The sequence below is a fragment of the Anomaloglossus baeobatrachus genome, chromosome 5, assembly GCF_048569485.1.
Source record: "Anomaloglossus baeobatrachus isolate aAnoBae1 chromosome 5, aAnoBae1.hap1, whole genome shotgun sequence".
Lineage (NCBI taxonomy): Eukaryota > Metazoa > Chordata > Amphibia > Anura > Aromobatidae > Anomaloglossus > Anomaloglossus baeobatrachus.
Window position 1 is genome coordinate 287,160,598 of NC_134357.1, and position 72,089 is coordinate 287,232,686.

Sequence of the window (72,089 nt, forward strand, 5' to 3'; positions counted from 1 at the left end):
GCGGCTAGGTAGTGGTGCATCATAGGGAGATATCAGGGTTACAGTAGGTGATGTGAGATATCAATTTCATTAGGCATCTTTATCACCTTGTACATATTGTGTTTATTGTATGTTTTTGGGTGTTTTATATTTTTGTAGAACCAATAAAATAAATATTTTTATAATTCGAGTCCTGGATTTATGATAATTGGAAGTGCTGGCTTGCCCTGCTGCGAGTGTGTTGTCTGAGCGTGTTCTCAGCTCAGCAGGGTCAATAATAACAGATACTCGCACACGACTATCCACGGAAAGTGCAGATAGTTTGACGATGATCAAAATGAACCATAGATGGATTGCCCCAGAGTATCTCAGGCCGCCTGTTAACAAGACCAAATAATAGGTGTAGCCCCAAAATTTGTATTTGTTAAGTTCAAATAAGTTCCATTGTTTCTATCATCTAATGACACCGCATGACTAATCTAACTTGTTAATGCTGCGATGTAATTGTTTGGCCCAATCACCAGGGCAATATATTTCAAGCCTTTGTACATTATGCACTGGCACAACCACTGTCGAGGCTACACTGTCTAGAACAATTGGTCAGGCAGTCTCAATTAGAGATGAGCGAGCCTCTAAAGGCTCGAGTTCGGTTCGGTTTGTCGAAAGGAGGCCGCGTTCGAGTTCGACGAACCGAACCCCATTGAAAACAAAGGGAGGCAAACACAAACACATAAAAACACATTATAAATGTATTTTCTGGGGCGGCTGCGGACTGCAATTCGCAGCAGAGGGCCCAGAAAGCTCGGGCTAACCTGTACTGCGGATTCCAATCCCCAGCTGCAAAACTATAAGTCTTAGCATACTCCATCCAGGACTGTATGCAGGAGTTTTTTGCCCCCCAAAAAATTGACGTGGGCTTCGCCATATTTTTGTATGCTAGCCAGGTACAGCAGGCTGCCCCCAACCCCCAGCCTCCTATTTGTACCCAGCTGGGAACCAAAAATATAGGGAAGCCCTTTTTTTAATTATTTCAGGAATTTCGTGAAATAATTAAAAAAAATAAATGACGTAGGCTTCACTCAATTTTTGTGTCCAGCCAGGTACAACTAGGCAGCTGGGTATTGGAATCCGCAGCTCAGGGTGCCCAAGCTTTCTAGGAATTGGCGAATTGCAGTCCACAGCCTCCCCAGAAAATGGCGCTTTCATAGAAGCGCCATCTTCTGGCGCTGTATCCAACTCTTCCAACTGCCCTGGTGACGTGTGGCTCGCTGGGTGATAATAGGGTTAGGGCTAGCTGTATATTATCAACTAGCCCTAAGCCCGAAATTCATGGTGTCATGCCACTATTAGACAGGGCTACCATAAATTTCTAGTACAGATAAAAAAAACACAACACACAGAAAAATATTTTTATTAGAAATAAAACACAACACAATTAGTGACTCCATCTTTATTGAAATAAAGAACCCCCTCCGCAGTAATCCTGGGTCAAGGGTCCCGCGCCGTCCAATCCGGGTCCAATATCATCTGATCGGTGTGCTGGCAGGCAAAGCGACCAGATGATGTGTCAGGTTCAAGGGCCTGAATCACATTACACAGCAGCTGATTGTATAAATGGCTTTTATACTATCAGCTGATGCATCAGTGCAAAAAAAAACTAGACACTACAGTGCAGACTCCTGTCCGACAGCATCAGCTGATAGTTTAGCCGGCCGGGCAGTAAAAAGCCGGCCTCACCGCTCGACTTATAGTGTCAACTGATTCCGTCAGATGACAGCATCAGCTGATCATCGCCAGGTCTGAGAAAGAGAGAGAGAGAAAGAAGAGAGAGAGAAGATAGAGAAAAGAGAGAGAAAAGAGAGAGAAAAGAGAGTGAAAAGAGAGAAAAAAGAGAGTGAAAAGAGAGAGAAAAGAGAGAGAGAAGAGAGGGGAGAGAGAAGAGAGATGGAGAGAGAGATAAGAGAGAGAAGAAGAGAGAGGAAAGAGAAAGAGAGAGAGAAAAGAGCAAGGATAAAAGAGAGAGAAAAGAGAGAAGGCGGAGGGAGAAGAGAGAGAGAAGAGGAGAGAAGAGGAGAGAAGAGTGAGAGAGAAAAGAGAGAAGAGAGAGAGAAGAGAGAGAAGAGAGAGGAGAGAGAGAGAGAGAGGGAAAAAGCGAAAAAGAGAGACTGAGAAAAAAAGAGAGAGAGAAAAAGAAAGAAAAAGAGAGAGAGGAGAGAGAGAGGGAGGGAGGGAGAGAAAGAAAGAGAGAGAGAAAGAGACAAAAAGAGAGAGAGAAAGAGAGAGAAAGAGAAAAAGAGAGAGAGAACGAGAGAGAGAAAAGAGATAGAGAGGAGAGAAGAGAGAGGAGAGAGAGCGAGAGAGAGAGGGAAAAAGAGAAAAAGAGAGACTGAAAAAAGAGAGAGAGGGAAAAAGAGAGAAAAAGAGAGAGAGAGGAGAGAGAGAAGAGAGAGGGAGAAGAGAGAGAGAGAAGAGAGAGAGGAGACAGGATAGAGAGAGAGAGGGAAAAAGAGAAAAATAGAGACTGAGAAAAAGAGAGAGAGAGAAAAAGAGACAAAAAGAGAGAGAGGAGAGAGAGAAAGATGAAGAGAGAGGAGAGAGAGGGGGAGAGAGAGAGAAGAGAGAGAGAATAGAGAATAGAGAGAGGAGAAAGAGCGAGAGAGAGAGGGAAAAAGAGAGACTGAAAAGAGAGAGAAAAAGAGAGAGAGAGGAAAGAGAGAGGGAGGGAGAGAGAGAAGAGAGAGAATAGAGGAGAGAGGAGAGAGAGGGGAAAAAGAGAGACTGAGAAAAAGAGAGGCTGAGAGAAAAAGAGACAAAAAGAGAGAGAGAGAAGAGAGAGAGGAGAGAGCAATGCAGCCTCATTCCGTAAACTGCTCCAATTTTAGAGGTGTGTAATAATTATAATTTCAAATTAAAAATAAACAATAAAATAAAAAAGAATTAAATTCTTTACCGGGACTGGCACTAGAACTCATGAAGTTATGCTTCTTAGGCGAGTGCTCTATCCACTGAGCTACTGCCTCTAATGATAAAGATAGGCAGATTTGGTAATCTTGAAGTCTGCAATGCTGAAGTCTCTGCTGACCGCGCGATTCACTTCATGGCTAAGTGGAGCTGATACAGAGCACCCGTGTTCTGTAGCAGAGCTGACAGTGTCGTGTGGATTACGTCAGACCTGGAGGGGTATTTGGGGATTATTAAACTGGTAAAAGAGGGTGTTTTTTTGTCTTTTATTCCAAATAAAGGATTTTTTGCTGTGTTTGTTTCTTTACTTTCACTTTCAGGTTGATCATGGAAGGTGTCTCGAGGAGACTCTTGTCATGATTAACCTCTTATTACCCCGATTGCCACCGCACCAGGGCAATTCGGGATGAGCTGGGTCGAGTCCTGGGACTGTCGCATCTAATGGATGCGGCAATTCCGGGCGGCTGCTGGGTGATATTGTAAGGGTGGTGGGCTCCCGATAACGTGGTGCTCTCCATCCTGACAATACCAGCCTCCAGCCATGTGGCTTATCCTGGCTGGTATCAAATATGGGGGGAACTGCATTTTTTTTTTTATTATTTATTTATTTATTTATTTATTTTACTGCACGATATAGAACCGCCCGCCGGCGGCTATGATTGGTTGCAGTGAGACAGCTGTCACTCATCGTGGGGGCGTGTCTGACTGCAACCAATCATGGGCGCCGGTGGGCGGAAAAAGCCCGGAATACCTGATTGAATAATGAAGCGGCAGCCATTTTCTATAGAGGATAAGACGCCGTAGATTTCTGACAGCCGTGCAGCGAGACACCCATGATTGGTGAGTAGGAAAAAGAGAGGAATTTTGCTGGGGACGCAGGACGCATGCAGATAGCAACGTGTGCACATAGCCTTACTGTGAAAAGCCACGTTTTTGTTGATCGAACCGTTCTCGAACCTAACTTGAACTGTCGAGCTTTTAGCAAAAAGTTCGAGTTCAGGCACCCCCCAAAATCACTCGAACATGAAATTAGCAAACCTCAAACATCGCTCATCTCTAGTCTCTATTTGTGTTCTTTATTGATGCTGTGCTCCACGGTGTGTTACACATGGCCCCCTGCAGAATCAGAATGTTTTTAGCTCCTTAGCATGTTATGCTCTATTGCAAATCCTACCAATTTTTTTAAAAAAAGCTGTTGCGAGCTATTGGGAGTACCTTCTGATGTTGTGCTCCATGGTGTCTGTACCATTATTCCCTGGGGAAACTGAATTTTTTAAACTCCTTGGCATGTTATGCCCTGTTGCAAATCCTACCATTTTTTTTTAAAAAAATAGCTGTTGGGAGTACCTTGTGATGCTATGCTACATGGTGTTTTAACCATCATTCCCTGGGGAAACTGAATTTAATAAACTCCTTGGCATTTTATGCCCTGTTGCAAATCCTACCAATTTTTTTTAAAAAAGCTGTTGGGAGCACCTTGTGATGCTTAGCTACATGGTGTTTGAACCATTCCCCTCTGGGAAAACTGAAATTATTAAACTCCTTGGCATGCTATGCCCTGTTGCTTATCCTACCAATAACCAATTTTTTTAAAAAAAAGCTGATGGGAGCTATTGGGAGTACCTTCTGATGCCGTGCGCAATGGTGTTTCAACCATTATCTCCTAGGGAAACTGAATTTACTACTAGAGATGAGCCACCACCCTAATGTTCGGTTCGTTGAACTTGGGGTGTGTTCGTCGAACGTTCGTCGAACACCTTTGAACACCATTGAAAACAATCGAAGGCAAACACAAACACATTAAACATGCACAAACACTAACGCACACACACATATTATGCTCACCTTACCTTCCGTTCCATCGCCGGCCTCCTGGGACTTACAAGCGACAAGGGAGGAACTTATTCTGTCAGATGCTATTCAAAGGCAGCACACTGGCCAATCAGAGGCAAGCGACTCCTGCCTTTGACGTCAGCGTTCTGTCAGCGGAAGTTCTGGCATCGGTCGTGATGGTAACCCGATACACATCTTGTACCGGCGAACTACAGGAGGAGGACAAGGTCAACATCCCAACGGGCACATTGTAGCTGACCTTTTAAAGTGCCGTCAAATATGTCCCAAAAAAGGACGAGTGAGACAGACACCAATATAGTGTATGTTGCAGCCCTTTCTAATCGAAAAAGAAGGAAAACTGTAAAAAATGAAACGTGTGAACATATGCTAAAGTGTTTTTTTGGGAGGTCGGGGCTTGATTTGACGTTTTATTTCAGTGATTAGGCACTAGAAACTGTTTCTTAGCAATTTCCCCTCTTTTACTTTGGTTTGAGAGCTGTTCTGGCGACTACTTAAACGTTGCGTGCTGCTCTTACCACGTTATTTCAAGACACCAGAAATGCAGTCAGGCACCTTCTACAGGCTGTGCCCATACTGTTTCAGCCTTTTCCCATCCATTTCAGCCTTTTCCTCAGTCACCACAGGTCACTGTAAGGTCCGACATAAAATTATTCGAGTTTCCCATTGACTTACATTGGGGGTCGAATATTCATGAATACTCGAATAGCGGCAAAGTATTCGCCGGATATTCGTCGAATCGAATAATAGGGCATTCGATCATCGCTAATAATAAGCAATTAAAAAAACAACACCTGCCATCCCATGTTGTTGGGGTTTTTTAAGGTTTTCTAACATACTTACCAAATAAAATGTTTGAAAAATGATGCTAATATAAAGAAGACATATTCCAAAATGTTGTTTCTTAATTTCTTGGACATACAGAAGCACTACAATTTAAAATGACACATTTTAGAATTAAAAACTGGGGTTTGGTCACAAAGCCCAAAACTCACTGCGTCACTAAGTGATAAGATGAGGAGGAGCATCAGGTTTACATCTTAAGGCTGCTCGCTATGAGTTTACCACAGAAAGTTGACAGACACACACCAAGATGAGAGCTACACACTTTGAAGAAATTAGGCTGACAGTCTTGCTTTCCCTTCTGTGTCGGGGCTTTGCTTTTGAAAAATGCATTAACGGTACTAAATAATTTATTACATTTACTGATACTTTCACTCTTATTTTAATTACTTTCATTTGTAAGTTGCAAAGCATTTCTTTTTGATGCAGAACATGTTGAGATGTTAAGGTAAGACCTTCAGATATAGATTTATATAGAAGTACTTTAATAATGCTCCTATAATTTTCATTCTTAATATAAAGTAGTTTGTTCTATTTTGTCTAAACATGGTGATCCCTCAATTTTTGGCACTTCTTTCCTCTTTATTAAACATTTTGTCTAAAGAGGAATAGCGCAATTTAAATTGGTAAAAAGTGGCGACAAACTGCAAACTTTCTGATTACGGGTCGTAAATGGTAAAGACTGTCTCCCAAACTGATGTGCATTTTATTACTTTGGTACTAAGCGGTTGTGTGTATACACATTACCCATAATAAGGAAGTTTCCCATGTCTTCAATCATCTGTAGTATAATAGATATAATAAGTATTAAGACCGTGCAATGGTTTATTATTAGTCATCTGTATGTCTATAGTCAACTGAAGTCATTTACAGCTCTACATGATCTGGAGGCCAGCATGTGATACAAATCCACTCTATAAAGAGAGCCTTGGAGCAGTGGTCACTTCGGATAAAAGGGTCACGGCATGTGAGGTGAAAGATCCCATTCTACAGGATGATTGCAAGGAAAAAGTGGGCATTAAATAAGGAGTAAGGAATTTTCCACATATTATGTCTTCTCCGTGCTTGCTAGGGCCACATGTGCCTCTTCTCTGCATGCTATCTCCCTGTAGCATTGGACATCATACACCGCATACCGCTTCACTGTTTGCTATCCTCACTGATGGTGCCCGGTTGTGCATTGGGGAGTTAGCCAAAATAGCTGTTGACCGTCAGCTGTCTGAGGTGTTAGGGCATATTAGAGAAGCATTTCAGTCTCGGAAATTAAACTATAATAGATCAAAAAAGCCATTTACAGTGGAATTATACTGTAACAAGTAATCTATCCAGTAGATAAATGATAGCATTAATTTAGTATTCTGCTATAAAAAGTAATTGTTATCTCTGCGGTCAGCTTTAAAGGTTATTCCCATCTCTGAGATCCTATTCCAATATCTAATAGGTGTACTAATGATAATATTAGAAAATGCCTCCATTTGGAAATGTAGTATAGTTCTCCTGATTAGCTTTGTCTTTTATCACATGCACAGGACATTACAATAGCCTTGGTATCTCTGGTTATGACCACCAGTAATTAACTGTCACTATATGAATGGTTCATAACCATGGATACCTAAGCTGCAATGCCCTGCACATAAGGTAAGAGACATAGCTATATAGGAGAACTATACTACTTTTCTAATGGGAGGTATTTGCCAATATTATTATTCTTACACCTACTACATATTGGGATAGGATCTTGGAGATGGGAATACCCCTTTCATTATATTGTTCATATCTTGTATTGTGGTGGAATTGGTATCTGCGCATAAAACACAGATAGGAAGTAATAGCAGATATTTTTGTGTGTATGTAGTTAATCCAAGAATTAACAGAGTTAAATAAATGGGTAGAGTGCTCAAAAAGGGACTAACATGTAATCTCAACCCTATAAAATGTACAATTTTTATTAATATTCATTAAAATGTACCCACAAACAGACACACAAACATATAAATGAGAATGGATCACGTTATCCTTGTAAATAACCAAGGAGTTTTATATACACACTCACTTTAGGAAAGGGAAGGGAAACTAATATAGCCCTATAAGGGTAGTGTATCCCTACCTAACAACGGAGGGTATGACACCATAAGTTACCGGGCGCCCCCGTTCCACGTCGGCTCTCCCTCTCCCTGACCCTGATATAGGAATGGGATAGAAAGCCCTATAGTGGTGCTTGCACAGTACAATATATATGAGTTCCCAAATGGTAATACTCCTCCCTGTATTGTTTTTCTTAGCTCAACATGGTATCAATTTACTGATCTATAAGCAGGAATTCCTATTCATGATACTAGCACTGTACAAGACGTATAGACTTCTATTCCTAATAAATTATCTTTATGCAAGGTAGTGATCCATAAGACTTATTTACAACCACATATGTTACAGGGTGGTATATCCCAAAAGTATATTACAGTCACCTAGAGTCATATCACAAGGGGCTCAGTTAATTTCCCCATTATACCCCAGGAGCTGAAAGAAAATTGGGATACAAACACCCCTACAAATTACTGCAAAATAGAAAAGGTTGCTCCAATCATATTCTATATAATGTAGTATAACAAGGAGAAAAGATGAATTACTTCCCTGAGAAGCAGGAATCCAGGCCTGCCAGGCCTCAATGCGTTTCTCCTCTCCCTTCAGAGGTTCATCAGGAGGCTAAGGGAAAACGGCAGCGGGTCCTGTTCAGTAACAATCCATGCAGATAGGAAGTAATAGTAGATATTTTTGTGTGTGTATGTAGTTAATGCAAGATATCGTGGTAAAAATATCAACACTGTACAAGTCGCATAGCACTGCAGAGTAAATGCATGCGTCCTGCGTCCTCTGCACAATCTATGAAGATTGTGCATGAGACGTGCGCACGTTGCTTTTATGAATGCAGCGATTTGGGTGCTAAAATTTTGACCCAAATCCGTGCGTTCATAAAAGCAGCATGTCAATTATTTCTGCATTCTGGATGCAGCTCCTATTCTGTCTATGGTGGGGGCAGCATCCCTAACTCATGAAATCGGCTTTTTTTAACAAAAATACTGCATTCATTATGCAGTGTTTCTGCAGCGATTAGACGCGCACATGTGTTGTCATATCGCTGCAGAAGAATCAGCGTGTACGTGTGCATGAGCCCTAATACTATATGGGGCTGCATAATGCTATATGGGGCTGTATAATAATATGTTGGGCTGTATAATGCTATATGGGGCTGCATAATGCTATATCAGGCTGCAAAAAACTATTTGTGGCTGCATAATGCTATATATGGGTACATAATGCTATATAGGGCAGCATATTACTATATGGTGCTGCATAATACTATATAAAGCTGCGTAACATTATGTAGGGCTGCATAATACTATATGGGGCTGCATAATAGTATATGGAGCTGCATAATATGTACCGGGTGCATAATACTATATGGGGTGCATAGTGCTATATGGGGCTGCATAATACTATATGGGGCTGCAAATGGTATATGGGGCTACATAACAAATGGTATGTGGGGCTGTATAATAATATGTGTTGCAGCATAATACTATATGGAATATGGAGGACTATGGGGAATGTATTATACTATATGGACAACTATGAGGTGCATTATAGTAACTGGAGGACTATGGGAGAGCATTATACTTTATGGAGGACTATGGGGTGCATTAGGCTATATGGAAGACTATGGGGTGCATTAGACAATATGGAACACTATGTGGGGCCCATTATACTTTATGGAGGACTACTGACTCGCCCACCCCAGGGCTATGGGACACCCGGTGCCGGGCCGGACTAGTCCGGGGGTAGTCAGTGGTGGCTGGGCCCGACTCCGTACCCTGGTGGGGTCAATTAATATGGCTTCAGTGGGGTTGATTAAAGTTTGTATTTTCGTGACGCCACCTGTGGTTTGCGGCTATTAAGCCGCCGCTGCTGTATGAGGCCTCCGGGGCTGGTGGTATGGCAGCTCGGATGGTCCTGCTCCCCACAGGTGGAGCGGTGCCCCGGGGCAACAGTTGGTGCTCGTGAGAGTCTATGGTGTTATGTTGTGTGAATAATACGGTGCAGGGCCGACAGGCAGTGAAAGAAACAGGCACAAACAGTAGTCTCTTTACCTCCTCCTCTTTTACTTGTCAACAGTTTAGTCCTGGGAGACCGTCACAGGTGGTAGAGGGGTCCGGCGGCCTGGAAGTAACTGAGGTATCTTTTTGGCCAGATGAGTATGAGGCCTACTCCTGTTCTTTCTTTAGTGTTATAGGACCCTGCTCTCTGGCTTAGCAATGGCCCTCTTGCTGCTGGGACTGGTGGTACGTCCCTCTCCCTGTGTGGTAGGCTGCGCAGGCCCTCTCTGGTGCTTCTCTGCTGGAGTCCACACCGGGCCCTGGTGATGCAGCTGTACCTTCGGGCTGTTTATGGGCCAGGTGCTTGCAGCTCTCCTGCCCTTCAGATTCGGCTACCAGGGAGTATTTTAGGCCCTGGTGGCCTGAGACTCTGATGTCCGAGTCTCTTCTGTGCCTCTCTGCTCTTCCTGCTTCACTGGGCCAAGCTATTCCAGCTCCAGGCCCCACTCCGCAGAACAGTACTACTCTGCGTCTGCTTTCTCTGCTTTCTCTCTACAGACTGAACGCTAACTCCTCCCTCAGGTCAGACTTAAGGAATGCTCCCTGGAACTCAAGGTTCAGAGCTTCCCCTGCTGGCCTGAGGGAGAAACTGCGCTGGATGTTGAACTTACTGGCCAATAGACCTCCCAATTACCTCCAGGCTCAGCATTAACCCTTTGGAGGGGCAATGCTGTTGTGGCGACCAGGTCCTGGGGCGCCACACTCCCCCTTAGTTAAACTCAGTTCTCCCGGACTGAAGAAAACAAAACAAGACATGTTAGAACATTTCATCCCATTATGAGAGGCACATTTTCTTAAACGTTACAAACTTAAACAATACTATAAGAGTCCAGTGTGGCTCCCTGCCGGGTGTCCTTTACACTGCTACATGGGGGACCCGCCGCGATAAAACCCCCAACGTAGGCTCTGGGTGTGCATCAGAGCATTGATGACCCCACTCTATGCACGCCGGACGGGTTTTTCTTCAGGGGTGCTGAGCACACTGGTGCTAACTATGAACAATTAAAGTGTTGGCCACTCATAGTCCAGTGACCCAGTTGTCCATATACTCAATCATTTAAATAAAAAGCATTTTATACACAACATTACAGACATTTTAAATAACTATATACATTCTAATAGGTACTTTTCTTTTTACTCTCTATACCTTGGAGGGGGCTGTCCCCGAGTGCTACGTTGGGACCTGCGTAGCTCTGGTGTTTGTCCCTGACTACTTGTAGTGTCTGCTACCTCAATGCTACGGGTAGGCCAAACCCTGATAGGTATGCGTGATGATTGCCTACATGGTCTGAGAGTCGCCAAGGGTACGACAGGTTCACCACTGACAGGGGGTTGATCCTCCTGTTCCACTGCTGGTGTGTCATCTTGTGTTGGGGCGGACAGTTCCTTAGGTGGATCTGGAACCTCTTCTGTTTCTGGCTCGACCAACTGCGGGAACGTCAAGACTGGTACCACTATAGCATTATTTATTCGGGTCCAAGTTTTGGGGAATTTTCCAAGGATTGTTTGGATCTTCTCTTCCTCTTTTTCTTGAATTTGGGGACTTTCTTGTACTTCCTCTACTCCCTTTTGGATTTTGCACCGTTCAGGGCACGCTTTCAGGTGGTCTCTAGATACTGCTTGATAGGTCCTGCCTTCATCTTTGCTTATGAGACATACTTTACTATTATCAAAATTGGAGGGAATAATGGTGTAGGGTTCATTCTCCCACTGATCATCTAGTTTGTGCGTTCTCCGCTTCTTCTTGAGGACCTGTTCTCCAGGCGTTAAGGGAGTTGCTGGAGCTGTTTGATTGTAGTTCTGTTCTTGCCTCGTTCTTGCTTGGGACAGGCTCTTTTCTACGCATTCCTGGACTTTGCGGTACTGCTGTTGTCGCTCTGTATCCCAATCTTCTATCTCTTGAACTGCTTCAGGTGACACAGTTCCCATCTCAAAGTCTACAGGTAACTTGCCAGGTCTTGCTCGCATCAAGTAAGCAGGGCTGCAGTTGGTCGAGTTTACTGGGATATGGTTATACAGGTCTACCAGATCTGGTAACTTCTCTGGCCATTGGTTTCTTTCTTCCAGAGGTAGAGTCTTGAGCATATCAATAACCACATGGTTCATCTTCTCGCACAATATATTGGTTTGGGGGTGGTACGGTGTTGTTCTGATTTTCCTACAGCCGTACATGTTACAGAACTCTTGGAACACTTCTGCCTCGAATGCAGGACCTTGATCAGTCAGTACCCTTTCCGGATAACCGTGAGGTCGACAAAAGTATGCCTGAAATGCTCTAGCTGCTGTTCTGGCTGTCTGGTCTTTCACAGGCACTACTACCAGGAAACGAGAGTAATAGTCCACAATGGTGAGGGCGTACACATAGCCTGACCGGCTTGGTGTTAACTTCACGTGGTCCAGGGCCACCAACTCCAGGGGCTGCTTCGTGACAATTGGCTGTAGGGGAGACCTCTGGCTGGCATCATCCTTCCGCCTCAGGTTACACGGACCACAGTCTCGGCACCACTTCTTGACTGTCTTTCTCATGTGCACCCAGTAGAACCGATCACGGAGTAGGGTCTCCAACTTCTTCCACCTGAAGTGTCCTGCTTTATCATGGTAAGCTGCTAGGACCATTGGAGCATCCCTCTGTGGAACCACTATCTGCGAGATGAGTTCATTCGTTCGCCACTTGACATATCTCTTGCATAGCTTGCCTTGGTAGGTGAACAGTCGTCCCCTCTCCTTCCACAGCTGCTGGGCTTCTTGTGGAGCGTCTGGACCGAGATGGGTCTTAGCTTGAGCTAGCTTTTCTTTGACCAATCGCACGGCCGGGCCACCGTTCTGTGTCTCTTCCCAATTATGGTGGAGTAATGGGTTGACTGAGACCTCGTGCTGGCTCGAGCGCTTCTCCCCTACAGCATGCTCAAACTGGGAAACACCTTGGTGATGGAAAGCTGGTAACTCTATCTCTTCGAATTCATCCAGGTCTTCTCCAGACTCGGGTAAGTGAAGCATTCTGGACAGTGCATCAGCATTGTTATTCTTCTTGCCAGCCCGGTACTTGATGGTAATGTCAAAGTTAGACAGCCGGGCCATCCATCGCTGCTCCAACGCACCTAACTTGGCTGTTGCCAGATGTGTCAACGGATTGTTGTCCGTGAAGATGGTGAACTTGGCCGACGCCAGATAGTGCTTGAAGCGTTCAGTCACTGCCCAAACAATAGCGAGGAACTCCAGCTTGAAGGAAATGTAGTTTTCTGGATTCCTTTCTGTGGGACGAAGCTTCCTACTGGCGTAAGCTATCACCTTCTCTCTGCCTTCCTGCACCTGGGACAGAACTGCTCCCAGTCCCACGTTGCTGGCGTCTGTGTACAGTACAAACGGCTTGCTGTAGTCAGGGTAGGCCAGAATTTCTTCTCCCGTGAGAGCCCCTTTCAGCCGGACAAAAGATGTTTCTATTTGGCTGTTCCATTCAAATGGAGGGCTTTGCTTCTTAGCCTTCTTTGGCTGGCCCACCAGGAGATCTTGAAGAGGCGCTGCTATCTTGATGAAACCATCAATGAACCTTCGGTAGTAGCCCACCAGCCCAAGTAACTGCTGCACCTCCTTTACCGTGGTGAGTCTTGGCCAGTCCTTGATTACGGTGACTTTCTCCGGATCAGGTGCCACACCTTCTGCGCTGACCACATGACCCAGGTACTGTACCTTTGGCTTCAAGAGGTGACATTTGAACGGCTTTCTCTTCAGGCCATACTCCGACAAGGACTCAAACACTTCTGCTAAGTGCCTCAGGTGGTCTTCGTAGGTCTTGGAGTAGACTATGACGTCATCCAGGTACAATAGCACGGTTTCAAAGTTGTGATGGCCCAAGCAGCACTCCATCAATCTCTGAAATGTCCCTGGGGCGTTGCAGAGCCCGAACGGCATACAATTGAACTCGCAGAGACCCATTGGTGTCATGAATGCAGTCTTTTCCTTGTCCGCCTCTGCCACGGGAACCTGCCAATACCCACTGGTGAGATCCAGGGTGGAGAAATAATTAGCTGATTTTAAGGCTGTTAGTGACTCTTCTATTCTGGGTAGTGGATAAGCATCTTTATGTGTAATGCGGTTAATTTGTCTGTAATCTACGCACATTTTCATTGTACCATCTTTTTTCTTTACGAGCACTAGTGGAGCTGCCCAGTGGCTACAACTATCTCTGATTACCCCAGCCTCCTTCATTTCCCGTAACATTTCTTTGGCACGCTGATACTGTGCTGGGGGTACAGGGCGGTATCTCTCTTTAATGGGATGATGATCACCCGTGGGGATTTGATGTTTAACCCCTTTTACCTGCCCAAAATCTAGGGGGTGTTTGCTGAAGACCCGCTCGTACTCCTGTACCACCCGGTAAACCCCATGCTTTTGGTGTGAGGGGGTGGAGTCGGTGCCCACATGTAATTTTTGGCACCAGTCCTCCAGCTGTCCCTTGGAGCCATTGTCTTCCGCCTGGTCGGACGGGATTAAGGGTTCCACTGCTTTGATGGTATTTTTACTGACAGTGTACAGTTTTGCTACAGTGGCATACCGTGGCAATTTGGCTTCCTCCTCCCCACAATTCAGGACGCAGACGGGCACTCTTCCCTTGCGGACGTCTGCTACCCCTCTGGCTATCAGGACTCCAGGCCTACTTTCTGAATACACAGGTTCCACCAGGGCCTGGTAATCTTGACCCTTGAGGCCTATTGCTGCCCGAAACCATATCAACATTTCACTTTTTGGGGGGATTGCAATGGGGAGAGGGTCACTTACCCTTACACTGCCAATTTCTCCTCTGGCCAGCTCTACCTGCTGCCTCCTCATCAGGGCTCTGATCTCCCTCTGTAGGGCACGCTGCTGACCAGAGCTGGCACTTTCAGACACCTACTGCAACAAAATTATCACTTCGGCAAGACAATTTTCCATCACATTTGTACCAATGGTTAGCAGTGGGTTAGATTCTTTGCGATCAATATCTACAATTATCATCCCCTGACATGGCAATTCTACCCGCCCCACTTTAATGGTTACCTCCTTATACCCAATTTGAGGCAAGGGCTGACCATTACTGGCCACAATTGTTAAATCATCATCTGGCCATGGTCAATGTCTGAATCAGCCCAATATCTTTTGTACAGTCTATAAGGGATGGTTGTTACCTGGGACCCCATATCCAGGAGGGCGTTCAAAGGGATCCCATCCAGCACAATAGGAAGGACCGGTCGTCCTCCCACATACTTGCTGCGACTAGGAGTTGAGTCGGGCTTCCTTACACCTGGGGGTTGGCTCCTGGCCCCAGGCTCGGCCCATTTAAAGGACAGTGTCTTGCAATGTGGCCCGCCTGGCTGCAGTGGAGGCAGATCGGTTGTCCAGTTTAATCATACTGGTCTGTGTCTTTTCCTCGGGTCGGCGGAATCCTCCTTTGCCGCATCCACGGGACGTCATCTGGACTGAAAGCCAACTCGATTCTTGCAGGTGATGGGGTCACTTGTAGGGACTGCACTGTTTTTGCGAGGGCAGCCACTGTCATGGTCAGCTCTTGGACCTGCTGTCTGAGCTCTGCAGTGGGATCTTTATCCAAGGTCTGCGCCTCAGCCCCTGCAGCAGCTCGTGTTGCAGGCACCATCCCTGGGTATGTGATAGCAAGAGGTTGGAGGGGTACTGTGTCATTCGGTGTAGATTCTCTCAGTACCCGGATGGCCTTTTCACTTTTCAAAATTTCTTCCGGGTAGCGCGGGGTTTAACGACCCTCCCCTCCGATGGCGCGCTCCCTTCGCGCTCTTTTTTAGGCACGCCCCCCTTCTTCCTGCGCTCAGCGAGGCTAATGGCGGCGGCAGTTTTCAAACAGTAACACAGTCTTTTAAGCACAGTTTCTGCAGGCGCACAGTACCCGGTGGGACTGGGCACGAAATCCTGTTCGTGACGCCAAAATTGACTCGCCCACCCCAGGGCTATGGGACACCCGGTGCCGAGCTGGACTAGTCCGGGGGTAGTCAGTGGTGGCTGGGCCCGACTCCGTACCCTGGTGGGGTCAATTAATATGGCTTCAGTGGGGTTGATTAAAGTTTGTATTTTCGTGACGCCACCTGTGGTTTGCGGCTATTAAGCCGCCGCTGCTGTATGAGGCCTCTGGGGCTGGTGGTATGGCAGCTCGGATGGTCCTGCTCCCCACAGGTGGAGCGGTGCCCCGGGGCAACAGTTGGTGCTCGTGAGAGTCTATGGTGTGATGTTCTGTGAATAATACGGTGCAGGGCCGACAGGCAGTGAAAGAAACAGGCACAAACAGTAGTCTCTTTACCTTCTCCTTTTTTACTTGGCAACAGTTTAGTCCTGGGAGACCGTCACAGGTGGTAGAGGGCTCCGGCCGGCCTGGAAGTAACTGAGGTATCTTTTTGGCCAGATGAGTATGAGGCCTACTCCTGTTCTTTCTTTACTGTTATAGGACCCTGCTCTCTGGCTTAGCAATGGCCCTCTTGCTGCTGGGACCGATGGTACGTCCCTCTCCCTGTGTGGTAGGCTGCGCAGGCCCTCTCTGGTGCTTCTCTGCTGGAGTCCACACCGGGCCCTGGTGATGCAGCTGTACCTTCGGGCTGTTTATGGGCCAGGTGCTTGCAGCTCTCCTGCCCTTCGGATTCGGCTACCAGGGAGTATTTTAGGCCCTGGTGGCCACAGCCTCTGATGTCCGAGTCTCTTCTGTGCCTCCCTGCTCTTCCTGCTTCACTGGGCCAAGCTATTCCAGCTCCAGGCCCCAGTCCGCAGGACAGCACTACTCTGCGTCTGCTTTCTCTGCTTTCTCTCTACAGACTGAACACTAACTCCTCCCTCAGGTCAGACTTAAGGAATGCTCCCTGGAACTCCAGGTTCAGAGCTCCCCCTGCTGGCCTGAGGGAGAAACTGTGTTGGATGTTGAACTTACTGGTCAATAGACCTCCCAATTACCTCCAGGCTCAGCATTAACCCTTTGGAGGGGCAATGCTGTTGTGGCGACCAGGTCCTGGGGCGCCACACTACGACGGAGCATTATACTATATGGAGGACTATGTGTGGCCCATTATACTATATGGAAGTCTTTGTGGGCTATTTTAATATTTGGAGGGCTATTATGGAGCCTTTATACTTTATCTAGAGTTATTTGAAGGCCATTATACTGTATGAAAGCAAGTATACAGTGTGAAGGTTTGTGTGGGGTCTATCATACTGTGCGGAGGGCTGTTTTGAGGCCATTATACAATTTGGAGGGATAGTAGGGGTCACTATACTATATGTAGGCCCATTATGCTGCATGGAGGACTGTGTGTGGGTCACAGTTGGGGATCTTATTGTGTCGGGATTACCATTCATTGCTGAGGTAGTTGAAGGGGTACAGGAGGGTACTGTGGAGAAATTTACTGTGGAGTATCATACAGTGTTTGTGTGGCACTTTTGTTTGAATGAAAAGTGAACCTAGGGGCTTCAATATAAGGAAAATTACTTTGTTAGGGCTGCAAAGTTGTGACCCAGCCAAAAATTATCTTTTTTTTGGGGGGGGGGGGCTCCATGTTTTCTATGTACCCCCCTAGGAGTATAAGAGTAAGATCAGGGATCTTAGATGAGAACCCCCACTCCAGTGTCCAGTGGTAAGAGAAAAGAAAACCCTGGAGAGGTGCTTTAAGAAGTATGTTACCTTGTGTTATACCCTGATATTAGCATGTTTTACCACACAATTGGTGGTCTTATATTTCTATGTAGCTACACAGTAGGCCCCAAGAATGATTGTCTCTGGTGGGTCCTGTGTACTCCAGTCTGATGCTGCTGACATCCACCCTCTATACCGTATGAACACACACAGCCCCCCATATACAATATGAGTCTGCACACAACAACCTATATACACAATGAGACTCCACATAGGCCCCTACATTTGAATATGAGAACAAACACAGCCCCCTTATTCACAGTATGACCCCACACACAGCCCCCTATATACAGAATAAATCCATACATCATCCTCAATATACAGATCCCCACAGCCCCCTATATACAACATGAGCACCCCTTGCCTATTAGCCTCCACATAGCCTCCTTATACACAGTATTGGCCCACACATAGTCCCTATATATACAATATGAGTCCCCACAAAGCTTCTTTATAAACAGTATGACCCTAAACACTTTCCCTATATACAGTAGAAGCACTCTTATATACAATATGATTCCCCCAAAAGTCACTTCTACACAGTATGAGCCCCCAAATAGTCTCCTTATACACAGTATGAGCCTTCACATAGCCAGCTATATACAGTACGATCCCTACATAGCCTCTCTATAAACACCACGTGCCCCCACATAGCCTTCCTATAAACAGTATGAGCACCCACATAGCCTTCCTATATACAGTAGAAGCCATTTCATAATCCCATATATACAATAAGAGCTCCACAGAGCCCTCCTATATACAGTATGAGCCCCAACATAGCCCCCTATATACATTATGAGCCCCAACATAGTCCGCCTATATGCAATATGAGTCTCACATAGCCCCCTATAGACAGTATGAGCCCCTATGTAGCCTAGGGTGTACATTCTGAGCCCCCAAATATCCCTCCTATATTTGGTATGAGCCCTCACACAGCCCTCCTACATACAGCATTAGTCCCCACATAGTTCCATATATACAGTAGGTTTATTGGTCCTTTCATCCGAGTGGAGTATTCTTCTGCATTTTTTTGTTGATATATGAGAAGCTTCAGCATAGCTAAATACTTTGGACAATTGTATGTGTCCATTTTTGTAGGAACAGTTTAAGGAACCATCATTAAGCCAACAGCTATCCATCATGTGTGGAGGGCTTTACCTTTTAATACTTTTATCAAGAATTGTATCTCTCCTTTAATCCTGATAATCTTTTCCTTGCAAGTCATAAATTCTTATTCTTTCCAATGAAATTCATGCATTTTGAGTATGTTCTAAGACAACTTATTCCAAAGTTATTCTTTATTTTGTTTTTATAGCAAATTCAAATAATGTCCTACAAGTACCCAATCAAATGGAACTAAATTCTGGGGAAGATGCGGTCATCAATTGCAGCGTGAAAGGGTATTCAATAAAAGGAGTCCATGTAAGAAAACGTTTCAAGAAGAAATTGTTCATCAAGGATAAATGCCCCTCTAACAAGGCTGGAGATAAAAATTATAACGGTCGCCTTTCATGTTCTGGAGATACCTCCCATTTCAGTATAACACTAAAGAATGTAACAGTAGATGACACAGACATTTATTTTTGCGATACAGAAACAGTAGGCCACACGGAAATCTGTGGAACTGGAACTCTGCTTATTGTGCACCCACCAATCGGTAAGTATTTTTTACATTGTCTTATGATCGTGATATCAATGTAAAAGCCATTTTATATAGTTCCAAAGACATGATGAGATCTTTGTCTTTTGTGTTCTAATTAACCCAATATATAAACTCTCCAGTTCTATACTCAGCAAATGGCAATGTCAGATGGTTGACAATGCTATTGAATTGAGAATAAAGACTTACACGCTGCGACATCGCTATCAATGTCGCTAGCGATAGCACCCGCCCCCGTTGTTCGTGCATCACGGGCAAATCGCCACCCATGGCGAACGATGTCGCAGGTACGCGTCACACGAACTTACCTTCCTAGCGACATCGCTGTGGCCGGCGAACAACCTCTTCTTTAAGGGGGAGGTTCGTTCACCATCACAGCGACATCACACAAGAGGCCACCAATAGAAGCGGAGGGGCGGAGACCAGCCGCATTAACGACATGCCCACCTCATTGCTGGAGGACGCAGGTACGTTGTTGTTCATTGTTCCTGGGGGGTCACACGTAGCGATATGTGCTGCCTCAGGAACGATGAACAACCTGCATTCTGCACCAGCAACAATATTTGGGAAATGAACGACGTGTCAACGATCAACGATTTGGTGAGTATTTTTGATCGTTAGCGGTCGCTCGTACGTGTCACATGCAACAACATCGCTAACAAGGCCGGAAGTGCGTCACAAATTCCGTGACCCCAGCGATATTTCATTAGCGATATCGTTGCATGTAAAGCGGCCTTTAGGCCTTGATTCATCAAGACCGAGCCTGGAGGCACATGTCTCTTAATGAATCAGGAGCATCTGACAAATGGTGTGCACTTCACCACAAATCTTACTTTGCAACATTTCTGGAGTAAGAAACGCCATAGATCGTCATGAATTAGATGAGCTGCGGTAACAAACCTATGGCCAGCAACCACCTCCGGTGTTTGAAAACACCAAAAGTCGCTATCATTTTGAGCAATTCCCCATTATGCTAATCTTTGATTTGTATAGAATATATTTGCCATGAATCGCTATACTTCAAAGCCTCTAATTGCACAGAAAATAACGGGCACATAACAGGTCTCTTAAGACACTATTGAATCCCATTCAAGCTTTTTAATGCACACACAGCCCTATTAGTGGCCAAATAATCTCATCCCATCGAACTAGAAGATGACTACAGATGTTACCCAGTGGACAACATCAGCGGTATTTGGATGGCACGAATAGTAGAGATGAGCTACCACCCTAGTGTTCGAGTTCGGTTTGGTTCATCGAACTCAGGGTGTGTTCGTTGAACGTTCGTCGAACACCTTCGAACACCATTGAAAACAATGTCAGGCAAACACAAACACATACAAACATGCACAAACACAAGCACACACACATATTATGCTCACCTTACCTTCCGTTCCATCGCCGGCCTGGGACTTGCAGTTCGCCGGTACAAGATGTGTATCGAGTAACCATCACAACCGATGCCAAAACTTCTGCTGCCAGAGCGCTGACATCAAAGGCAGGAGCCACTTGCCTCTGAATGGCCAGCGCGCTGCCTTTGAGTAGCGTCTGATAGAGGAAGTTCCTCCCTTGTTGCGATGGTTAACCGATACACATCCTGTAGCGGCGAACTACGTGTATCGCGTTACCATCGCGACGAGGGAGGAACTTCCGCTGTCAGACACTGCTCAAAGGCAGCACACTGGCCAATCAGAGGCAAATGGCTCCTGCCTTTGACGTCAGCACTCTGGCAGCGGAAGTTCCGGCATCGGTCGCGATGGTTACCCGATACACATCTTGTACTGGCGAACTGCAAGTCCCAGGAGGTCGGCGATGGAACGGAAGGTAAGGTGAGCATAATATGTGTGTGTGCGTGTATGTTTGTGTGTGTGTTTGTGTGTGCTTGTACGTGTTTGTGTGTGTTTGTGCATGTGTGGAATGGCACAATAGGGGACCAGGATAGGACATTTAACAAGTTGTGGAATGAATTGTCTGCATTGCAATGATTTCCTATGGGAAATCTTGCTTTGCTGAACGAGTAACTTGGTTAACAAGCACAATCCCAGAACGGATTCTTCTCGTTAACCAAGGTTCCACTGTATTAACATTGAATAACAGTATTACTGTGAAAAGCCAGTTATGCTTTTGGTGATTGAACCGTTATCGAACATAACCTCGAACTGTCGAACTTGAAGCTAATTGTTCGCGTTCATCGAACGACTCGAACATCGCCTAAAATAGGTTGAATTTGAGACTGGCAAACAGTTTGATTCGAACACCGCTCATCTCTAATGCATAGTTCTAATATTAGCCCATTACAAGAGCAAAAAAATTACATGTACACTTCATGAGGTAGATAGAAGTGTTTAATATTCTGTATTATGGAGATTTTTCTTTTATCTTTAAAAAATAATATGGCTTGCCTGTCTCACCATCTCTCTGACACACAAGCTTTGGTTTCAGGATGTTTATGTAGAAGCAAAATAAGTACAGTAGTGTATGGGAGCAACGATCAAAGAAAAAAAATATTCATGTCCCACAGTGGGACTAAGTGAAAAAGAAAAAAAAAACACAAAAATCATAAGAACCCACTAAAAACATTTTGTGTTAAATAAAAAATAAATAAAAAAAATGTACACATAATTGTTATCTCTGCAATTGGAACATCCCTATATAACTGTCATGTTAGTTATTCCACACTGTAAACACAGTAAAAAAAAAAACAGTTTTTCATCATGCTGACACAAAAAAACTGAATAAAAAGTGATGAAGAAGTCATATGTAAAAATAAAAAAAAAAAAGATAAAGAAAAACAAGCTGTTCCGCGAAATACAAACCCTAATATGGCTCATTCGGCAAAAAAAAATAAAAATGCTTCAGCTCTCAAAATATAGTGATGCAAAAACAAGTACAATTTTGTAAAATATTGTTTGTAGTATGTAAAGGTAGCAAATCATAACAAAAACTATATAAGGCCAAGTGTACACTAGAAAGTGACTTTTTCTTGAGGAAAAAACGGACCCTCTCAAAGTATCCTGCACCTGCGGTAAAAAAATGCAACAAAATCCGCGCTTTGGTGCGGTCTTGCCAAGGATTTGCAGCGCTTTTTCCACAGGTTGGTCCCTGTGGGTTTTTACCATTATCTATGGCAAAAAACGCAGGTACCTGCAGAAAAGAAGTGACATGCACATTAATTCCGCAGCGGAAAATCTGCAGGTAAATCCGCATGTATAAAAAAACGCAGTGTGCGCACAGCATTTTTTTATATTCATAGGTTTTGCTGGGGATTGACTGCAGAAATGTTAGACACATTTTCTGCAGCAAATCCGCGGTAAATCCGCAGCGTGCACACATAGCTTTAATCTGGTATCATTGTAATTGTACTGACCCGAAGAATAAATCTGTCTTATGACTTTTACTGCATGGTGAACCGCACAAAAAAGAACAAAACAATTACTGAATTGCTGTTTTTTGTTCATTCTGCATTTGAAAATTGTGAATAAAAAGTGATCAAAAATATTATTTACCGCAAAATGGTAAAAAAAATCTTCAACTCGTGGAGAAAAATAAAAAAGCATATTTAATGTGATTGTAGCCAAACACACAAAAACTATATAAATCTGATCGCTGTAATTGCACCGCCCCGAAAAATAAAATCTTCATATCAAGTATACCGTACGGTAAATTGCAAGCAAAAAAAAGAGAACTATTCTTATACTGCTGTCTATTTGTTCATTCTACCTCCCAAAAATCAGAATAAGGCTTGGTTCACATTTATCTTGTACTCTCCGCCAAGGGCTTACTTTGGGGTTTTCGTGAAGATCTCAAAAACCTTGATTCAGACAAAACCCCCCACAGAACTACTTACAAAAAGGAGGCAGATGGAGTAACCTTGGATTCTGGTGTCTGTTCCGGTGGTGTCCCATCATTTTATGCATCTTTTAGTGCACAAGTTTGGATGACCACAGTTCTGTGCATGCCTGAAAAAGATGAATACCATGAGAACAGATACCAAAAAGAGTCCAAAGTGCTAATTTTTAAGAGAATTTACATGGAAACCCTGTCGTAAATGCTCAGTGTAGAACAGAAGAATGTGATAACAGCTTTATGCCGAAAGCGATCAAAAAATGTTATGTATCCCAAAATGTTACCGACTAAAACATTAACATACCAAAAAAAACAGCCCCCACTCAAAAGTGACATGGCTCTCTCCCCTCATATAAAATCCAGTGAAATCTGCTCTCCCAAACACAAATATCCGGCAAAACGGATTTCAGACGTATGCACCAACGTGGCCACTTACTATAACAGTGCCAGTGAAGTCACCATGTGCTCTATTGTGCACCATTTTCTGAAGTATATGCTTACTGGAGGCTGACACCCAGACGCAGTCTACTATGTCTGTGTGTCTGTCACCAATAGGCGTATACTCCATACCAATAGAAGAATTCAATATGGGGTTTAGTTTGACAAAATAGGTGACATATTGGTCTGTCTGCCTTTTTGGCACCTCAGGGGCTCTACAATGCAACACAGTGTCTAAATTTGTGATAAACAAAAATAAAAATCGCTCATTGCTTTCCAAGTTTTGCCATGTGCCCAAACATTACATTTTTGACCATGTATGGGGTATTTCTGTGTGTGTGAGAAATTGTATAACAAACTATGGGGTCCATTTTCTCCTATCATCCCCATCGTGTAAATTATATATTTGGTGTTAAAACAGTATTTAGTGGGAAAAAAAATTCTTTGCTTTCACAGCTAAATGTTCTAAAGTTTTGGGAATCACTTGTAAGTTAAAAATGTTCAGCACAATCCTGGATAAATTCCTTGAGGGACATAATCTCCAAAATAGGGTTCCCTGGGGCGAGCATTTCTGCTCTTTGGCATATTAGGAGCTCTGCAAATGCCGCATTGTATTTGCAATCTATTCCAGACAAATGTACGCTTCAGAAATTAATAGTCTAAATAAAGTTTTTGACCACGTTTGGGGTTTCATCATATTCAAGAGAAATTTCATAACAAATTAAGGAGTCCGCTTTCCCCTATTAGCCTTGTGAAAACTACATATTTGGGAATAAAACACCTTTTTTTATTAAAAAAAAAAAATGTAATTTTTATTTTCACATCCACATTTTAAAAGTTCTGTGAAGCACCTATGGGTTCAAAATGCTCAACACACCTCTAGATGAATTCCTTCATGGGTCTAGTTTCCAAAATGCAGTCACTTGTGGGCGTTTCTGATGTTTTGGTACCTCATGTTTAGCAAAATTTGACAAGGCATCTGCAATCTATTCCAGCCAAATGTATACTTCAAATACCAAACGTCACTTCACTTCCAAGCCCTGCTGTTTGTCCAAAAACAGGTCTTTGACTACACATGGGTTAACTTTTTTTGGTACCTCTTGCAAAAGTATAACATTTAAACATTTAAGGTTAAAGCAACATTTTCATGAAAAAAATTAAATTTTTCAATATGATATTCATGACAAAATGTTAACAAATACTATGAGTTCATCCTGTACAAACCTGTGAGTTCAAAATGCTCACTTTACCACTAAATAAAATCATTGAGGGGTGTAGTTTCCAAAATCCCATCACTTGAGGGGGATTTGGGCTGTTTAGTCTTCTAAAATTCAAATGGTGCTTTTTACGTTCCGAGCCCTGCCGTTTGTCCAAACAGTGGGGTATACGCGTGCTCAGAAAAAACTGGGTAGCAAATTGTGTGGTCCATTTTTTTGTGCTCTCTCTTATAAAAGTAAAAAAATGGAGCTAAATAAACATTTTAGAGGAAGAATTAAAAACATATTCTACTTTGCATTAATTCCTGTCTAGCACCTGAAGGGTTAAAAACTTTAATGGCAGCAGTTTTTAACTATTTCAGGGGTGCCGTGATTAAAATGATATCACTTTTGGGGCGTTATCAATATAAGGGTCCCTCAAAGTCAATTTAGGGTCCCTGAATAAACAGGTTTTGTAAATTTCTTGAAAAATTTACTGCTAAACTTTTGACCCTTCTAAAATAAAATGACATTTGAAAAATTATGTGGATGTGAGCTAAACATATGGGAAATTTTATTTATGCATTATTTGTCTTAATTAATTAAGGACATAAAAAATGTGAAATTTTTCAACAAAATTCCAATATTTTCACAATCACAAAAAACATAGACCTAAATTTATCACTAACATAAAGTACAATGTATGTAAGAAAAAACAGTCCCAGAATCATTGGAATTCATTGAACCATTCGACAGAAAGTGACACTGGTCAGATTTCAAAAATTTGGCTTGGTCAGTAAGGTCGAACTTGGCTCAGTCTCTAAGTGGTTAAAGAGCTGAATGGGATTGGATAAAGTGCTGGGAGACCTCAGAAAGATATATATGTCTTCTCAGGGAAAATTGGTACCATTCTTCCTCTTTTTGGAAAAATTTGCTCTAGCTGTTAAATTTAAATTTTAAAAGATTAATTTATCTCTACCCTATAAACCCTCCGAGACTTAAGGGTTGCAACAATAGCTTTTCTTAAATTATTGCTGTAGTCTTTCTTCATTGACATTGTTTTAGCAAATGCTTGAATACTCCAGACCAGCAAACTGCCAAAACGTCTGCTTTTATAGAGGTGGTCACACTTGCTGATGAACAATTAATTAATAGCATTTGAATAGGAACATCTAAGTGCAAATTTTTCACATACTGCTCATGCATTTTGATATTGTGTACTTTGGCATATGTTGTTTTTCATCTGCGGTTGAATTTACCTGATTTTAAGCACTATTTTTGATTGTCTTGTTAAGAAAAATTTAGAATATTAAAAAAAGGGGAGTACTTATTTTTTCTCATGACTATATAGTATGAAGTCAGCATAAAACATTAATATAAAGCATCTGATCAGATGCCTCTCACCATCTACTAATTTATCATCCTCTCTCTTTTTAGAAAATGTAATCTATGAAAATAAAGACACAGTCACAGAGGGAAAGGAACAAGCTTGCAGAAAAGATCAATTTGCTCCAATACCGTATATTATTGCAATATTGATTATGTTTGTTCTATGTGTGGCCTTTTCTATTTATATGAAACTGAAAAAATCAGTAAGTAATTTAAAATTTCAACCATGTGAATTATCGATAATTTGTTGCGTTGCTTTTTATTTTTTGAACAACACTAATTATATCACAAGAAAATATCCTATTATTTTAAGGAACTTGTCATGTTGGGAATCCGTATTCCTGCAGCTATAGAGTTAATCTGTAGGTAAATCGCTTTTTACTTATGTCTTTCTGCAACCTGTGTGCTGTCCATGATTTTCACTGTACCATCTGTAGAACCCTAGAAGACTTGTTCTTCTCCCTTTTAATCCACTTTCTTTCAGATTGTTGTGGGGTGGCAGGGGGCCATAGTCATGGCTAGAGGTGAGCCCCTGTTTCCAGGCAGTGTCTCTCTTCGGTGCTGCACTCTTGCTACCTCCACAGTGCAAAAAGGAACACCACAACCCCTTTTTCTAGGGTTTAATTCAGAGACAAAGTCCAGGATAACATTTAACACTTCTTTACTGAATAACTCGCTCAGTTTCTGTGGAACACATCCACTGCAGGCACATAGCTTGAACATTACAGGCATGTTATGGTTTGGATTAATTTCACATTTTCCTGCAGACAACTTCTTTCTGCATATCTCTCCTGCTACTATAGCACTGTCTTTTTCTCCTGGCAACACCACAGTAGCAGCTAGTAAATTCATGGAGTCCCACTTGGATCTAATCACGTCCCCTCCCCCAGGGATTTGATACACCACCGGGCGGAGTTCCTTCACCACTGTCTCCTTGCCGACCCTCTCGCCCAGGTCCATGCTACCCCATGCTTCCCGGAAATTCCACTAGTATCATGGCCCAAAACTTCAGGGTTGGTCCATGCCTATTTCTGCACCCGGCTACTGAAGGATTTCCTTTGTCCACTTGATCTGGGTTTCCTGGGGTGACCCTTAGGGTATGTGCGCACGTTGCTTTTTACCTGCTTTTTACCTGCTTTTTTGCTGCTTTTTCTTCTGCGCTGTTTAATGCCAAAATGGATGTGTTCTTCTATTCAAGCAAAGTCTATGGGAATTTGGGTTTCTTGTTCACACTATGTTGTTCAAAATGCTGCCTTTTTGAGGCAGAACTTTGGTCAAAAACTCAGCTTTTCAAAGAAGCAACATGTCAATTGTTTTTGCCATTTGGGTTTTGCATTGCAAAGCTGAGTTTTTGACCAAAGTTCTGCCTCAAAAAGGCAGCATTTTGAACAACATAGTGTGAACAAGAAACCCAAATTCCCATAGACTTTGCTTGAATAGAAGAACACATCCATTTTGGCATTAAACAGCGCAGAAGAAAAAGCAGCAAAAAAGCAGGTAAAAAGCAGGTAAAAAGCAACGTGCGCACATACCCTAAGGGTCTGGCCAAATAACTCTGGGCTTCTCTAACTATACCTCCCTCAGGTACAGCTTCTTCTCTCTACTCAACGGTGTCCCTATCTGACTACTCCCAACTGTACTCACTGTTGCTGGGCAGATTTAACCTTTAACTGATTAAGACCTGTTCTCCATCTCAACCCCAAGTTAAGGGACCAGGGAGCATTGACACCTTGTGGTGCTTGAAAACAGTGCACCCGAGAGCACACATATATAAACAATATTTCTCATACATAAATACACAAAATAACCATGATGTCTTCAGGGTGGCTGCAGGGCACCGGTCACCCTCCTACATTCCTCACTTCTCTAACCATGGTTATCCCCAACCATTCGAACAGCTGGAAAACATAAAAGCACGTCATGCGTCCAATACAACCTTACATTACTATAAAAATTCTTTGCTTTTCCGGCAAGATGACCCTCTTTTTGACAATGTACAACTTGGTTGCCACTATTTATGCTTTACAGAAACTGCCCTTAGTAAAGTCTCTAATAATCTACTAACAGCTAAATCTAAATCTAAATCTGTTCCCTTATTCCTTCTGATTCTCCTGGATCTCTCTAGACCATTTGATACTGTTGATCATCAGTTCCTCCTCACTATGCTTCATTCTGACAGTCTCAAAGATACCACTCTCTCTTGGTTCTTCTCTTACCTCTAAGACCACTCCTTTGGTGTATAGTTGCCAGTTCTTTTACCTTATTCTCTCCTCTTCCCTTTACTGTTTGAGTTCCTCAGGAATGTAAGATGTGCAGGACAATACAAAAACTCAAAATGAGAGAGCTAAAAAATGTTCGTATAAGGTGAAAGAAATAGGGGCTATGAAGAAAATAAAATGACTCACAGAAACAACTCAAACAGTGTTTATCAAAAGGGAAACCACTAAACTGAAGAGCTGGAACTGCTTGAAACAAGTCCACCAAGAGACAAAGTCAGCAAGAAAGTACAGTGAATGGTGAACAAATATAACTCAACACAGGATGTGATAGGGCAAATCACAAAGGAGAAGTTAAAAGGAATGTCAGAAAGTTTTTTTTTTAACTCATCTGAGAGCAGCATGATGTAGGCAAACAGGCCCTGAGTTCAACAATGTATTACTTAGATTACTGTGTGCACCCATTCTGACAAAGTGAAACATTTTATTTTTGTATATAACAGTGCTGGGAGAGCTGTCCCCACCCACACCAGGCTTTCAGTGCACATTTCCATACCCATAAGCTTCTAATCACAAAAGGGGCGGAGTCGGACTACATATCATGTGCTACTGAGACACTAATGATAAAGCTAAGAGGGTTAAACTAACATTGCAGGTAAACAAAAACAGACTATGACATATGACATGCATAGCTGAATTCTTTGTTTTAACCCTTACAGCATGCTGTCTTCAAATTACATTGCAAAAACCTCCTGACAGAGTTCCTTTAAAAACTCCTGCAGAGGAGTGAACCAAAAAGTAAGAACAAAAACAATTGAGACCACCAGTATTTGGACAGGGAAGAAAAAAGCAATAATCAAGCAGACCGAGGAATCAAACACGAAAGAACAATTACCAGATTGAATTCCAAAACCAAGCTATGCCATTCTCTTGTTTATTGTTGAACTGTTTCTTACTGTATAATGATTGATATTTTCTGTTCAAGTACCCTCTGAATTGTAAAGTCCTGCAGAATATGTTGGTACTAGAAAAATAATGATCATTTTTACTTGTATTGGTACTTTTGATCCGTGATGCTGGTAAAAAACGGACATGTTTCTGTGATTTTTCCATGGACATGCTGGAATGGCTTATAATGGCTGCAAAGGTTGCAGTCACACCCCGTTCCTGGAGCCTGGGGGGCGCACAAGATGTCCCTTTATCTCATTTATCTTATATAAGAAGACCACGACTACTAAAAGCCCATGATAGTTGGAGATTTTACATTGAAGCCGACAAGTTTAAGATTTAACCACTGACAATGGGTACATGTTCTATCTGGGCAAATCACGGATAGAACACTTACGTAAAACACGGACATCTGATTGGGTCCTTACTAGAGCTGATCGAACGCCCAAAAGTCTGGGACCAGCATGTCACTGCCAGATTTTAAAAAGAGTCTGATCCGCTCCGGAATCCGGTGCCCATATAAATTCAATGGGGACCGGAATCCGGAGATTAAAAATGTTTGTGGAGAGGATAGGGGGGTAGGAGCGAGCGCGGTATACTCACCGAGACGCTGTCATGGTGGCACACTCCTTCCGGGTCACGCTTTTACCTGCCGGAGCCGACAATTCAATATTCATTGTTTTGCTCGCCCACCGGTGCATGTAATCGGTTGCAGCTAGATGCACCCCCACATTGAGTGGCAGCGTGTCAGTTGACTGCAACAAATCACAGGCGCCAGGATGCCCGGTGGGTGGGGAAAGCAGTGCGAGTGTGTGCAGGTCAGTATCGTGGTAAAAAGTAAACAATCGGCAGCACAGATACAGCCCGCGGCTGCAGCCCCAGCTGTCGGGCTGTATCTGTGCTATGTATCCAGTCACACATGCGAGGCTTTGCCAGGTGATGCCATGGCAGACTCGCGCTAGTCCCTCGCATGTGTGATTCCGGTCTAAGAGAAACCGCATGAGGCTTTTTTTTTTTTTATTTAAATAAATAATTAAAAAAAAACGAACGTGTAATTTCCCCTAATTTTTATTCCCAGCTAAGATAACGCCAGCTGTGGGCTGGTATTCCAGCCCGCAGCCGCCCAGTATTGCCGCATCTATTAGATGTGACAATCCCGATGTGATACTGGTTCTTCCTGGTGGCCTGGTGCGGTGTCAATCAGGGTAATAGCAGGGGTTAATAGTGTACTGCCCCCGTGGAAGCAGCCGAGCTGCTTGGATCCGGGTTCGTTGTGGCTCGAGAGTCTCCGGACCCGGGGGTCTTGCGGCCACTCGAGTGTAAGGGGGGTATTTACAGGGGAGTTATAGTTCGTGATGCCATCCGTGGTGTGTGGTAATTGGGAGTACCACCGCTGCCGTTGGGAGTTCCCGGGAATGATAGAGTGGGGGCAGCAAGGTGTTGTAACCCTCCATGGGTAGGGGTGCCCCGGGACTCGGAGAGGGGTGCCGTGGGGTGAAGGGGTCACTCTCGTACTCACTCAGTTCATAAGCAGACACTGACAACCAGGTAAACCAAGTCTCTGGGTACCGCTGCCGCTGAGGGGAGCTCGTCCGGGTCCTGCCCCTAAGTGGTACTGCCTGGTGATCCGTGACCTGCCTCCTGGCACTTAGTTTGACTTCAATTGATGGCCCGGTAGCATGGAACTAGCCGGGCCCCGCTCCCTACTATGGCTAAGTATGGGAGCTTGCTCTTAGGGCTCACGCTTGAGATTTTCTGGACCGTTAAGGTTGGAAAGTCCTATCCCCCTCGTTACGCTAATGCCCCGATTTTGGAGCAGGTGGGAACAGATTGTGAAGGCTCCGTTCTCCTCAGGTGAATTGTCGGGTTGCCTGAAGCTACTCCCCAACCTAGGGTCCGTGTACCCCGTTGTGCCTTCAATCCCGGACCGGTGATAGTGCTAGGCTGCCGGCTGTCCTCCTCGACAGGTCCAAGCACCTCGGCACAATCCCCTGAGACCGGGGGTTCAACTTCTCTAAGCCCAGACCACCGTCTGCAACCTAGGCAGTTACTTCAGGAGTCACCACTCCCGACTTCCTCTGAGCTCCTCTCAGCTCGAGAGCTACTCCAACTCTCTCTCCTTCCACTCCTCAACACACTCTCTCACTGACTAGACTCACTACACACCTCACCTCCCCTCCCCGACCCCCCAGGTGGGTGACTCTATTCCACTCAAGCCGTCCACTGGTGTGTCAGGTGGGTGTGGTGTAGGGTGTCTCTAGGGTTTGATTTGCTATTGGAGGTAACACCACTTAAGTAGAGACCCAGAACCAAGAGGGAGGCGGAATACTGCACAGAAGGGCAGCTTCTGCAGAACCCTGTGACGACCTGATAGTCCGGGGGCGTCACAGTAGCAGCGCACAGCTGCTACTAAACCCTAGGTTTGTGATGGCACAGTCGTCTTTGAGATACCTGCATTACACAAACCTGTAAATAACAGTAAATAAAGACACAGAAAAAAAATCCTTTATTTGGAATAAAGTACAAAACACACACTATCCTTCACCACTTTCTTAACCCCCAACACACCCCTCCAGGTCCGACGTAATCCACAGAAGGTCCCACGCCGCTTCAGCTCTGCTCCATCTGAATATCACAGAGAGAGGCCATAGAGCACGACCGCTCTGTGAGCTCCAAAGAATAAATGAGCTGCGCAATGAGCGGTGACGTCACTCAGGTCATTTATGGTCACAGCTGGACCCACGGTTCTTCACCTGTGATCGTAGGTAACATTACCTCAGGTGGAAGTCACTGAGTTCACAGACCTGCATCTCCTAGCAGAAAAATTGCAGTTTTTTTGGGCAAGAGATGCAGATTTTGTGCTGACATTTTTACACCATATTCCTTCATCCAATCTACACCTCCTGGCAAAAAAACGCGGTGTTTTGACACTTTTTTTTATGCGGTTTTTGCCGCGGTTATTTTTCCGCGATTTTTGCCGCGGTTTTTTGTCAGGAGGTGCACATTTGGTGCTGAAATTGTCTGCACCAGACTTCAGCACCAAATTTGCAATTTTTTTTTTACAAGGAAGGAGGTGCAGATTGGGTGCCAGAATATGGTGTAAAAATGTAATAATCACCAAATTTACATCCCCTGGTGCAAAAATTAAAAAGAAACAAAAAACGTTTAGACGCTATTTTTGTGCTCCAGCCCTGTGCTTATCTTGGCTGTGTATCATCAGAGGAACCGCAGGTAGATTTTCTTTTGTTAAATAATTAAAAAAAATAACGACGTGCGGTCCCCTCACAATTTTCATCCCCAGCCTAGGGGGCTAGTATATTCTCAGCCAGCGGCTGCCCGGTATTGCCGCATCTATTAGATGTGACAATCTCGGTGCGTTACCGGCTCTTCCCGGCGGCCTGATGCGGTGCCAATGGGGTAATAGCAGGGGTTAATAGCGGCACACAGCTGCTACTAAACCCTAAGTTTGTGATGGCACAGGCGTTTATCGGATACCTGCATCACAAACCTGTAAGTGAATGTAAATAAACGCAGACACAGAGAAAAATCCTTTATTTTAAATAAAGTACAAAACACACCCTCCTTCACCAATTTATTAACCCCCAACACCCTGCAGCTCCGGCGTAATCCACAGGAGGTCCCATGATGACACATCCAACTCTGCTACATCTCAGAGCGAGCAGCCATAGAGAAGACTGCCAGCTCTGAGTGTAGCATGAGCCGCGATAAGCGATGACTGCAACAGAGACTGTCACAGGCTGGGGGCGCATCAGCCTGGAACCAATCACCGATGAGAGGACGGACGGTGGGTGGGGAAAACACGGAAAGCTGTGTGTATGCGATGGACAGTACAGGAAGTGAATGCACGACCCGGAAGCAGTGTGCCGCCATGACACCGAGTCTTGGTAAGTATGAAACTCTCATTTATTTCTTGTTTTGTTAATTTTTATTAATTGCCAAATCTGGATCATGCACCCGGCAACCAGCGCCCGGGTCCGGCACACAGATAGCACTGAAACTGCGTGGATACGGACTTTTACAGTCCGGATCCGCTTACTGGAAGCCTGGCTGCAAGGAGAAAATTAACCTGTAGTTTTCCTGTTGTCATAGGGTCATGGAACAAACCATTTACAGTCACTGATAGATATTGAGCAGCGGGTGGAATCTCTCTTCGACACTGATTTACAGTCTACAATTCCACACAGCCTGCACACACACACACACACACACACACACACACACACACAGTAGGCTGTCAATGAAAGTGATTATGGCAGCAGCTCATGATACCACTCTATATCAGCCCCGCTAACAGGAATGCAGAAAGCTTTGATTTTAATGCTGTCTCCCTGGAGATTAACCCTATATCAGCAGATAAATAGAATTTGTTGGCACAATAGGTTCCCTTTAGCTCTCAAAAATTCAATGTTAAAAAATAATAAAATAAGGCTTTAATAACTCAAAAAACACTAAACTACTATTGAATCTAATGATAGATAAGATACTTTATTCATAGTAAAGCTTCTAGAAGAAACTTAGCTTTTCAGCTGTTTTTATTATGTCTCCAATCCATAATAATGCTTGCGGAAAATCAACTGAACTTTCGTAAGAACTCATTGACCTATATAGTATGCATATAACCATTGGTTTTAAAGGGATTGTCCACTACTATAACATTGATGGCCTTACCTTAGGATAGGTAATCAATCTCTGATCGGCCGGCGTCCGAGACCCTGCACCCCTGCCGATCAGCTGTTCTTGGCGCTGGCGACAGCAGCAGGGAGCCGGAAATGCTCAGTTCTGGCGCTGCTCTGTCTTCTGATAGTGACCGTGGCCAGGTAGGCCATCAATGTAAAAGTAGTGAACAACAACTTTAAGAGACTCTGTGAATATTCTTGTAATAGGAAATGTTATTAGTTCTTGTCACTATATTGATTTCTTTTTTCTTTTCTTTGCACAGAAGGAAAAACAAAATTTAAATCACAATACATATGTGGATATGACACAAACCATCCGTCGAAACACAATGGGAAATTCCTTCATCTATAGCCGATCTGAAAATTAAGCTATTCTTGCCTAATTTTACTTGTGAATTCAGATGTTTTAGTACTGCCTCTAACCTTAATGTAGCACAGCTGTAGATATACGTGGAAAATCGTTGGATGTAGGCTATGGAGTTAAAGCGCACCAATCACCAGGATTTTCCTATGTAAACTAAAGCCAGTGCTATACTTGCACTATCAGGCTGATTCTATACATACCTTAAGTTGTCAGTTTGGATGTAAAGTTTTTGAAAACAGGCAAGTAAAATTACAAAAATGTACAGCTTTCTGATTGGCTGCCAAATAGCTAATATGTGGGTCGGGTTTTCCTATCCATTCCTGCCCCTGTCTGCTGCCTGGCCTTTGTAGATGCTAGGCTGTATAGGCTCCTTGCAGGTATGAGTCATTTATGTCATGTGAGAGGGGCGTGTTAGAAATGCAGCCCTTAAAGTCTAGCATCCTCAGGTTTCATCTGATGATTTAATCCGTGCATCGCTTGTGCATCACGTCGGGACTTGAAGGTAGGGTCTTCTTTTCCACCCTTCCACCTGCCTCCTCTGTTTCCTCTACAGGTCATTGATTATTCAGTGACTTGCCTCCTTTTTGAATTTTAATGCTGCCTCCATGATTACATTTGACAGTGTGATTCTACGGTCAGTCTGCAGGTCTTCAATAAAATGGTGTCAGATGCAGCGAATGGGCAGACCAAGGTTTCAGGGGCAGAGAAGATGAAGTCCCTACCCCCCAAGTCCCGCCATGATGCACAAGCAATGAACTGATGGCATCAGCATGAAAATTTTAGAGAAAGATTATTCAGCATCCAAACAACGGATTCCTTCAATTGAATCACCATCACAGTGACATTATGGCCATGTATTTACTCTATAGTGCTAACTCCTGCTGACAGGTTCTCGATAAAGCATTGTCTAAACAGCCAACCAGTACATTCCTAAATGTTTGGACTCCATCAGAACCTTCAGATTTTCCTTTTTTGCGCTTTTGCTTTGTCCTCCCCTTCTTCCAACAGCCATAACGTTTTTATTTTTCAGTCAATACTGAGCTGTATGAGGGACCATTTTTTGTGGGATGAGTTGCACTTTTGAATGACACCGTTCATTTTACAATGTAGTGTACTGGAAAACTGGGAAAAATTCCAAATGTAGTGAAATTGTAAAGACAAAGGATACAAAATGTGTGTCTGGGTCTTTTTTACATTGCTTTATTTTCAATTGGTCAAATAGGGATGATTTTAACCTGTGGGTTTTTTGTTTGTTTTTCATAAAAAAATTTTTTACACTTTTTATTGTATTTACTAGTCTTCTTGGGGGACTTGACATTGACATCTTCCAATCGCTTCTGCTGTACAGAGCAGTGCATCAGCACTGCTCTGTATAATAGAAATCACAATCACATCTCCTATACAACAAATGCTGACAAGCAGCCGGCATTCACATGAAGAGCATCGTGACAGACACAAGGGTCATCATCTGACCCCTGGCTGTCTTAACAACCCATCTGTGCCCCACGATCACTTCACGGGAGCGGCGATGGGAATGGGTAATGGCGCATGTTAAGTCCCGCTGTCAGAGATTGACAGCAGAATTTGATTGGTTACCAGCAGCAGGCGGACATCCGATCCATTAGAGGCAAAAGTTGGCTCATCAGATCAGCTGACATGTACAGGGAAAGATGTGGGCACAAAGGGACACGACCTATGACGTAACAGTGTGTCATCATTGGTCGTGAAATGGTAAAAATCAAAACATTAGCCCAATAACATCATAATATTAAGATCATATAAACTTTATACAGTTTATCCTCTTGCTTTACTGCTTTCATTGTACATATGGAGCTGTTTGTTCTTTTCGTGTCCTACGTGAGACAATGAAGGATTGGTAGAGTTCCATACAATGCCACAAGCCGATTGCATCTCTCCAGTTTGAAAACAAAGGTGACAAAATGCTTTGTTAAATGAAATGCTTCACCATAGCAGTAATGTTGTACATTTTTATATAAATAAAATAAGCTTTGAATTTGCTTTGTTTTACTTTTTTTATTATGTTACATTTGTATTCCTTTGAAATAGAATTGGTCATTTGGAAACTTAACTGGCTGATGATGTCTCAAGTGTTAGGCGGGCTTTGCACACTACGACATCGCAAGCCGATGCTGCGATGCCGAGTGCGATAGTCCCCGCCCCCATCGCAGCTGCGATATCTTTGTGATAGCTGCTGTAGCGAATATTATCGTTACGGCAGCTTCACATGCACTCACTCCTTATTAAGGGGGCGAGTCGTGCGGCGTCACTGTGACGTCACACGGCAGGCGGCCAATAGGAGCGGAGGGGCAGAGATGAGCGAGATGTAAACATCCCACCCACCTCTGTCCTTTCGCATAGCCGACGGGAGCCGCGGTGACACAGGTAGGAGATGTTCCTCACTCCTGCGACTTCACACACAGTGATGTGTGCTGCCGCAGGAGCGAGGAACAGCATCGGACCATTGCGTCAGCGTAATTATGGAATTCACCGACGCTACACCGATGATACGATTACGACGCTTTTGCGATCGTTAATCGTATCATCTAGGATTTACACAATACGATATTGAGAGCGACGCAGGAAGTGCGTCACTTTCGACATGGCCCCACCGACATCGCACCTGCGATGTCGTAGTGTGCAAAGCCCGCCTTAGAGTGAGGAAGGGGGTTAATGGTTTCACACGTAACAAATCTCATACGGTGTGGAATTACTCACAAGAACTCACTATAAGGCTATGTTCGCACGTACCTGCTGAAATTTCTGCAGCGATTTGACAGCACATGTGTGCTTCAAATCGCTGCAGAAACACTGCGTAATGGATGCAGTGTTTCAGCAGAATAAATGCCGAATCCATGCGCTTGGGATGCTGCCCTCACCATAGACAGAGTGGGAGCAGCATCCATAGTGCACAGAATAATTGACATGTTGCTTTTTTGTAAGCACGGATTTAGGTCAAAATTTTGGCATCCAAATCGCTGCGTTCAAAAAAGTAATGTGCGCACGTATCATGCACAATCTACATAGATTGTGCAGAGGACGCAGGACACATGCAATTACTCTACAGTGCAATACGCAGCGTAAATGCATGCAATTACGCAATGTGCGCACAAGCCCTAAGAACATAGTCTGGTGGCCCTATAACAAAGACGACAATTGCATCAAAATGCCTGGACTGGCTGGTGGCTCTCCTGACCTGAGCGTGAGAGCTGCATAGATAAACATGAAGCCATCACGCTTGGTTCATGAAAGCTGTGGTAAGTGTGCACTGCTATGCGATCCTCCTCCGAGTTATATGGCCGTGTGACCCCGGCCAAACAAAGATTTGCTGAAGAGTGTGATTAAGCTAGGTGGATACAGGGAGAATGGTTATGTACTATGCAGTTATGTATTCTGCTATTTGCTATCATGTAAGAAACGCCTACATTTATGCATGGTATAGTTGCATTCAAGAACTGTATAATCAAAATTTTCATTTCTCTGGTGGAGAGCTGTCATGCTGGGGTTTAGGAAGTGACTGGATGGGGACTCCTGAGCTGGCCCTCAGAGTAGGTGCACCTTGAGCTTGACCCCCAACCCAGAGGTACTCTTGATGGTAGTGAGATCTGCCCCCCCAGCATGTCCCTGTCTCCTGTCCAGGCCTTGGTATAACTCCCTCCCTATCTACCTCCCAAAGGATGGATGCGGACAGTAGTCACAACCCCACAACAGACACACAAAAAAGGTGCAATCCAACTAAAGCAAACCACTACCAAACACACAAGGTATCACATAAGCAGTACACATAAGGTAAATAAAGGGGGGAAGAAAGTTACAAACAAAACAGGCAACTTTCACACAAACTGCAACAGACAGCAGCTCAAACACAACCGTCACACTTCTGGCCTAGCTCCAGAAAGAATTCTGAAAAACCCAGCACCCTCTGCTGGGAGCAGAGTGTATTTATCCAGGTTAGGTGTGGTTATAAGGGGAAACAGGGGAAACACCTGAGCAGGAGTAATGAGCTTGCTGCTAGCAAGAAAACTGATATTGATCCCCGTGCATGCCAAAAGGAAAAAACACATTTAATGTGTATAGTCTCAGATGGTATGTCAGAGACTCCGAACCTGAGCTAGTTATTAATCTCCAAGGAAACGGCCATGACAAGAGCTTTGGAAATCACACATTTGTGCATTTTCTTGGTCGTCACAGACATAAAATCAGCCCCAGAAATGTTTAAATTGTAGTTAGAATTGATCCAACACATGTGGCCCTAAAACGTTTTTTTTCAAAATGTTTAACTTATTCCCTATGGACAGGTTGGTGATAACATACCAGTTGGGACCAGCTAAGAATCTGAAATGGGACTGTGCACAGCCCCATCCTACAAGAGCACAGGTTAAGTATAATTGTCTCTGCTAAATTTATTCCAAATACAGCTATTTCCAGAAGTCCCATTGAAAATGAATTGAGCAAAGGCTCACATGCTTCACATCCTCTCCATTCAGACAGGCACTGCCAAGTTTTATTGCTTTATCAACACACAAGCAACACACAAGCAAAAAAATGTAATCCCTTACTCAAAACATTGGTGTAATGAGCTAACAAGATGACTGAAAAAAAAAACCAACTAACTATAATATACCCTTGGCATATCTTCTCACTACTAAACTTGGCTAGGCTTGATAGGATATAACATTCTGATCGCTTCGGTGTCAGCCTTCAGACAACCAGGGATCGCTAAGATTTTTCTGTCCTGTTATTAGTGGATAATTTAACACTTGGCACAATCCAGTTAATGCTTACTTTCCTACATTAGACAAATTTACCATTAGCCAAATAGCCCCTTCTGATGAAGCTCAAATGTGAAACGCACGTCAGGGGAGCCCAGGTGTTGCTTCAGGGGTAATAGGCCTGAAGGAGGGAGGGCGGGTTAATTTTCTTGCTTTTTTTTGGTACACACTATATCCAAAACCATTGCTTTTCCCCCCGTGAGAGCCATTCAACAATTGCAAGCATCTCTCCCTGAGCAGAACTCTGAGTGTAAGGCTTCTGCCACACTCACGTGAAATTCACGCACGTGCCGAGAGACACGTATTTTCCCTGCGTGTTGCGTGCAGGTAAGTACGTGTCTCTGGTACGTGCGGGACACGTGTGTTCTACGTGTGCTATCCGCGATAGCACACGTAGAACCGGTAATTATTATACTCACCTGGTCCTTCCTGATGTCCGCGCTGCTGTCCGTGGTGCTGATCCTCGGTCTCCAGCCCTCCCGTCTCCCCGCTGCTGCTGCTGCCAGGCAGTGAAGTGAATATTCAATGAGAATAATGAGCGGCGGTCGGCAGCAAGAGGCAGCAGCGGCAGAGACAGGAGGGCTGGAGAAGGTGAGTTAATGTTTTTTTATTTTTCACTGACATGTGTGGTTTCTCCGGTGCGTGTCACACGGGACCGCATCCACACTACACCCGTGTGGTGCGGGTGCGGGCCGTGTGACACCCGTGCTGCGGGAGAAAACACTGACATGTCAGCGCTTTCAAAAAAGCACACACGTACAAACGCACACGGACACACGTTCCGTGTGGTTTTACGTGTGTGTGCCTGCTACAATAGGGTAGCATTGGTTAAAGTGTCTCCGTGCCGCCGGTACGTGTAAAAAATGACAAACACGTGCCGGCAGCACGGATGTGTGGCGCTAGCCTCACATGGTGCTCGATCGAGTGGTTAGCAAATGTACAGCACCTGAACTCCGAAGTTGGATACTGATTTTTTTTTTAATGTTCGTGTATGGTACATACCTTGAACTTTACAGTTTGGGTTCGCTCATCTCTACTGTTGAGATGTGTTCAGTATCACAATTAAACATTACTATTCAGGTACCTTTTGATGTCATCTTCATCAATTGAAGCCTTTCTTGTCATTTTTGTCTCCACATAGTAAAGAAGCAATTATAAGATTTCATGCCCAAAGATCATCTCTGCAGCCTGCCTAGGAATCAGCACACAGCAGGTTGATGGCTGAATCTGCCTGTGTTGATTTCAGACACCAAAGAAATCATCGGGCAGAGTGTCAGAATCTGTAATATGAACAGAGCCCGTCACCGCCATGAAAGTCTGCAAAGTTTGAGCAAAATTCCGTGTGTGTCTCCAGAAGCACGAGCTCGGCAAAATATATAGAGGCACTACAATGTACTGGGCCCTACAAGGGCTTTTTTGCAATTTTTAATTCTGCAACATTCACTGCAATTGACTCCATGGGTGTTTTTAAAGAAAAAATGATAACTACACCTGTAGATGAATTCCCAGAGGGTTGAAATTTTACAAATGTGGTTATTTGAGGGAATTTATTCTTTTCTGGTATTTAGCAGCTCTGCAGATGGCGTTCACAAACTATCCTATGAACATCCGTGCTTCAAAAGTCAAATGGCGCCCCTTCTCTCCAAAGCCCGGTCGTGTGGCCAAACAGTGCAGTACAGTCATATGTGGTGTATTACCCCATTCAGAGGAAATTGTGTAGCACATTATAGGATATTTTTCACCTATTCCCCTTGTGAAAATTGGCTAAAACAACATTTTAGTGGAAAAAATGTAACTACAGTATTTCTTCACGGCCCAAGGCTATGTGCGCACTTTGCATTTTTTCATGCGTTTCCGCAGCGTTTTGAACTGCAGCGTTTTAACGCCAAATTGTTCGCGTTTTGATTTTCAAGCAAAGTCTATGGGAAATTGTGATTTCTTGTGCGCACCATGCTGTTAAAAATGCAGCGTTTTAGATGCAGAATATCTGGCAAAAACTCAGCGTTTAAAGAAGCAGCATGTCAATTGTTTTTGCCATTTTGGCAGCGTTTTGCTAACATTAGAGTCAATGAGAACTTTTAAAATGCAAGCAACATCAAAATCCTAGTGTTTTACATGCTTTTTTGATGCAGAAACCATGCTTTTTTGACAAAATAAACGCATGCGTTTTTAACATTATATTAAGGGCATGATATGTCCCTTTACACACACACAGTCAGACAATTAAATTAATGAAAATCCATATTTTAACGTTATTTTATATATAAATATTAGAACACGGTTATCATTTTAATAAAATTAGCTATTTTGTGTATGATTTTAATCATGATATTTGTTATCATTTTTTCCTTTTTTTTCAGTGTTTGAATGTTTAAACTTTATTTTGCATTGTATTTGTAGTCAAAACGCATCTGACGTTAAGCAATGAAAAAGCATGTAAATCGCGGTAAAAACGCGGCTTAAACGCGGTAAAAACGCAAGCGTATTTATAGCGTTTTTGTGGTTAAAACCAAATTTGACAAAGACAATTTCTGCCAGAGGATGCGCTTAGAACTGCAACAAACTCAACGCAAAGTGTGCACATAGCCCAATAGTCTAAAATTTTGTGACACATCTGTGGTGTCCATGTGGCGCCCCTGCAGCTTCAGGCGCCACAGGGTACTGCACCTCAAACGGAGGTGCAGTATTCATCCCGAGTAAGGCTAAGTTCAGACTTGCGTTGTTTTGCATCAGTCACAATCAGTCATGTGACTGATGCAACGGATGTGCTGCAGATAGTGGCACAATTGATGTGATTGATGCTGCAAAAAAACAACCGTTGTGTTTTTTACCGGCGGCTGCCTTTTTTGTCAGCTGATCGCCCAGCTACTGGCATTCGTGAACGATCAGCTGATTGCCCGGTGGCCAGCATTTATGAACGATCAGCTTATCACCCGGCGGTGGCTTTTGTGAACGATCAGCTGATCGTTCACGAATGCCGGCAGCTGGGCGATCAGCTGATCGTTCACAAAAGACAGCCGATCAGCTGATCGTTCCGGCTCCTAGAACTGGAACTGAATTTACAGTCGATCATGGTTTTTTACTGTGCGCACGCTCACAGTAAAAAAAAAACGATCCACCGCACACAAAAAACAATGCATTCAGCGTTGGTCCCGCCTGACGGTCAGTCAGTAAACTCAGTCTGTCACGCGGAGGATGCAACGCAGAGCCAGCAGTCACAATCTATTTTTCCCTATGAGGAAAAAACAGATTCCTGCAAAATATTTTGCAGGATACCGTAATTCCTCAAGGCGACGGATTGTGACTGATGCAAAACAACGGAAGTGTGAACTTAGCCTAAAAAGGAGGTTATTCACCGATGTGCATCACATTGCATACAATGTACAGCTTAGTAGCCAACCACTGGGACTGGACAAGAGGTGGCCGTCATAGAAACGGGACTTTCCACTCACTCGTCAGCACCTGGGGGGTGGAGCTACAAACTGGGGAGTAAGGTTAAACACACAAAGACAGAACAGCAAGAGCCAGGAAACATGTGAGATGCAGCAGAACATGGTCGCTGAGGGGAGAGCTGTAATAACTCACTCAGAACAGGCGCAGACAAGGTGCGGAGCCCTAAGTTGGGGGGAACTTTATGTCCCTGTAATAAATCCGCCGGACAGGAGATTTCAAGCCTCCTGGCCCACCTAAAGCGCCCGGGCAAAGCAGCAAATAAAGCCAGGAGTGGTGTCCAAGGGATGGCCCAGTAACGGACTCACGCTGCCTCCTATACGGGACGGACACTAAACTAAAAGACACGGGTCCCTGCGTGGCTTCAAGCCACAGGGATTCACTAAACACAGTGCAAGCAGGAAGGGCTCACAGTCCACAACACTGGTTCTGGCCTCCGAACTACCCGGGACCGGCTGGAGCCCATCACAGAAAATTCCCGGCATTCCAAAGGTGGTGACAGCACAGTGAGTAAAAGAACTTGGACTGCAATGCCGTGTGTCGCCCCTTCATTGCCGGCGTTGTCACCCCTGCGTTCCGTAGCCATCAACTACTACCACCAACATCCTCCCTGGGGCCTAGCTCTGCCTGTGGAGAGCTGAAACACCTGAGCTGCATCACCATCCGCCCCAGCAGAGAGAGACTTCCCACAGTGGTGGCTAATACTGACCGCACACCACAGGTGGCGTCATCAACAACTACCCACATCATCCCCATCCCCAGCCTTTTATTGACACCAGGGGTCACGGAGATGGGCAAGGCCACTGCGGCGTCCTAGGAGAAGCACCGCGGCCTGGTGACGAGTAATCTCCGACCCCATGGGCGCGTAATCAATATACTCACTACACAACTAGATGAATTAGTTAAGGTGGTGCAGTTTGCTTTCCTGGCATGTCAGGGGTTCTGTCAATTTAACATGGCACCCCCATTGTGTAACAAATTCTATAGTACATTTTGTCATGTTACTCATATTGAAAATTGAAAGTTTGGGGCCAAGACAACATTTTGGTGGCAAAAAATGGTAATTTTGTTTTAATTCACAGCCTATTCTTATACAATTCTGTGAATCACCTGGGGATTGAAACTGGTCACTACACCATAAAACCCGCAACACACATCCGTTTTTTTTGTACGTGTGCGGTACGTATTTGCATGTACCGGAGACACGTACACACGGAGACCCATGTTATTCAATGGTTGATGCCACACACACGTAAAATCACACGGAACGTGTGATCGTGTGGTAAGTACGAGTGTGCGCTTTTCTGCACGGACGACATGTCCGTTTTTGGCCGGCAGCATGCAGGCACAGACCCGCTTTAGTCTATGGGTCCGTGCCTGCAAGTACCACACACGAAGTATGTCCGTGTTCAGCACGTTTCGTGCGTGTGCGTTTTACACTAGCGATCTTATTTTTTGTTTTTTTTAAATTAAAGTCAGTATACTTACCTTTTTTCCTGCTGTTCTCAGTCATACTTACATTGGCGCTCGCTTTTTTTCTTCCCCCGGCTCATACCACTCCCCAATCACCAGCGCGGCGAGGAACAGCTGTGCAGAGAATACGCGGCAACAATTACTTTGAATATGCCGGCCGCTCATTAATCAATCTCGTATTCCCTGCTTTCCCCACCCACAGACGCCTGTGATTGGTTGCAGTCAGACACGCCCCCCACGCTGAGTGACAGCTGTCTCACTGCACCCAATCACAGCAGCCGGTGGACGTGTCTATACTGTGCAGTAAAATAAATAAATAATTAAAAAAAACGGCGTGCGGTCCCCCCCAATTTTAATACCAGCCAGATAAAGCCATACGGCTGAAGGCTGGTATTCTCAGGATGGGGAGCTCCACGTTATGGATTGCTACCATTGTAAAAATGAAAAAAATCTAAGTTAAAGCAACATTTATGAGGTAAAAATCTATTTTTTCATTTTCACGGTGGCGTTATAAAATTCTTGAAGCACCTAGGGGTTAAAGGTGCTCACCACACATCTGGATAAATTCCTTGAGGATGTAGTTTTCAAAATGGGATCGCTTGTGGAGGGTTTCCACTGTTTAGGCACATCAGGGGCTCTACAAATACAACATAGCATCTGCTAACGATTTCAACCAATTTTGTGATAAAATAAAATCTGAGCTAAATTTCACACGTTCCCACTAATATGAAGTACAATACTATATGTCTTGAAAAAACAGTCTCAGAATCACTGGGATCCGTTGAAGCATTCCAAAGTTATTACCACAAAAAAAATGATAAAGTGACAAACCAAATAGATTTCGATTCGGACGGACCCTATGGGTGAACACCAGGCCCTGGACAGCAGGAAAGAAGCAGGCAAAGTGGTCTGTCATCAACGTGTTACTAGGTCAGGTCTCTAAGTTAGTAGTGCAAAATGATGTGTCAGGTTCTTATAAAGGATGAGGAAAAAATAAATAATTGTAATTCAAATGCAACTGGACAGATGCCAGCTACAAAAAATTCACTGAACAACCAAACTGGCACTTCTGCTGGCAGGAAGAGGGGACAGTGCACATGGGGGAGACAATGCACAGGAGGAGGGGACAGCACATGGGGGAGTGGTCTGTGCACAGGGAGGTTAGACAACACACAGGGTGGGGAGACAGCGCACGGGAGGGGAGGCAATGAACAGGGAGGCATACAGCACATAAGGAGGGAGACAGTGCAAGGGGGGAGACAGTTCATGGGAGAAGACAGCTCAAAGGGAGGGAGGCAGCCCATGGGGGTAAATAGCGCATGAGGTGGAGGACAGTGCACAGGAAAATGGGAAACTGCACATGGGGAGAGAGCACAGGAGGAGGGGACAGTGCACAGGACAGGAGGAGGGGACAGTGCACAGGGGAGTGGATATGTAGCACCCAGGGATATGGGGTACTCGGTTCCGGATATTGTACGTCCTGGGGATGTCATGATGGTGGTCGTTACCCGGTTCCGTGCTCTGGACCCTTTTTGTAATGGGGATATTTACAGGGGATTTGTGAATAAAGTTATTTGTGACGCCACTGGCGGTGTTGCGGCTAAGTGTAGGGAGCTGCCACTGCTGAATGTCTCTATTGGGGCTGATGGTATGAGCAGCTAGTATGGTAGTCCCTCCGCAAGTAGGGTATTGCCCCAGCGGGTTTCTGGTGCGGTGGGCGCCAGAAGAAGGCGTTCAGATGGGTATTCAGTGCAACTGGTTTACTCACTTTTCGGGTGTTAACTGGTTACCCGAGGCCGGCTGGTTTCGCCTCCAGGTCCCATTCGTCACAGGGCCAGTCTGGTTCTCTGGCACCTTCTTTCCCTGCACCTGTCTCTCGTAAGTGGTCCCCGTGGTATGGAACACTGGGGGTCCCTGGTTTGTGGTTTGTCCACCTCTGCCCACCTGACGGTAGCGTGAACCTTGTGGGGTTGGAGTCTCTGGTCCAGTCTCCGGCTCTCCCTTTGCTACTGAGTCTTCGGATTATTTAGGGTCAGCAAGATCCTTGATGGTCCCCTTTGCTGTGCAGGTGTTAACAGGTCGGCTTGAAGCTCTTTCCTATCCTAGGGTCCTGTACCCCATCAGTGCGTAGTTCCGAGAGTACTCCACCGGCAACCACCTCTCCTTGGTGACAGGTCACCGTCGACCCGAGTCAGGACGTTGCTCACTCACACCTTCACACTTTCACTGTCAACTCCTGTCTGACTATACCTGCTCTCTTTCACTGCAGACTCCTTTCTCTTTACTGTTTTGCTGTGTCCCAACTACTCTCCACAGTCTGCCACTCCCACCTGGTCAACTAGTGGACTGGAGTGGCTCCACCTCTAGGTGGCCATCCATGGTCCCACCCTAGTTAAGTACCATTGTATGGGGGATTGTTGGGGAAAACTGGGATTACCTGGGTTTTTGTTGGCACCGGCACTGGGGTTTCGGGTACCTAAGGTCCTGCATCCTGGTGGGGATTTAGAACCTTGTAGCACCCTGATGTGTTCAGGGGTGCTACAGACAGTGCACAGGGAGGGGAGACAGTGCTCACAGAGAGACAGCGCATGGGAGGGAGGCAGTGCACAGGGATAAATGCAGCACATGGGGAAGACAGCTCACAGGGAGGGAGGCAGCACACGAGGAGGGAGGCAGAGCATGGGGAGAGACAACACATGGGGTAGACAGCGCTTGGGGGAAATAGCAAACCGGTAGGGAGACAGTGCACAGGGATAGAGGCAGTGTATGTGGGGAGACAGCACATGGGGGATGGGACAGTGCATGGGGGCACAGCACATGGGGGTGAAAAGACACTGCACAAGGAAGACAGCGCATGGGAAAAGAGTACACATGGCAAGAGAAACAGCCCACAGTGGGAGACACAGCACACAGGGAGAGACAGCTTATGAGGGAAGACAGCACCTAGGAGTCGGGAAAGCACACGGGGGGAAACAGATAACAGGGAGGGAGGCAGCGCACAGGGAGGGAAGCAGCACAAAGGGAGTGAGGCATAGCACGGAGAGAGACAGCACACAGGGATGGAGACAGTGCATGGGGAGGCAGCACATAAAAGAGGGGACAGTGCATGGGGGCACAGCACATAGGAGATGACAAGACACTGCACGAGGAAGACAACACATGGTAACACAGTGCACATGGCAAGAAAAACAGCACACAGGGAGGAGACAGAGCACACAGGGCAGAGACAAAGAGAACAGGGGGGAAATACAGTACACAGGGGGAGACAGCTCAAGGAGGAGACAGCACATGGGGTGGGGATAGCACACGGGGGAGACAGCTCACAGGGAGGGAGGCAGCACACAGGGAGGGAGTAAGCACACAGGGAGGGAGGCAGCTCATGGGGGAGACAATGCATGAGGGGGGACAGTGTGTGATGCCCTGGCCTATCAGGTCGTCACAGGGTATTATGCAATCTGCCCTTAAGTGCAATATCCACCTCCTCCTTGGTTACGGGTCCCCAACTTATGGTGTTGCCAACATCAGCCAATCAAAATCCTAGGAACACTCTGCACCACACCCACCAGACACATCAGTGGACGGCCTGAGTGGAATAGGGTCGCCCACTTGGTGGGTTGGTAAGAGGAGGTCAGGAGTGTCAGGAGTAGGTCAGTTGGAGTGAGGAAGTGTAAGAGTAAAGGAGAGGGGAGGTCAGGAGCCAGGCTCCTTGGAAGTGACTAGGTAGCAGACGGTGGTCTGGGCCTAGTAGGAGCTGGACCCCGGTCGCAGGGTATCATGACAAGGGGCACGGAACTGTCGAGGAGGACAGCTGGCGGCCTTGTACCATCACCGGGCTGGGACCAGGGCATGACGGGGTACGTGGACCCTAGGTCAGAGAGTAGCTTCAGGCAACCTGACAATTGACCCGCCGAGAACGGAGCCTTCAATATCCGCTCTCCACCCACTCCAAAATCGGGGTACTAGCGCAATGAGGGGGATAGGACTTTCCATTAAAACGGTCCAGGATATCCCAAGCGTGAACCCTGAGAGCAAGCTCCCTCAGTTAGCCATACTGGGGAACGGGACCCGACTAGTTCTACACTACAGGGGCCAACTAGCAAGAGAACTTAGTGCCAAGAGAAAGGTCACAGATCATCAGGCAACATTAGAGGGAATGGGACCCAAACGTGCTCCCCTCGGCATCAGCGGTGTCCAGAACTTTGGTTTACCAAGTTGTCGGTGTCAGCTTTATGGACTGAGTGAGTACGCAAGTGACCCTTTCACTCTCAACTGCACTCCCCAACACCATCACTGAGTCCTGGGACATTCCCCCCTACCCGTGGAGGGGTTAACACCTAGCTTCCCACTCCATCGCCCCCGGGTACTCCCAGCTGCAGCGATGGTACTCCACCTTACAACGCACCACGGGTGGTGTCACGAACTTTAAATATACAATCCCCTTTAAATAACCCCTTTATTTGAGTGGTCGCACGACCCCCAGGTCTAGATGCCCCTCGAGTCACCGCGGATCTGGATCCGAGCAGCCCAGCTACTGAGGGCGGCACAAGTGCATAGAGAAAACAGCAAACTCGGAGGGAGGCACAGCATGGGGTAGATAGCACATGGGGGAGGGGACAGCACACGAGTGGCACAGCACATGCAGGGTGGCAAGATACTGCACAAGGAAGAGAGTGCACAGGGGGGAGACAGTGGACATGGCAAGAGAAACAGCACGGGGAGACTCAACATGCAGGGGGGGACAGTGCACAGGCAGGAAACTCAGTGCAGGGGGGAGACACAGCGTACAGGGGGTGAGACAGTGCACAAAGGGGAGACAGCATACTGGGGTGAGGAAAGCACATGAGGAGGAGATAGCACTTCCCCGTGGTATATGTTAAAGGGACCAGTAGAATTGAAGAAGACCTTGCGTCACCTCGCGTAGGTGCTCAGGAGAAAAATATTTTTAACAGTTTATGTAGGAACTCCGGCACACTGACTATTACCCATAGAGACTTAGAAAAGCAGAGGATACAATGGTTGATGTCAAAATCCTTTTCTTTTTATTTTGTGAGTGAAAAAACGTGCAATGAGTGCTGTACAAAAGTCCGCCAAATAACGTTTCTGCCTATTTGGCCTTCTTCAGGTCGGACAGGCTTAAGAATGACAGGACACGAAGTAGGTAGATGTGTGCAGGGCACTGTTGCTCGACCATATGTTGGATTGCTGCGTGGGTCAAAATATGTGGAATGTCAAGTTTTGGGTTCCACTATGAGTGGCGAGTGGTACTGTTATAAGAAAACGCATCCAATCCAATATTTAAATGCACATGATAGTGTGATGAGTCAAGGGCATATAGGGAGGGTCAGGATTTCATCGGAGTCAATCTCCAAGGTGCGTGTCCTCAATGATATTCAGCATATGGATGAACCTCTGGCGTAGTTAAGGATCAAGGAGTCCCTGAAGACATGTAATAATGCCTGGAATGATTTGTAGAAGCCAGGGGCTAAGAGCCAAAAATATGGTCAGGAGCATAGAGGATAATGGAGCAAACAGGTGCTGGTCCAGGTAACTACCTGAGACTCCACTGGTTTTAATCTGGATGGGGGTTCATAGAGTATGATGATAGGAGTCCAGGTAGCATTTGCCTGCGTGATTGTGGAGGTGAAACGCAGGACGTGCATCATTCCAGGCATTATTACTTATCATCAGGGACTCCATGATCCTTAACCACGCCAGAGGTTCATCCATATGCTGAATATCATTGAGGACACGCACCTTGGTGATTGACTCCAATGAAATCCTGACCCTCCCTATATGCCCTTGACTCATCACACTATCATGTGCATTTAAATATTGGATTGGATGCGTTTTCTTATAACAGTACCACTCGCCACTCATAGTGGAACCCAAAACTTGACATTCCACATATTTTGACCCACGCAGCAATCCAACATATGGTCGAGCAACAGTGCCCTGCACACATCTACCTACTTCGTGTCCTGTCATTCTTAAGCCTGTCCGACCTGAAGAAGGCTAAATAGGCCGAAACGTTATTTGGCGGACTTTTGTACAGCACTCATTGCACGTTTTTTCACTCACAAAATAAAAAGAAAAGGATTTTGACATCAACCATTGTGTCCTCTGCTTTTCTAAGTCTATATGGGTAATAGATAATATGTTAAAGAGACCCACTGAGACTCTTTCGCCCGACAAAAACCTGGAGCTGGTCCTGTATACCTTTAGGGCATTAAGGGTAAGCCTGTATGATTGCACCAGAGGACATTTCAGACTTTTGTGACTGCTGCAGTCTTCTACAATGTGTGAAAAGGTGGTGGGCGAATTTTTGGCCATTTGTGAGAACCAAATGACAAATTATTCTAATTCGCCTGGGACCTGTGAATTTTAAAACATTTACTGTAATATGATTTGCATCAGATAGATTTGTTATCTCTAGCAGACATGCTAGACATTACTCTGAGAACAATTAATTGCTGCTGAATATAAAGTTTTATTGAAAAATGTATAGTAATTTATGTACTTGTGAAAGCAGTTATTATATAAATCAATGGTTATGGGGAATTTCCACCATACGTGACATTTTTAACCAATAGTTTCAAAATGCATTGCCCTATTCTTATGTCTTTCTCTGTGTTTTACAGACATGTCATATAGAAAAGCTCCAATTTGAGTTTTCAAATAATAATTGCCAAAAAAGTACACGAAGCATTAGATTTAATTCAGAGCATAGTGGATAAAACATCACTCCGGGTAACAGGAACATATGGTTTACAAGAGACTAGTTAACGCCGGTGTGTAGTTCAGTGCTGGTAGCACTGGTTTTCTCTATTCGTTAAAGTCTGCAAATTTGATTTTCAAAATATCCACTCATCAAAAAGAGTACAGACCCTTCAATAGGGGACAATAAGCATTTAAATCCCTTGATGAGGTAGTACTCTTTTTCACTAGTGTTGCGCCCCTGAATACATCAGGCTGCTACAGGGAACTGCATCCTGTCCCCCAGGGTGCAGGACCTACCCCCCATGCTTCCAGGTTCCCAACAACGGTGTCACTAACATCCGCACTACAAATCCCAACCACACCTCACACCATGACCTGTACAGACACACCAGTGGGTTGGTCAAGTTGGAGCAGGGACACCCACCTAGGGGTCAGGCAGACTGGTGGGAGGGGAAACAGAGAGTTCAGTGTTAGCCCTAAAAGATTGAGGAGCTGGGGAGTTGTAGCTCCCAGGGAGATGACAGGTTGGGTCGCAGACAGTGGTCCGGGACCACAGGAGTCGGGGACCAGTAGCAGGAACACTGGACAGGGGCGTGATGGACGTAGTCTAGGAGGACTGTCAGCACCAGAAAGCCCAATTACCTTACCAGTATCGAGCATGACAAGGTACAGGACCCTAGGCCAGGAGCCGATTCCAATTCCTGGCAATTAACCTGCAGAAGAAGGAGACCTTCAGGGACCTTCTCAGGGGCTCAGAGATTGAAGGCATCAGCACAACGCGGGGGGTAGGGTTCTCTAAGGTACAGAACCCACTAAAATCCTAAGTGCCAGCTATCAAGAGCACAGCTACACTACACATAGTGAACGGGGCCCCGAAAGCTTCAAGCCAAGGGGCCACAACGGTCAACCAATTTGTGCACAGAGGCAGGGCTCCGGACTTACCAAGTGACATCGGTGGGAGCGGGACCTGAATGGGCTTCCCCGCAGAAACTGCGGTACCTAGAGACTTTGGTTTACCATCTGTGTGAGTGTCTGCTTATTCCACCTAATCCAGTACCAAGACTGCCACAGTGAGTAGCTTGACCCCTGCATCCTGCTTTCCCAAGGCCAAGCCACCTGCTCTCCAAAACCCCCAGTGTCCGGAGCCTTCCCATTTGTGGAGGGACTAACACCTTGCTGCCCCACACCATCTGCCCCAGCACTCCCTTCGGCAGCGGCGGTACTTGTGTAGCCCAGTGGTTATCTGTAGCGGTCGCCTCAGGGACTTCAGGGACTACTCTCCACCTCAAGGGACGCCACAGGGTCATCACATGTTGGGAATCTTCTGTCAACAGGTATGTCAGGTTAACTTCAATAAGAATTGTGACGCCACTCTCGGTTTTGTGGTCAGGATGAGGGGTGACCGCCACTGCAGTTTAACGAGCGTCTGGGGCTGATGGTGTCTGCAGTTTGGTGTCATGGCCTCCCGAGAGTGAGGCTGGCCCCAGGGGCTCGGGTGTCGGTCCGTGTAGAACCACAGGTCGCAGGAATAAGCAGTCTCAGTCCAAAGTGGCTTTCAAGCTGTTTACTCACTTTTTGCTGGTAGAGTGAGGCAACTCGGGCGATGCTATAATGAACCAGGTGGAACCAGGTATCCTTCAGGCTGATATAGGGGTGACTGCTGACTCGCCTTCCTAGCACCTTTGTTTCGGACCACCCCTGACTTAAAGTACCGTGGGATGCATCCAGGGAAGTTGCTGCTGCCTTTCCTCCCCTTTCTGACCCGTTTGCTGAAAGCGTGGACCAAGGATAAAATGATTATAGGCTTGATCCTCCTTATGGGCCCTCTCGTTGCTGTTTATGCTCGGGTTCTGTGTTGGTTGGCGAGGAATCTGTAGTCCCACCGCCTGCAGGATTTAGCAGACCACTAAATGGATGTCTGGCTCTAGGGACCTGTACCCCGTGTGTGCATTCATTACCAGGAATCCTCGTACTCAACTCCTTACTGTTCTCTTTGTTTGGGTGTCTTTCAGTCTGACTTGGTTGTAATGTTCTCCCCCGCCAGCAGCCACTACACGTGGAGGGTCTGACAGTGTTCCGCTCTTAATCCCTACACTTCAGACACGGCTGCTCCACTCCTTCTCCACTGACTGCCACTGCACAACTCTCTTCCATCTTCACTACAGCACCACAGTAACTGAGATGTGGAGGCTCCGCCCTCTCCTTGGTCTGCCCAGGGGTCCCCTCTAATGTGTGTGTGTGTGACCTGGTCAAAGGGTGCCTGTGTATCCACACCCTATTCAGCCTTTGGGATTACCTGTTTGTACTGACCCAGCATGGCAGTACTCAGTGGTGCCTGACCGAATCAGAAGCGCCACATTCCCCCTTAGTTATCAACAGCACGTCCTCGGGCTGTAAAGACAAGAAAATTTTCCTTTTAATACAACAGTTCACATAAAAACATCATAAAAATTATAAAACAGTATAAAATATACCAGGTACCATTTTTCACTACCCTCCACCCACAAGTCCGTAACCCACCCAAAAACCACTCAGGAGGTAGGTCACCGGTCCATTTGGCAACCAGGTCTGGACCAGCTCTATCCCAGCCTTTCCTCCAATCTTCCTCTCCTACGGATTGTGGTTAAAGGTAGGCCCCATAAACAGGCATATCCGCTTGCGAGTGGTGGAGAGCCAGGCGCCATAAACAGGCATGCTCCCTTGTCGTAGGTGAGAAAGGCCCCATAGACAGGCGTGCTCTTTGGCTTTTGGACAACAGGCGCCATCACAGGCATGCTTCCTGGTGGTGCAGAGCCAGGCCCCTCAACAGGCGTGCTCTGGTTGGTACCTCTTGGTCAACTATATACACTGCGAGAGTTTGTGGCTATAGCCAGATCATAACCTTATGGTCCATATTTTCAAAGTGCACAAAACCAGGTGCTTAAAAGAATTTTTCAAAGGTTCTCACAACAGTACTTGTGGGCGCTTTCTTGAACTTTAATGTTGCTTCAACTGGTAACAAACATTTTTACTTTCTTTCCAATCAAACAGAATTTCTCCTCTCAAAACCAGGGCTCTTGCTTGCAGGGCTGTGATACCTGGAGGTTTTTGCATCTTCATCATGTATCTCTTCAACTTGAATATCTTCAACGTCTGTAGCATTATCTTCATTTTCAACATTATTAGCATCATCAGCATGTACTTCTTCCTTTTGAACATTTTCAGCATGTACAGTACAGTACTTCACTTTCATTGGCGCCTTGAGCGTCCCCTGGTGGCGGTGACTTTGGGGACCTGGTGGAATCTGTAGGGAAGTGACTTGGGCTTGCCGATGTATGCTTGGGGCACTGCACAACGTCCAAGCCATACCAGCCTCTTTTACCCATGTGCCTTGTGAATTCTACTATGTCTCCCATAAACAGATGGCGGCCAGGGTGTCCTCTCTGCAGGTGGGACTGGACATCCCTTCTAGACACAAATATGCCCTCTTTGACGCCAGCCTCCACATTAAAGCCATAGCCGGTACGTAGGTTGAACTCCTCAACCACTCCGCGGTGGATGAGACCTCTGGCTTGAAGCTTGGCTCGAAGGGATTGTTTCTCTTCCAGGTCTCGGGCCGTCATTAGCTCCTTTTCAGGGGAGGGTTGCACCGGGGGTTGCCTCGCCCTTACGCGGCACCGACCTCCACGGGCTGGTCTCCGCATCACCATTACCTGGTCATTTGCGGGCTCACAGGTCACGCACATGCTGGGCATAAAGACTTTTAATTCTTCGTCTTCCTCTGGCTGCAATGGTAGCGGTTCCGGAGATGAGCTCTCATCAGCTGGCCAGGGTGGTGAACTCTTCTCTGACACAGAGGTTGCTGGGACTGCTCCGGGTCTGGATGGCAGCCTGGGGACCAAGTACATGTCCACCAGGTGGGCTGGGAACCGAGTCTTCAAGTCCTCTTTAAATCGAGCCGCCTCTTCGGCCACTTCTGGCAGGAACCCATGGGTGGCATCCCCAGTCAGCGACTGGGGCGCTGTGACTACTTCTGGTCAGGGGGTAGAAGTAGAAGGCGTGGCGGGCTGGTCTGGTCTGGCCGGACGCGGCGTTGCTGCGGCCTAGTCTGGTGTGGCCGGACGGGACGTTGCTGCGGCCTGGTCTGGTCTGGCCGGACGGGACGTTGCTGCGGCCTGGTCTAGTCTGGCCGGACGGTACGTTGCTGCAGCCTGGTCAGGTCTGGCCAGACGAGGCATTGCTGCGGCCTGGTCTGTTCTGGCCGGACGTGGCGTGGCTGCACCGGACGTCGCAGCAGGGGTCACAGTGGGAACCACAGCAAAATATCCACTCATCAAAAAGAGTACAGACCCTTCAATAGGGGACAATAAGCATTTAAATCCCTTGATGAGGTAGTACTCTTTTTCACTAGTGTTGCGCCCCTGAATACATCAGGCTGCTACAGGGAACTGCATCCTGTCCCCCAGGGTGCAGGACCTACCCCCCATGCTTCCAGGTTCCCAACAACGGTGTCACTAACATCCGCACTACAAATCCCAACCACACCTCACACCATGACCTGTACAGACACACCAGTGGGTTGGTCAAGTTGGAGCAGGGACACCCACCTAGGGGTCAGGCAGACTGGTGGGAGGGGAAACAGAGAGTTCAGTGTTAGCCCTAAAAGATTGAGGAGCTGGGGAGTTGTAGCTCCCAGGGAGATGACAGGTTGGATCGCAGACAGTAGTCCGGGACCACAGGAGTCGGGGACCAGTAGCAGGGACACTGGACAGGGGCGTGATGGACGTAGTCTAGGAGGACTGTCAGCACCAGAAAGCCCAATTACCTTACCAGTATCGAGCATGACAGGGTACAGGACCCTAGGCCAGGAGCCGATTCCAATTCCTGGCAATTAACCTGCAGAAGAAGGAGACCTTCAGGGACCTTCTCAGGGGCTCAGAGATTGAAGGCATCAGCACAACGCGGGGGGTAGGGTTCTCCAAGGTACAGAACCCACTAAAATCCTAAGTGCCAGCTATCAAAAGCACAGCTACACTACACATAGTGAACGGGGCCCCGAAAGCTTCAAGCCAAGGGGCCACAACGGTCAATCAATTTGTGCACGGAGGCAGGGCTCCGGACTTACCAAGTGAAACCGGTGGGAGCGGGACCTGAATGGGCTTCCCCGCAGAAAATGCGGTACCTAGAGACTTTGGTTTACCATCTGTGTGAGTGTCTGCTTATTCCACCTAATCCAGTACCAAGACTGCCACAGTGAGTAGCTTGACCCCTGCATCCTGCTTTCCCAAGGCCAAGCCACCTGCCCCCCAAAACCCCCAGTGTCCGGAGCCTTCCCATTTGTGGAGGGACTAACACCTTGCTGCCCCACACCATCTGCCCCAGCACTCCCTTCGGCAGCGGCGGTACTTGTGTAGCCCAGTGGTTGTTATCTGTAGCGGTCGCCTCAGGGACTTCAGGGACTACTCTCCACCTCAAGGGACGCCACAGGGTCATCACATGTTGGGAATCTTCTGTCAACAGGTATGTCAGGTTAACTTCAATAAGAATTGTGACGCCACTCTCGGTTTTGTGGTCAGGATGAGGGGTGACCGCCACTGCAGTTTAACGAGCGTCTGGGGCTGATGGTGTTTGCAGTTTGGTGTTATGGCCTCCCGAGAGTGAGGCTGGCCCCAGGGGCTCGGGTGTCGGTCCGTGTAGAACCACAGGTCGCAGGAATAAGCAGTCTCAGTCCAAAGTGTCTTTCAAGCTGTTTACTCACTTTTTGCTGGCAGAGTGAGGCAACTCGGGCGATGCTATAATGAACCAGGTGGAACCAGGTATCCTTCAGGCTGATATAGAGGTGACTGCTGACTCGCCTTCCTAGCATCTTTGTTTCGGACCACCCCTGACTTAAAGTACCGTGGGATGCATCCAGGGAAGTTGCTGCTGCCTTTCCTCCCCTTTCTGACCCATTTGCTGAAAGCGTGGACCAAGGATAAAATAACTCCAGGCTTGATCCTCCTTATGGGCCCTCTCGTTGCTGTTTATGCTCGGGTTCTGTGTTGGTTGGCGAGGAATCTGTAGTCCTACCGCCTGCAGGATTTAGCAGACCACTAAATGGATGTCTGGCTCTAGGGACCTGTACCCCGTGTGTGCATTCATTACCAGGAATCCTCGTACTCAACTCCTTACTGTTCTCTTTCTTTGGGTGTCTTTCAGTCTGACTTGGTTGTAATGTTCTCCCCCGCCAGCAGCCACTACACGTGGAGGGTCTGACAGTGTTCCGCTCTTAAGCCCTACACTTCAGACACGGCTGCTCCACTCCTTCTCCACTGACTGCCACTGCACAACTCTCTTCCATCTTCACTACAGCACCACAGTAGCTGAGATGTGGAGGCTCCGCCCTCTCCTTGGTCTGCCCAGGGGTCCCCTCTAATGTGTGTATGTGACCTGGTCAAAGGGTGCCTGTGTATCCACACCCTATTCAGCCTTTGGGATTACCTGTTTGTACTGACCCAGCATGGCAGTACTCAGTGGTGCCTGACCGAATCAGGAGCGCCACATTCCCCCTTAGTTATCAACAGCACGTCCTCGGGCTGTAAAGACAAGAACATTTTCCTTTTAATACAACAGTTCACATAAAAACATCATAAAAAATTATAAAACATTATAAAATATACCAGGTACCATTTTTCACCACCCTCCACCCACAAGTCCGTAACCCACTCAAAAACCACTCAGGAGGTAGGTCACCGGTCCATTTGGCAACCAGGTCTGGACCAGCTCTATCCCAGCCTTTCCTCCAATCTTCCTCTCCTACGGATGGTGGTTAAAGGTAGGCCCCATAAACAGGCATACCCGCTTCCGAGTGGTGGAGAGCCAGGCGCCATAAACAGGCATGCTCCCTTGTCGTAGGTGAGAAAGGCCCCATAGACAGGCGTGCTCTTGGGTTTTGGACAGCAGGCACCATCACAGGCATGCTTCCTGGTGGTTCAGAGCCAGGCCCCTCAACAGGCGTGCTCTGGTTGGTACCTCTTGGTCAACTATATACACTGCGAGAGTTTGTGGCTATAGCCAGGTCATAACCTTATGGTCCATATTTTCAAAGTGCACAAAACCAGGTGCTTAAAAGAATTTTTCAAAGGTTCTCACAACAGTACTTGTGGGCACTTTCTTGAACTTTAATGTTGCTTCAACTGGTAACAAACATTTTTACTTTCTTTCCAATCAAACGGACTTTCTCCTCTCAAAACCAGGGCTCTTGCTTGCAGGGCTGTGATACATGGAGGTTTTTGCATCTTCATCATGTATCTCTTCAACTTGAACATCTTCAACGTCTGTAGCATTATCTTCATTTTCAGCATTATTAGCATCATCAGCATGTACTTCTTCCTTTTGAACATTTTCAGCATGTACAGTACAGTACTTCACTTTCATTGGCGCCTTGAGCGTCCCCTGGTGGCGGTGACTTTGGGGACCTGGTGGAATCTGTAGGGAAGTGACTTGGGCTTGCCGATGTATGCTTGGGGCACTGCACAACGTCCAAGGCATACCAGCCTCTTTTACCCATGTGCCTTGTGAATTCTACTATGTCTCCCATAAACAGATGGCGGCCAGGGTGTCCTCTCTGCAGGTGGGACTGGACATCCCTTCTAGACACAAATATGCCCTCTTTGATGCCAGCCTCCACATTAAAGCCATAGCTGGTACGTAGGTTGAACTCCTCAACCACTCCGCGGTAGATGGGACCTCTGGCTTGGAGCTTGGCTCGAAGGGATTGTTTCTCTTCCAGGTCTCGGGCCGTCATTAGCTCCTTTTCAGGGGAGGGTTGCACCGGGGGTTGCCTCGCCCTTACGCGGCACCGACCTCCACGGGCTGGTCTCCGCATCACCATTACCTGGTCATCTGCGGGATCACAGGTCACGCACATGCTGGGCATAAAGACTTTTAATTCTTCGTCTTCCTCCTGCTGCAATGGTAGCGGTTCCGGAGATGAGCTCTCATCAGCTGGCCAGGGTGATGAACTCTTCTCTGACACAGAGGTTGCTGGGACTGCTCCGGGTCTGGATGGCAGCCTGGGGACCAAGTACATGTCCACCAGGTGGGCTGGGAACCGAGTCTTCAAGTCCTCTTTAAGTCGAGCCGCCTCTTCGGCCACTTCTGGCAGGAACCCATGGGTGGCATCCCCAGTCAGCGACTGGGGCGCTGTGACTACTTCTGGTCAGGGGGTAGAAGTAGAAGGCGTGGCGGGCTGGTCTGGTCTGGCCGGACGCGGCGTTGCTGCGGCCTAGTCTGGTGTGGCCGGATGGGACATTGCTGCGGCCTGGTCTGGTCTGGCCGGACGGGACGTTGCTGTGGCCTGGTCTAGTCTGGCCGGACGGTACGTTGCTGCGGCCTTGTCTGGTCTGGCCGGACGGGACGTTGCTGCAGCCTGGTCGGGTCTGGCCAGACGAGGCATTGCTGCGGCCTGGTCTGTTCTGGCCGGACGTGGCGTGGCTGCACCGGACGTCGCAGCAGGGGTCACAGTGGGAACCGCAGCAGGGACCGCCTCCGGTAACAGTGCCGGCAGGGTAAGCACACCCGAGTGGGCAGGGGCAGCGTGAGACAAGGGCAACAGCAAGGGAGTCTGGGTGGTAACTTCTCGGCACGGTGCTGGTCGCGCGGCCCACCTCTCGTAGGCCCGAACTGCCACAGCCATCTCCCGCAGCACCGAGCGCCACTCCATCACTTGCTGGAGGATCCATGCTTGCATCCGGTCACAGAACTGGGCGAGCTCCCAGTCCCACCTGGCAGCAGTGCCTGGTTCTGGCTCACTGCTTGCAGACGCCATCCTCTCTTCGTCGCTGCTCACCAGGTTCTGGTAACGCTGCAGCCTAAGTTTCGTTTTCTTTCTCAGTTTCGTTTCTTTTTCCACCAGCCTGGAACATCCCCACCATCTAGGGTCAGATCCGCCCTCATCTTCTCTGTGCACTCGGTCAGAGCACTCCAGGGGTCTCGCGTAGCCACGCCTCTTCGTGGGCGCTTACTTATTTTTGCACGGGCTGCTGTTGTTTTCTTGGTGCCCCTTCTTCGGTGGCAATATGGCGGCGTTTCAAATTTTTTAAAGCGAACCGCCAAAGCGCACGGTCACCTGTCTGAACAGGTCTAGTCCTTTCCTGTTCGTGATGCCAGAAATGTGTAGCCCAGTTGTCTTTAACTGTAGCGGTCGCCGCATGGACTTCAGGGACTTCTCTCCACCTCCAGGGACGCCACAGAGTCTTGACGTGTTGGGAATCTTGTGGCAACAGGTATGTCAGATTAACTTCAATAGGAATCGTGATGCCACTCTCGGTTTTGTGGTCAGGATGAGGGGTGACCGCCACTGCAGTTTAACGAGCGTCGGAGGCTGATGGTGTCTGCAGTTTGGTGTTATGGCCTCCTGAGAGTGAGGCTGGCCCCAGGGGCTCGGGTGTCGGTCCGTGTAGAACCACATGTCGCAGGAATAAGCAGTCTCAGTCCAAAGTGTCTTTCAAGCTGTTTACTCACTTTTTGCTAGTAGAGTGAGGCAACCCGGGCAATGCTAGGATGAACCAGGTGGAACCAGGTATCCTTCAGGCTGATATAGGGGTGACTGCTGACTCGCCTTCCTAGCGCCTTTCTTTTGGACCACCCCTGACTTAAAGTACCGTGGGATGTATCCAGGGAAGTCGCTGCTGCCTTTCCTGCCCTTTCTGACCCGTTTGCTGACAGCGTGGACCAAGGGTAAGATGGCTCCAGGCTCGATCCTCCTTATGGGTCCCCTGGTTGCTGTTGATGCTCGGGTTCTGTGTTGGTTGGCGAGGAATCTGTAGTCCCACCGCCTGCAGGATTTAGCAGACCACTAAATGGATATCTGGCTCTAGGGACCTGTACCCCGTGTGTGCATTCATTACCAGGAGTCCTCGTACTCAACTCCTTACTGCTCTCTTTCTTCGGGTGTCTTTCAGTCTGACTTGGTTGTAATGTTCTCCCCCTCCAGCAGCCACTGCACGTGCAGGGTCTGACAGTGTTCCGCTCTTCAGCCCTACACTTCAGATATGGCAGCTCCACTCCTTCTCCTCTGACTGGCACTGCACAACTCTCTTCCAGCTTCTCTACAGCACCACAGTAACTGAGATGTGGAGGCTCCGCCCCCTCCTGGGTCTGCCCAGGCGTCCCCTCTAATGTGTGTGTGTCCTGGTCAAAGGGTGCCTGTGTGTCCACACCCTATTCAGCCTTTGGTATTACCTGTTTGTACTGACCCAGCATGGGTGCAGTACTCAGTGGTGCCTGACCGGGTCAGGGGCGCTACATACTCCCCTTACCGCAACCCGCAGGTGGCGTTACGAACATTTATCCCCTGTAAACTTGATCCCTGCACCCTGCTTTCCCAAGGCCGAGCCACCTGCTCACCAAAACCCCCACTGTCCAGGGCCTTCCCTACCTGTGGAGGGACTGACACCTTGCTGCCCCACACCATCTGTCCTGGTACTCCCATCGGCAGCGGCGGTACTCCCCTTACCACACCCTGCAGGTGGCATCACGAACATTTATCCCCTGTAAATACCCCCCTTACATTTGAGTGGCTGCAAGCCCCCGGGTCCGGAGACCTTCAAGCCACAGCAACCCCGGATCCGAGCAGTTCGACTGCTGCAAAGGTGGCACACTAGAGGACTAGCAGTATGGCCAACCCTAGGGGTACATTAATCAACTGCACCATCACAGCAGAGTGATTTAGAGTTCATGGATGACAAACTTTCCTCTTGGGTTCATACATGTACCTTGGTGGAAGTAGTGGGCCACAGCCGAATAAAGAAAATACCAGATGTGACGATGCATGGTTTGCAGGAGGCAAGCTACAATGGGTCAAAGATAAATGTGAGGAGTGTTGCAACCCTGCTGCAAAGGAAGAGCCCCACTGACATATGCATTTTTACATGGCTCTGTGGCATCCTCAGGATGGAATATCATATAAATACTATATTATAGGCACAGTGGCAAATACATATATTATATTATACAGTAGATCTATCAAGGATAAATGATGTATTTTAAATTTGCAGTGTGCAATCTTTATTTCTACTTCTAGCACTGTGGTTTGTGTGGCTAGTCAGTAGTCACAGTAGAATAACACCTGTGTTTTATGTATTTGATGGCCTAAGTGCTGATGTTTTCCTGTTACAGTAAAAAAAAAGCATATCCACAGCCTGTTAAAATAAATTTTATATACATTTTTTATTTCTCATTCTTTCTATATCATTGCTCCCTCCTAGTCATTCATTCTGCATATGAAGTGTAATCTTTCTACAACTGATCTATAATAAATGAAATCAGAAATGAATTAGTTCTACATAAGCTCTGTATACACTGTAACTTTTCTTTACAGAATGGAAGTCACTTAAAGGGAATCTGCCAGCAGGTTTTTGCTACCTCATCTGAGAGCAGCATGATGTAGGCAAGGAGATTCTGAATCCAATAATATATCACTTAGTTTTCTGGGTGCAACGGTTCTGACACAATTAGAGTTTTTAGATTCAGCAATTCAGCAGAGCTTAGAAAGCTGCCCTCTCCCACACCAGGCTCTCTATGTACATTCTATAGACCGTGAGATTCTAATCACAGCAAGGGGTGTGCCAGACTAGCTACATGTAGCTGACCTACTCTGGCAATGATAATATTCTGAAGATAAAACAAACATTGCAGGTAAACAATTGCACACAGTGTGAAAAGAAAGGATCGCTAAGATCTGTGTGTTAACTCCAACAGAATGCTCTGTTTAGATAACATAGCAAAAACATGATTACAGATTCTCTTTAAAGCACCACACCAGTGGGGGGTTATCAGCACTGGAGTAGTGCTTCTAATCTAAGGTTTCTACTTTCTAATCTCAGGTCTCTGCCTCCACATTTATACTCGCCCTCCAGCATTTTCATCTTTTTTCCGCATCACTCTGGTTCCACGGCACCATCTTTTGATGACATCTTCTAAATGATCTGGGTGCAGCGGTTCTGACACAATCAGAGGTTTTAGATTCTAATCAAAAGTTTCTGACTTCTAATCTCAGGTCTTTGCCTCTACATTTATACTTGCCCTCCAGCAATTTTATCTTTTTTCCACATCACTCTGGTCCCATGGCACAATCTTTTGATGACATCTTCTGACTGATCTGAAGTCAGAAGTTACATCACAAGCTTTCAATGCAAGTCTATAAGAGCCAGAACAAGATTCTCATAGACTTGTATTGAAGAGTAAATAAATAACCAATATTGCACCAAGAAACCCATAATACAAATGCAATTAGTACACTAAACGCTATTGGAGTCCCAAAAGTACTCATATAGAATGGCTCCCCAGGTAAAACAAACTGGTAATGAACTGGTAATGAATAAATAACATAAAATGTAAATATAAACATTTTATTAATCACAGTTCAGTATGCACACAAAAAAAACTTGAAAATTATAAAAACACCACATTAAATATCAAAAAGAAAGAAAAAGCAGTGTGGTTATTGGTAAAACACACTGTCGTGAAAAACAATACAACAATGCATAATGAATGCATAAGTTACAAGCTAGAGGTGTTATAGTGTCTACACATACAGACAAACACAATATAAATGAATGATCAGAGAACCAAAGCTATAGATAAATACAAAATTAATTAAAAACCTTCAAGTCATATAATCATGGCCCATAAGGAGCTCTGAGCAAAGGATAGACCTGGGCCAACACAGCAAGAGAGCTGCCTTCAATTGGTCCAAAAGTTCAATGTAATACCTTTCATTGATGGTGGAACCCTTTTGAAGGTAGTTCACTAACAGCATGCCTTCCTTATACCAGAACACAGACTCCATCACCTTAGTGGCTGATTTTTGCACCCTGAACTTCTTTTGATAGGGAGAACCACTGTGCCTTCACTCTTTTGACTGCTCTTTGTGTTCAGAGTCATACAAATAAATCCAGGTCTCATCCATAGTGACCAGTTGATCCAGACAGTTCTTATCAGTCCGGAAATGCTGACAAATGGACCGGTAAGTTTTCACTCACGTGCTTCTATGATCTATTGTCAAACAGTTTGGGAGCCACTTTGCTGATAGCTTCCTCATGTCCAAATGTTCATGGATAATGACACAAACACATTCACGGGAAATCCCATTGATGTCTGCTATTGCTATAGCTGAAATTCGTCGATTCTCCAGTATGAGGTTGTGCACAGCGTTGACGATCTCCAGAACAACAACCACTCTCAGTCATCCACGACGTTCCTCATCATTGGTGCTGAAATGGCCCGTTTTAAATTTGGCAACCCAGTTCTTAACTGTGGAAAATGAAGGGCATTGATTTCCCAATGTCTGTGACATATCACCATGAATATCCTTTTCCTTGCAGAAACAAGAATTTTATCACTCCTCTGCTCTCAGTTGCTGTGAATATCGCATTAGTCTCTGCCATTTTGTTTTCTCGTGTGCGTAGAGCACTGTTGCCATAAGCAACAGACATAAATTTTGAAAACATGTATTAGACACATGAGGCTTTCATGTGATGTAACATTCGTTACCATAGAAACAAAAAAAGATCACAAAGCCAAAGACTTATCAGGAGCCCCTCACATGGTGAATGAGAAGGGGTTGCCTGAGTAGTGGACAACTCCTTTAATTGGAAGACATGTCAATCTTACCATATGTTGATGATGAATAATACTTTTTGGGCATGCATTTATCACCAAAGCAAGGATTATCTCTTATACTGCATGTAACTTACATTGGGAATCATGTAGGGGTACAAGTGGCAGTGGTGAGATAAGTAACTATCAATCTAATCTCAACCTATATCATTTACTGGGAAAATGTGCTTGACTTTGAGCAAAGTAGATGACTGGGGTCACTTTGACTGGCACTGTAGGTACTGTTTCTGTAACTAGAGGCAATGTGATTTAGAAGAAGTAATATGGCTGGCTGTATGAGCACTATGGAATTGTGACATAGTGTTATAGCTAAAAAGTGACAAAAAGTGCACAACTGGGTATCCCCCGGTAATGAATGTTGTAGATAGTATCATATTACTCAACTGTCTGGGTTGTGTAGGATACAGCTGCTTCTGCTCTGTATGCTGTAATAAAACCAGTAGTAAATGCAATAGTGGAAAAAGATATACAGATAAATCTGCTGTGCTGCTGGTCAAGAAGATATTCATTGGAGATGATAGTGTTGAACAACAGAGCAGTTTTAATAATCTTCGCGTTTCTGAGTTGAACAAACTCTTTCATCAGGAAAAAAATGCAATAATTGACATTGTGTCTGTCACTGTTTGTTATGACATCTAGGGAGGAGAATATATTCAAGTCTAATTGAATTCTATTAGGATATTACAAAAATCTGCATTTGCCAAACTGCAGATTCTTGTGCTTTGCTTCCAAGCAGAATTATCAAGATAAACTGTGTAAACTAGGGAGGCAAGAAATGCAAATAGTCTTACGCAAGATGATGCAAAATTGTTGGTATGGAAAAGCTCATCTGATGTAGTTGTACGACTCACAACAACCACTATGAAATTACAAGTGCATCTCAATAAATTAGATATCCTGAAAAAGTTAATTTATTTCAGTAATTTAATATAAAAAGGGAAACGCATATATTATATATAGTGATGGGCGAACCCAGACTGTAGAGTTCTGGGTCCGCACCAAACACATTTTCCTGGGAAACTTGTGTTACAGTTAGGGTCCTGCTCGGGTCCAGGGGCTGTAAAAAAAAACCTCCGACGTAGTCCAAAGGCAAGCATCTCTTCAGCTCTGCTACATCTGTGCGAGGAGACAAACACAGGTCTGCTCACACAGACTCAGCTGAAAGCTGTCAGAGACTTCACACAAGTGCATAGCTGAGGCTGGTCAGCTGTGCCCCCGAGTAACCTCCACTGACTACAGGACATTCCATGACGTCATAGCCATCTGACCAGTCTGGTGTGAATGTTGTTGTTACCTCGTGGGTCACACGACCATCCGTGATGTCTTTCCGTGACGTCAGCTTTCGGTAACCCCGACTGTAACGTCAGCGCTCTCACTGCCGACAAGCGTTCACTTTACGGCAGTGTTGCAGTGATGTCAGTCGAGGTTACCCGGGGGCACAGCTGACCAGCCTCAGTCTGTGCCTTGTCGTCTGTGTTAGCAGACCTGTCTGTCTCCTGGCACAGATGTAGCAGAGCTGAAGATGCTCCAAATGCTTTGGACTATGTTGGAGGGGCTTTTTGGGTAATTAAAATGGAGTCCTAAATTTCTTCTGTTTTATTTCTAATAAAATATTTTTTTCTTTGTTTTGTTGTTAAAATAACAGACAATCACAGACGCTATCACAGAGTGGGCGTCTGTGATTGGATGCTGGAGTAACCTGAAACTAGCCCATACATTCTAGCATATAGAATGTATGGACAGATTCCAGGTTACTTCAACAGCCAATCACAGACATCCATTCTGCATGACAGTGTCTGTGATTGGCTGTTGGGTCCTTCAGACAAGTAGTAGTGTAAAAATAAAATAATTTAAAAAAAGACGTACTTTTGATTTTCAGCGAAGATAAAGAGGACGACTACGGGCTGCCACCCCCATCTGCCAAGCTTTACATTGGCTGGCAATCAAAATACAGGGAAACCAATTTTTTTTTTAAATTATTTAAAAAAGTTATTAAAAAAAATGCTTGGGCTCCGCCATATTTTGATCCCCAGTCAGGTAAATCCAGGCAGCTTGGGGCTTGGATTCTCAGCGTGGTAAGACCCAAGCGTTCTGTGGCCCCCACGCTAAAAGCCGCAGCCAACAACCACCCCTGGAAATGGCGCATTGTTTGTTAGCGCCATTTCCAGGCGCATTACCTCGCTCGTTCATTGACCCTGATGGTGGTGGCATGCTGGGTAATAAAGGGGTTAATACCAGCTTTGTATTGTTAGATGGTACTAAGCCCGAAATTCAAAGTGTCATGCCCAATTAGACATGGCCACCATGAATTTCTAGTAAACCGTAAAAAAAAAGACATACCAAAAAAATTCATTAGAAATAAAACAAAAAACACATTTAGAGACTCCATCATCTATTATAAAAAAAATCGTTAGTCCGATGTAGTCCATAGGTACAGCAATGTCAGCTCTGCTTCAATTTTAAAAGAGAATGGCACTCATCAGAAATTTGCTGTGTGAACATGTATTTATTCGAATATGGAGGTTACATATGCAGGGCAGGTAGGTGGGGAGGGAGAGCTATACACGTCCGACGACGGCCGTTTCGCACTTCCAAAGTGCTTCAGCTGGTCTGAATAAGCATGACATCACGTCCATTTTTAACCACATGAATCATGTGGCTGATGTCAGGTAATTAAAAAAGGTTAACCCCTTCAGCCCCGGGGCACTTTCCGTTTTTGCGTTTTTGTTTTTTGCTCCCCTTCTTCCGAGAGCCGTAACTTTTTTATTTTTCCGTCAATCTTGCAATATGAGGGCTTTTTTTTGCGGGAGAAGTTGTACATTTAAATAAAATCATAAGTTTTACCATATGGTGTACTGGAAAACAGCAAAAAAATTCCAAATGCGTAAACATTGCAAAAAAAATGTGATGGCACAATAGTTTTTGGGATGTTTTATTCACGGTGTTCACTATATGGTAAAACTGATGTGTGAGTATGATGCCTGAGGTCCGTGCGAGTTTGCAGACACCAAACATGTATAGGTTTACTTGTACCTAAGGGGTTAAAAAAAATTCACAAGTTTGTCCAATAAAAGTGGCGCACGTTTTGCGCCATATTCCGAAACACGTAGCGTTCTTATTTTTTGGGATCTATGGCTCAGTGACAGCTTATTTTTTGCGTCTAGAGCTGATGTTTCTAATGGTAGCATTTTTTCGCAGATGCTACATTTTGATCGCCTGTTATTGCATTTTGCGTAAAACTTGCGGCGACCAAAAAACGTAATTTTGTCATTTGGAATTTTTTTGCCACTACGCCGTTTACCAATCAGATTAATTGATTTTATATTATGATAGATCGGGCATTTCTGAACGTGGCGATACCAAATATGTGTATATTTAATTTTTTTTTAACCCTTTAATTTTCAATGGGGGGAAAGGGGGTGATTTGAACTTTTAGCTTTTTTGCTTATTTTTTAATTCTTTAAAACTTTTTTTTTACTTTTTTTATTTTATTTTACTAGTCCCCCTAAGGGGCTATAGCGATCAGCAATCCGATCGCTGATCGCTATCTGCTGATCACAGCTATACCGCTGTAAACAGCAGAAATAGTCACTTTCTTTTTTCCTCGGCTCAGTGCTGAGGAAAAAGGAAAGTGAAACTTCGTAGCAGCAGGCGTCATCACATGACCCTGTGCTACGATGGCAACCACCGAACGTCACGTGATCACTCACGTGACTTCCGATGGGGGCGGCGGTAAGTAGAAAACATGGCCGCGCGCATATAGATCTCGCTGCCAGACTTTGGCAGCGAGATCTAAGGGGTTAATGTTCCGGGTGGAATGCGATTCCCCTCGGAACATGTAGGCACACATGTCAGCTGTTGAAAACAGCTGATATGTGTGCCGATCCACGCCACCTGCCCGCGGCAGTGGGCGGTGCTTACCGGGACACGATCCATGACGGAAAGATCCGTCCATGGTCGTGAAGGGGTTAAAAACATAACAAATCAACAAATCTTGGAATTGTAGCAGTAAAAATAATATAGAATATACATTTCTACAATAGAAAGAACACAAAAAAATCATCCTAGGAACACACTCAAGTCATTCTTGTCATTCAGACCCAATGGGCCTGTGGCATTAAATTTCATTATATATTCTGCCTCACGTCTAAGCAAAGACCTATGGGTATCACCCCCTCTGGCTGCAGGTTCAACCAGATCAATCCCTGCAAAGGTCAGAACACTGCAATCAGCGTCATGATAATTTTTTATATGATTGATTAAGCGCATAGATCCTACTCCACTCGCAATGGAATTTCTATGTTCCCTAAACCTGATAAATAGATGCCGTATAGTTTTGCCTATATAAAAGTAATGGCATGGACAATATATAACGTATACTACCATTTTCGTGATGCAGGTAATCAAATGTCTTACCATATGCAAATGGCCACCAATCTCCAAAGCCCTGCCCGTCCTGTGAAAAGCACAGAACGAGCAATTGCCGCATCTGAAATTACCTACAGGACCAACATGGTGCAACCATGATCTGGGAGGCATAAAACGTTTTTTGACCAATATGTCACCAATATTTTTACATCGCCTGTATGTCAATAAGGGTTTATTGAGCGCCATCTCTTTTAATTCCTGGACTCCTTCAATAATGTACCAGTTCTTATTTATAATTGTCTTTATCTTTTGGTCCATAGGACCATATTTAAAATTAAAGACAAAGCATTTCAATTGTTTTTTGCCACCTACCCTAGTATTATTTTTATTTTTTTCATTATTGTCAGAGAGAAGTTTAATTTCTGCTTCTTTTTGCACTTGATTAATCAGGTTCAGGGGGTACCCTCTTTCTAGGAACCGTTGTCTCAAATCTAGGGTCTGGGCATTTAATCTGTCTGGACTGTTAGTTATTCTATTTAATCTTAGAAATTGTCCAAAAGGGACAGATTGCAACACGTGTCCTGGGTGAGCACTTTCATAGTGCAACAACGTGTTCACTGTGGTGGGTTTCCTATAAAGTTCCCGTACAATCCTCCCATCCTGGGCAGTTAATTTAACATCCAGGAACTCTATAGACTGCCCCCCAAACAATTGTGTGAACAACATGTTGTAATTATTATGCACATTTAGATATGTCACGAAGGACTCAAATTGCTCTCTGTCACCGTCCCAAATAATCAGCACGTCATCAACAAAACGCATATATTTTCTTATATGCTTTATGTAAGGATTACTGGGACAATAAATCAAACTGTCTTCTAAATGTGCAAGAAAAAGTTAGCAAAGGTACAAGCCACCGGGGTCCCCATGGCAACCCCGCTGTTCTGTAAGAACCAGGAGTGTCCAAATTTAAAGGTGTTATTTTTTAGAACCAATGCCAAAGCCTGTTCCACAAAATTTATAAGTAGGTTATCCTCACCAAGACCCCTCAGCATCTCTATTATGGTGTCAATCCCAAGCTGTTGAGGTATCCTGGTGAAAAGGCTTTCTACATCCAGTGAAACCCAGGAGAATATTTCTTGCCATTCAAAGTGCTCTAACTGCTTCACCAGGTCGCCTGTATCTCTCACAAAAGAGGGGATAGTCTCCAATAATGGATGTAGCAACCAATCTAGATATGCCGAGAGGGGCTCAGTGAGGGACCCTGACCCTGAAACTATAGGTCTCCCTGGTGGTCTTGATTCAGATTTATGCACTTTTGGCAACCAATACCAGTGCGGTTTGGTTGGAAAAAGCCCTATTGTTAGTGATAAAGCCTGCCGCAACCTGCCCATTCAAAAAGCTACGTAATTTTTCTTTTAGTCTAGTTGTTGGATCGCAGTCCAATTTCTGGTATACAGAACGATTATCGAGTTGGCGTTTTTATTCCTCTAAATAATAGTCAGTAGATAGAAGGACTGTGGCCCCACCTTTGTCAGCCTTCCCTATAGTGACATTTTTTAAAGATTTAATTTTTTCTAAGGCAATTTTTTCCGCAGCGGATAAATTGTTTCTCATAGAGGGATATTTTAAGGCTCTCATATCCATTAAAATTGTCTCTTAGTCTGGTTCAGTAGGCTAGACAATTATGGGGAAGATTGCTGACTTGACAGATGGCCAGAAGGCAGTCATTGTCATTGACACACTTCACAAGGAGGGTGAGCCACAAATGTAATTGCTAAATAATATGTGCTTTTCCCTTTTTGCATTGAATTATTGAAATACATTAACTTTTTGAGGATATGCTAATTTATTGGAGATGCACTTGTATATACGGTTGCAGGGCAGATGGCAGACTGCATGTACGAAAAGTGGAGCAAACGCCGAGCTGATAGGGCTCCGCTCTACTTTACCATACTGAATCTGTGTTTGTGTTCCAATCTGGACAGAGAATGCAACACTTACTTTGGTCTTCAGGCAACCGTCCACCTCCTTGCAACCAGTCACCATTGTAAATGTGGCAGGGCAACACATCACACAGATAATAGCATTACAGAATAACAATAACTGGTTTATTTGTTCTTTAACCTTCTTGACAGTCATGGCGATTACATTCCCATTCTGCTGCCTCTGTTTTCTGGGATCCTTTTTCTATCTAGCCCTCCTGCAGGGTATCAGCCTTCCAGCTACCGAGGTTTATCCTCTACTCTTACCCATTTTTGTCTCTGCGGCTTCCTGTGTCTTAACACTGCCTCGGACGGCTACTCTTTTCCCATCCCTAGGTGAGCTGTAGGCTCCAAACACAATGAAAGATACCTCCAGGTTCCCCAATGGGCCCAAGTTACCAAGCACTGTCTGCACACCTGGAACTTCTTCTGCAGAACAAACTGTCTTCCTGGCCTGTCTCACTAGCCAACCCTCTGCTTTCTGATACTTCTCCCATGTCACCCATTCAGCATCTTTGGATCAATGTATACGACTGCATGTTCAAGTTCCTGCCAATATCAAGCAACTTTGCATAGCCATTGAAGAGTAGTAGACCAACATTCCACAGGCCACAATGAACAACCTGATCAGTTTTATGCAAAGGTGATGTGGTGCACTGCATGAGGCAAATGGCAGATACTAACTGGTTTTCTAACCCTCACAATACAGTAAAACTGCACATTTTATTGTGGCCAGTCTATGGCACACCTGTGCAATAATCATGCTGACTAATCAGCATCTTGATATGCCACACCTGTGAGGATAGATTATCTTGGCAAAGGAGAAGTGCCAAATGCCAGAAAAAGGAAAGAGAGAGAGAACATAAGAATGTTTTAAGGCATTTTTATTACTTTCTACAAAGTCAAAAGATTACATACACTAAGAGTAATATGCCTTTAAACAATATGGGACAGCCCATAGGATAATGTAATGTCTTCAGAAGCTTCTGTTAGGTTTATTGGCAACATCTGAGTTAAGTAGAGACACACCTGTGGATGTATTTTAATGCACACCTGAAACACACTGCTTCTTTGTGTAGCATCATGAGAAAGTCAAAAGAAATCACCCAAGATCTCAGGAAGAGAATTGTGGACTTGCACAGGTATGGTTCATGCTTAGATGTAATTACCAGATACCTGAAGGTGCCTCCTTCATCTGTACAAACAATTATATGCAAGTACAAACAAGATGGAAGTGTCCAGCCATCATACCGCTCAGAAAGGAGTCGGGTTATGTGTACCAGAGATGAACTTGCTTTGGCCAGACATGTGCATATCAACTCAAGAACAAAAACAAAAGATCTTGTGAAAATGCTGGTGGAAGCTACTAAGATTGTGTCATTATCCGCAGTGAAAAGAGTACTGTATCAATATGGGCTGAAAAGCCACTCTGCCAACAAAAAGCTATT

At 45.5% G+C, this 72,089-nt stretch overlaps 1 protein-coding gene across 2 annotated transcripts; it reads left to right on the forward strand.

The window, feature by feature from the left end:
• The first annotated feature begins 5,875 nt into the window (after nt 1-5,875).
• On the forward strand, nt 5,876-36,219 carry LOC142309985 (uncharacterized). 2 transcript variants are annotated; one of them, XM_075347465.1, is made up of 4 exons: nt 5,876-5,972; nt 18,779-19,120; nt 26,041-26,195; nt 34,117-36,219. In XM_075347465.1, the coding sequence occupies exons 1-4, from the start codon at nt 5,885-5,887 to the stop codon at nt 34,219-34,221; spliced, it is 690 nt and encodes a 229-aa protein (XP_075203580.1). In that variant the 5' UTR covers nt 5,876-5,884; the 3' UTR covers nt 34,222-36,219. The 2 variants fall into 2 exon arrangements, with proteins under 2 accessions (XP_075203580.1, XP_075203581.1); XM_075347466.1 differs by lacking the exon at nt 5,876-5,972 and adding an exon at nt 6,025-6,082.
• The last annotated feature ends 35,870 nt before the right edge of the window (nt 36,220-72,089 follow it).

Bases quoted from the DNA above. Each gene is read 5' to 3' on its own strand.
- LOC142309985 (XM_075347465.1), top strand. From the start codon at position 5,885: ATGAGAGCTACACACTTTGAAGAAATTAGGCTGACAGTCTTGCTTTCC. The intron at 5,973-18,778 runs GTACTAAATAAT...TTGTTTTTATAG, and splicing joins TTTTGAAAAATGCATTAACG to CAAATTCAAATAATGTCCTA. The intron at 19,121-26,040 runs GTAAGTATTTTT...CTCTCTTTTTAG, and splicing joins TATTGTGCACCCACCAATCG to AAAATGTAATCTATGAAAAT.